Source organism: Balaenoptera physalus (genome assembly GCF_965194825.1).
Source record: "Balaenoptera physalus genome assembly, chromosome: 21".
Lineage (NCBI taxonomy): Eukaryota > Metazoa > Chordata > Mammalia > Artiodactyla > Balaenopteridae > Balaenoptera > Balaenoptera physalus.
The window spans coordinates 20268776-20340864 of record NC_138902.1 but is presented as its reverse complement, the minus strand read 5'-3'; the positions used below and the strand labels follow the sequence as shown (position 1 = coordinate 20340864).

The following is a 72089-nucleotide window of genomic DNA, read 5'->3' as shown; positions in this document are numbered from 1 at the left end:
TTACATGGCTGGGCAATTTTTGGTCTGTGTTTCGGTGATGAATCACTGACCGTTCAATCAGACAACAACTTCTGGCTGGCGTTGCGTTAACCAGCGGGAGGTTTGCCAAACAGCACTTTGCGTAACAAACCACATTTTATCTGTAGGCATCTGAGCTTTCCAAATAATCTTTGCAAAGCATTTATTTATATCACAAAGTTTCCAAATGTTTGCATCAGTTGTTGAAGGGAAAAGTTTCGGTTCCAGGGCAGTAGAATTGGTTGTTTTCCCTACCCATTTTGTACATATTTCACTCCATTAAGTCTAGGCTTGTGACATTTAGAAAAGGATTTACTTGTCACAATTCAACTGCAGATAGGACATTCCCTTGTGAGTGTTTTTGAAAATGTATGGCAATCCCTTCAATGCTTCATTTGACTGTGTAGAGATTGCCAAAACCCATAGCTCTTAGATTTTTGCTGAATGCAGTCAGGAGAACGCCTCCTTTTTATTACTGAGCATTTAAAACTCACGAGAAAAAACAGAAAGCCCTCGGGGGGGGAGGTTCTATGCAGGTGTGGAGAGAGGGCCCCAGAGAGCTGTAAGATTAGCTCTCCCAATTTTGGGTCAAAACGAGTGACAACTAACAAGACAGAAAGCATATTTATGCTTTCTACCCTAATGTTTGGTCTATCTCGTTAGATATATTGAATCATGTTTGCAAACAGGCAGAGAAAATTCAAGCTGTGTGTGTTTATTTTCTTAGAGGTAGCTTTGTAGCAGGGGATTTTTCTCATTCTTCCTATCAGTAACTGGTAGAGGGAAATACTGCTTCTCCGATTCTGAAGTTGGTTTTTCGGTTTGTTTGTTTTCCTGTAAAGGGAGTTCAGTTAGGTTAACTCTGCCCCTTACTTCATTCTGTTCTGGTGATACATGGAATAGCCTCTGATTAGCAAATTAGATTAATCGTAGTTAGTAATTAGATGAATTCTGTAGAGTCTTTTCAGCTTGCTTTCCTCTTGGGAGAGGGGCTGCCCCGGGAGAGCAGATGTTGCCCTCTGCTCTTCCTCTCCACGACGCTGGGCCTACCCTTTTGCCCACCACTCCCTGGGACCCAGGCAGATGTGTGCCTGATGCTGGGATTCAGTGAACATGTCTTCCTGCCCAGCTGTATCCTTATAAATATTGATGTTTTAGCCTCCATCTGCAGTCTTTTATTTTTATTTTTCAAATTGTTCAGATCCCTGTTTGGGACGAAGGATGCTATTTATTGGTACCCCTCAGAGACTTCAACTGCAAATCAAAGCGTGGTCCTTTGAATTAGTATACAGAAATCCAGTTATCCAGCATCACTACAGGAGAGAGACCCAAGTTCAAGGCAATCGCCTAAAATGGCAAATTGCAATAATAGTTTATCCCTTAAAATAATCTCTGCATAAAGAGCCTGGCAATATTAATTTAATAAATAGAAAAGCTGGTCAGCATTAAACCCACAGAAAGAGGTCTGAGCAGAAGAAACCTGTGTGTCAATAATAGGAAACTGTGATCTCTTTCTGAGAAAAAAAGCTGCTAATACATGTCTTCATTTCAAATGAGTTGCTATCACATTGCCCCAGCAGTGAGCAGTTCTATGTAGCAACTGCTCACTTAGCTTCACCTTCCAGAACAGCAGTTTCAACCATTAAGCCTTACTCTTAAGCGTTAGTCTGCATGCTGAGTTTTAGCCTGGGTCAGTGCTATAATGGGTAGATGCTGGGACCCATGAGGTGGAGTTCGTATGATATAGGTGTATGTGCATCAGAAACTGTTTTTTCACCAATGTGTAGATGGCATGATGTTACATGTAGAAAATCCTAGGAGAGTCATTAAAACTACAAGTGAGTTCAGCAAGGTCATAGGATAGAGAATCAATATAAAAAAAGTCAATTGTATTTTTATACACTTGCAGTGAACAAACTGAAAATGAAATTAAGAAAACAATTCCAATTCACAATAGCACCAAAAATAATAACATACTTAGGGATAAATTTAACAAAAGAAGTGTAGAATGTATACCCTGAAACTATAAATCATTGTTGAAATAAAGAGGATCTAAATAAATGGAAAAAACATCTTATGTTCATGGATCAGAGGACTTAACATTGGTAAGATGGTAATATTCTCCAGACTGATCTACAGATTCAACACAATCCCAATCAGAGTCCTAGGTGACTATTTTGTAGTAATTGACAGGCTGATTCCAAAATTCATACGAATTGCAAGGGACTCAGAATAGCTAAAGCAATTCTGAAAAAGAACAAAGTAGGAGGATTCACACCTCCTGATTTCAAAACTTACTACAAAGTGACAGTAATCAAGACACGGTGGTACTGACCTAAGGATACAAATATAGATCACTGGAAGAGAGTTGGTATTGGCAGAGGGATAGACTTATAGATCAGTGAGTGGAACTGAGAGTTCAGACATAAACCCATACATCTGTGGTCATCTGATTTAGGACAAAGGTGCCAAGATGACTTAATGGGGAAAGAATAGTCTTTTCAACAAATGGTGCTGGGACAACTGGATAGCCACATGCAAAACAGTGAAGTTGAGCCCTTGCCTCACATCATATACAGAAATTAATTCAAATTGGATCAAAGACCTAAATGTAAGTGCTGAAACTATAAGACTCTTAGAAGAAAACACAGGAGTAAATCTTCATTACCTTGGTTTTAGCAAAGGATTCTTAGATATGACCAAAAGCATGAGCAACAAAAGAAAAATTAGATGAATTGAACTGCATCAAAAACTTTTGTGCTTCAAAGGACACCATCAAGAAAGTAAAAAGACAACCCACAGAATGGGAGAAAATATTTGAATGTCATATATCTGATAAGGGACTTATATCTAGAAATACAAAGAACTTTTATAACAATAACAAAAAGAAAAATAACCCAGTTTAAAAATGGGCAAAGAATCTGAATAGACATTTCTCCAAAGAAAATATGCAAATGGCGAATAAATACATGAAAAGATGCTCAACATCATCAGTCATCAGGGAAGTCCAAACTAATACCACAATGAGGAACCACTTCATATGCATTGAGATGGCTAGAATCAAAAAGTCAGATAATAACAAGTGTTGGCATGAATGTGGACAAATTGGAGCCCTTATACATCGCTAGTGGGAGCGTAAAATGGTGTAGCCTCTCTGTAAATAGTATATGACACTTTCTCAAATGATTAAACATAGAATTACCATATGACCTACCAATTCCACTTCTAGATATATACATAAGAGAAATGAAAACATGTCTACACAAAACTTGTATGTGACTGTTCATCGCAGCATTCTTTCTAATAGCCAGTTCCTCAAATAAACCATGGAAAAACCCCAAATGTCCATCAGTGGATGAATAGGTAAACAAAATGTGGTGTATCCATAAAATGGAATATTATTCAGCCATGAAAAGTCACTGAAGTATTGATAAATGCTACAACAGGGATGAACTTGGAAGCATTATGTTAAGTGAAAAATCCAGTCACAAAATTCCACATATAATTTGATTTCCAGTTATATACAGCATCCAGAAAAGGGAAATGCACAGAGACAGAAGTAGATTAGTGGTTGCTTCAGAAAGAGGGGGATGGAGGGATAGGAGAGCGATAGCTAAAGGTTGTGTAGTTTCTTTTTGAGGTGATGAAAATGTCCTAAAAATTGACTGTGGTGATAGTTGCATATACCTGTGAGTGTACTAGAAACTATTCAGTTTAACACTTTGAGTGAATTGTATAATATGTGAATTATGTCTTGATAACCTTTTTTTTTTTCTTTTAAAGAGCTCTAACTTGCATTTTTTTAAAAATTAATTAATTAATTTTTGGCTGTGTTGGGTCTTCATTTCTGTGCGAGGGCTTTCTCTAGTTGCGGCAAGCGGGGGCCACTCTTCATCGTGATGCACGGGCCTTTTACTGTCGCGGCCTCTCTTGTTGCGGGGCACAGGCTCCAGACGCGCAGGCTCAGTAGCTGTGGCTCACGGGCCTAGTTGCTCCGCGGCATGTGGGATCTTCCCACACCAGGGCTCAAACCCGTGTCCCCTGCATTGGCAGGCGGATTCTCAACCATTGCGCCACCAGGGAAGCCCCCTTTTTTTTTTTTTTTAATAAAAAATGATTAAGCCAACTTTGGCTCCAACCAGCAGTGTGAGAATGCTGTTGCTCCACATCTTTGCCATCATTTCATAGCATCAGACTTAAATTTTTGCCTTTCTGATGGGTATGAAATATTATTTCTTTTGTACATCTCTGATTATTATTAAGGTTGAGCATCTTTTCATGTGTATATGAGTTTTTCTCTTAGGTTAATTTCCTGTTTATATGTTTTAATCATTTCTGTTTGTGGGTCTTCTATCTTTTTCTATTTGATTTATTGGAGTATTTGGATAACACGATGTAGGTACTAGGGGTACTCATACCTCCCTGGCTGTCCTTGGTTCTAGGCCTTTTTGTGAACAAAACTAGAGCTTATACTGATGCTCCAAATTTAAACTCAGGGCTAGAGTTTTTTTTTAACATAAACATGTTAAACTTACATTTCCAACTCCTTTCCCTCATACACACAGTCGTTTCAGAATAACAATATCATATGTACAATAGTCCCCCCTTATCCATGGTTTTGATTTTTGTGGTTTCAACTACCTGAGGTCAACCATGGTCTGAAAATATTAAATGGAAAATTCTAGAAGTAAACAATTTGTAAGTTTTAAATTGTGCACACCGTTCAGAGCATGAGATTTCATGATGAAATCTCACGCTGTCCAGCCCCTCCTGCTCAGGACATGAATCATCTCTTTGTCCAACGTACCCGGACCGTTAGTCACTTGGTAGTCCTCTTGGTTATCAGACCGTCTGTCGCAGTATCATAGCGCTTGTTTTCAAGTGATCTCTATTTTACGTAATAATGGCCCCAAAGCACAACACTAGTGATGCTGGCAATTCAGATATGCCAAAGAGCAGCCACACAGTGCTTTCTTTTCTTTTTTTTTAAATAAATTTATTTGTTTTATTTATTTGTTATTTTTAGCTGCGTTGGGTCTTCGTTGCTGTGCGTGGGCTTTCTGTAGTTGCAGCGAGCGGGGGCTGCTCTTCTTTGCGGTGCATGGGCTTCTCACTGCGGTGGCTTCTCTTGTTGCGGAGCACGGGCTCCAGGCGCACGGGCTGCAGTAGTTGTGGCTCGCGGGCTCTAGAGGGCAGGCTCAGTAGTTGTGGCGCACGGGCTTAGTTGCTCCGTGGCATGTGGGATCCTCCTGGACCAGGGCTCGAACCTGGGTCCCCTGCATTGGCAGGCGGATTCTTAACCACTGTGCCGCCAGGGAAGCCCGTAAAAAGCTGTCTTTAAGTGAAAAGGTTCTCGACATAATAAGGAAAGAGAAAAAAATCATATGCTGAGGTTGCTAAGATCCATGGTAAGAAAGAATCTTCTGTCTGTGAAATTGTGAAGAAGGAAAACGAAATTTGTGCTAGTTTTGCTGTTGCACCTCAAACTTCAAAAGTTATAGCCACAGTGCATAAGTGCTTAGTTAAGTTGGAAAAGGCATAAATTTGTACAATAAGATATTTTTTGAGAGGGAAAGACTACATTCACCTAACTTTATTCCAGTATATTATTATTGTTCTATTTCATTACTAGTTAATGTTAATCTTATTGTGCCTAATTTATAAATTGAACTCTATCATAGGTATGTGTGTGTAGTAAAAAATATAGTATATTTAGGGTTTAGTACTATCCATGGTTTTAGGCAACCACTGGGGATCTTGGAATGTCTCCCATGGATCGGAGGGAATACTGTACTACCAACGACATGAGAAGTGAAAATTATTTAAGAGCTTTTGTTCTGTACATTAAAAAACCTTATTTTCCTAATTCTAAAGGAAATGCATATTTAATATGGAAGAGTTGTAAAATAGAAAAATCACAAAGAACAGCCCCATACATTATCAACATGAACATTTTGGAATGTTTGCCATTAAAAAAAAATGGTTTACATAGTAAATATTTTAATACTAGGAGCTCATATCCCAGTATTTTAAGTAATAATATGTTCCCAGCCCATACGAAAGCTCCAACCACTTCCTCAAATATGGCTAAAATATTCTTAAACATTTACAGAGAAATAGACCAGAATTTTAAAGTATTTAAAGCCTCAACTTATTTAATTAACACTTGATAAAATCATAAGTGGGTACGTTTTTATGTTTTATGAAACAAGGCTGAATAGTGTTGGATAGAAATTAAATATTTCTCCTACATTGCAAAGAGCATGTACTATAATGTAAACCAGACAATTAAATATGTTAGTGATACATAGGAATGCAAATAATAGTTAGCAAAATGAAATTAACCAACAAGGCAACGTTTTGCAAAATATTTAATTGCCAATTGAGTAGCTGCCTGAATGAGGTTTGAGTGTTGAACAGAGATGGAGGCCATAGTCACTGTTGCTGCTTGTGGGGGTGAAAGGTGGCTTGGTGATGGGTTAAGGGATGTGTGAGTGAACCAGAGATAAGGTGAGTAACATAGTAAGTATATGAGGTTTGTTCTGTTTTTTTTTTTTGGGCCGCGCGGCATGGCATGTGGAATCTTAGCTCCCGACCAGGGATCGAACCTGCACCCCCTGCATTGGAAGTGCAGAGTCTTAACCACTGGACCACCAGGGAAATCCCTGTGAGGTCTGTTCTTATCTAAATTCAAGAAACTTTGTGTTCAGTCTTATCTTGTTGCCCTTTAGACACTAGAAATTGGTCTGTTTTCCACAATTCGTTGAAGAAGAATGCTGCAACCTCACTCTTAGATTTGTAGTATCTTTTTTCCAGAGAATTCTGTTCCTTTGATTGAGACACATATTTACGATTTCTCTCTTGTTTAGTCTATGAAATTAGGGTCAGCCAGATGGTCAGCATGACTGATTTTACTTCTTATACAAGTAGCATTAATGGAAATGAATGCCTAGCCTTGCAGTTTATTCAGTACAGATGTTGGCTTGCCTATAAATCATATTTTATCCATAAACTCCAGTGTATTCTATTTAGAACCACAGAGTAAGAAACTAATAAATACAGTTAAACTCTTACTCCAAGGAGGTCTCAGTTTGTAGCTTGATTTTGTATTCTCTCTCTCTCTCCCTCTCTCAATGCTTATAGTAAAGTAATACAAAATAAACGGATACAGATCCAAGCTGTGTGGTTTAATATTCTAATTCCTACTTAACTATTGGATTGGGGTCCTATTGAATTTTGAAGTGTTAGCGGGGAAAGGGTATTGATGTAGCTTGGAATGAAAAAGTGCGGCAAAAGTTTTCATAGGATGGATTTCTGTCCTTATTTTTATAGAAACATACCCCCAGGAAAAGGGGTCGGGGTCCTTTAGTCTAATCACCGTGTCCACATTGTGAGAAAAAAATAGGCTGTTATTTAAAATTTTTTTTCCACAATGATTAGTTTAAGCTCTCACGCTCTGGGCTTCTGAGATCCAATGTCTGTTTCCATGGGAACAGCAGTGGCAGGCAGCCCCTGAGTTGTCAGGCGCTTCTAATAAACTGGGAGAGCTCCTGTCTGAGCGCAGGCCAAGTGCTTCCCCCAGCATCTTTGGTCATTTAGTCACAAGTGGCTTCTGAGCCTGTAGAGACACCTTGAGATACAAGTAGTTGAAATATTTAAGTAATATTAAGATGAGTGTGTGTATATTTACCCATCTATATAATGTATATGTCATGTATGCAAATGTTAAATATGTGTATGTTAAATATGCACATATTATAATTTATACATTATAATGCATAATGTATAATTTTTTACGGGAGTAAGAAGTGATTTGAAAAAATAAAGTGATTTCAGGAAGGCCATATAGTGTAAAACAGCTCTCCTGCCCTCAAGAAACTTTATTTCAGTAGTCAAGTCCCTTATATTCCATACTCAAAACAAAGATCTTAAAATACTCTAAAGGGAACGTGCCAACCACACGCACTTTGTTCATTCCTGACTTGAGCTTCTGCCCTGAATCCTTGCCTCTTTTTCTCGACTGTGAACTTTGACGTGTAAACAAGAAAGAAATTTAGATATCCCTGTTTTTAAGTCCTTGTGTGTCTCAACACACAACTCATTATACAATAACAGGCTACTATAAGTATTATGAGATTTCTGTGAAAAAGAATTAGGGGCGAGACCTAATTTATATTGGGGTAGGATTCTTAGAAGTTACTTTCTGTACTCTACATACAAGGACTGAGTCTGAAATATGTGGGGTGGGACAGACGGGAGAGGATGTCACCTGGGTTGGGACCTTTTCCCAACTTCTCTCATCTCTTTCTGCCTTTGCTGTCACTTGTATTGGGCATCTTTATGGTAGGCGGTTAGTGCTCTTTCATCAGTTTTTGTCTTTAATTGCATAATAGATTCCTCTTTGAGGAAAAGGAGGTTAGCCGGGAGGGTTTGGGAGCAGCGATATAGGCGCTTAGCAGTGAAATAACAACCCAGGGACATCTATACATCAGAAGAACAACACAGACAGCAAGCGTACCTGAGGTCAGTGGGCTGAGGTGGCTAAGGAGGGCTTCATGGGAGGGAAGGACTTGGGCTGGGCTGAGAAATTTCTTCTGCACCCAGCCTCATGCTCTGAGGCAGCGGCTGCCAAGTCCAGAACTCTTCTCTCCCATGTGGCAGGGCAAGTGTGGTCTTGAGGGTGGCCTGGCTGCAGGTCACCGGCTGAGAAATCATCTGATGACCCCTGGCAGGTACATGGTGATGTAATACACTCAGTCACATTGCACAGTGGTCAGTCATTGCGCGTGCTGCAGGAAAGGGTTAGCTCAGCCTGGGACATGGCCAGTATCTATCCCCTTGTCCAGACTGATCAATGATTTATGCTGGGTGAGTAGAAATTAATTTTGACCTCATTCACTTTATCACTTCTGAAATCATGGCAGTGACTGTAGACTTTTAGTTTAAACGTTTATATTGTTAGGTATTTTGTTTTGTTTTCATAAAGCTGCATTTAATGAACAGGCACATTTCAAGTACTAGCATATAGTCATTAGTGAATTATCAATTCTTTGTCTCTAAAAGTCAGATTTCTGTTAAAATTAGCTATGTAAGGCACATGACTTATGAATCTGCATATTCAATGTTACAACTTGGGAAACTGGCATTTCCCCTGTGCTGAGGATTCAAGTCGGGAAGAAGTCTTCCTTTCTGTCTTCTACACATTCATTTATTCAACATCATGTGCCCTAATATATGCCAGGATGCCTGAAGGACCTTGAGGGACCCTGGCATAAAGTATTTCGTATGTATATGTAATTATTTATATATAACACATTGTATATCTATATATTTTATATAGTTATGTATTATAATATACATATATTATATGGAACGATATATAGATATATATCGCTACCTATCTATTTATCTATATCTATCTATCTGAATGCACTAAAAGAGCAAGAAAGGTGATATTGAGGAAGCCCAGAATTAGAAATTGCAGCCTCTAAGGCTGGCATAAAAGAGTGAAGTGAGCTACAGTCTGGAACATGCAAAGCGAGGGCTGCAGTTGTGGAGCGGCCCACTTGGTCCTGATGTATTATCCATTTCATACATCACTGGCTTCACTGTGCTAATAATTTACAGAGGAGTTTTCATTGATATTCATCAGGGCTGTTAGCTTGTAATTTTCTTTTCTTGTCAGATTTTGTATCAGGTTAAGCTGTTTTCATGGAATGAGTCAGGAAGTGTTTTTGGAAAGAGTATGTAGGAATGGTGTTATTTCTTCCTTAAATGTATGACAGAATTTGTCAGTGAAGTCATCTGGTCCTAGGGTTTTCTTTGTGGGCATGTTTTTGATTACTAACTTAGTTTTTTTTAATAGATATTGAACTAATAGATTTCCTATTACTTCTTGGGTAAGTTTTAGTAAATAGTGTTTTTCAAAGAGTTTGCCCATTTAATCTATGTTGTCAAATTTATTAGCAGGAGGTTGCTCCTAATATTCCCTTATTATGTGTTTAATGTCTAAGATTCGTACTAAGGTCTCTTCTATTCTTCCTAATATTGGTAATATGTATTCTCTCTCTTTTTCCTAAATTGATCTTGCTAGGTAGTTACTTTCATTAATCTTTTCAAAGACGCAACTTTTGGCTTTGTTGTGTGTCTTTTTCTCTGTTGTATGTCTACTTTCGATTTATTGGTTTTTGCTTCTATTTGTACTATTTGCTTCCTCTACTTCCTTTAGATTTAATATTGCTATTCTTTAACTAGATTCTTGAGTTAGAAGCTTAGATCCATCATTTACAATATTTTTTCCTAAAATATCCATTTAAAGATAAAAATTTTCTCCTAAGCACTGCTGTAGCTGCATGGCACCTGCTACTGTTGCTTACGTCATTTTCATCCAGTTTAATTCCCATGTGATTAGAAATATATTTTGCATGATCAGTTCTTTGAAATTTGTTGAGACTTACTTTATGATCCAGTATCTATTTTGGTAAATGCTCACATGCATTCGAAAAGTATTCATTCCTTTCTTTTCCAGCTTTATTGAGATGTAATTGACAAACAACATTGTGTAAGTTGGTGTACAACTTGCTGATTTGATACACTTATATATTGCGAAAATGGTGACCACCGTAGTGTTAGCTAACACCTCCATCATGTCACATAATTACAACTTCTTTTTTTGTGGTGAGAACATTTAAAATCTAGTCTCTTATCAAGTTTCGAATATATAATGGAGTAGTATTAACAATAATCACCATGTTGTATATTAGAACCTCAGAACTTATTCATCTTATAAGTGGAAGTTAGCAACCTTTTACTAACCCTTTGATCCCCCCATTTCCATCTACCACCTCCCCACCCCTGCCAGCTCCTGATAACCACCGTTCTACTATCTGTTTCTATGAGTTTGGCTTTTTCAGATTCCACAGATAAGTTATGTTATACAGTATTTGTCTTTCTTTGTCTAACTTCACTTAGCATAATGCCCTCAAGGTACATCCATGTTGTCACAAACCACAGAATTTCCTTCTTTGTCACGGCTGAATAATTTTCCATTGTGTAAATACCACATCTTCTTTATCCATTCATCTGTCGACAGACACAGATTGTTTCTGTATCTTGGCTATTGTGACTAATGCTGCAGTGAACATGGGAGTAGAGCTATCTCTTCGAGATCCTGTTTTCCTTTCCTTTGGATACATACTCAGATATGGGACTGCCAGATGTTATGGTAGTTCTATTTAGAAAAATTTGAGGAACCTCCATACTGTTTTCCATAGTGGCTGCATCAATTTACATTCCCTTCAGTACATTAGAATTTTCTTTTCTTCACACTATTGTCAACACCTGTTGATGACACTGCTTGATGCCAGCCATTCTAACAGGTGTGAGTTAATATCTCATTGTGGTTTTGATATGCATTTCCCTGATGGTTAGTGATGTTGAGTGCCTTTTCATGTGCCTGTTGGTCATTTGTATGTCTTTTTTGGAAAAATATCTGTTCAGTTCCTCTGACCATTTTTAACTGGATTTTTTTTTTCCTTATTGAGTTATATGAGCTATTTACGTATATTTTGAATATTAATTCCTTATCTGAAATACGGTTTACAAGTACTCTCTTTCCATAGGTTGCATTTACATTTTGTTGACTGCTGCATAAAAGGTTTTTATTTAGTCTTTTTTAAATGTGATATATACTGTGGTGTAGTATCTGAATTATCTTCTTATGTTTTTTCTTCTGATCAGTTACACTTTTCTCACTCTTCAGGTACATAGCAACTTTTTATATTATGACAGACAATGTGAATAAAAGAACCTTGAATCTTCTAGATGATGCTATTTTCTATTAAAGAAGGTTCTCACTTTTTTTCAGTTTGAAGGGCATGTTACTTCAATCTAGTCATGGAAGATCTGTGTTGGGGACTGGGTTAGAGTTTTTCTGAGATCTTGCTTACCTCTGGTTCATCGCTGGGCTAAGTTCTTTGTGGTCTCTGTCTCCTTGGCACTGCTATACTAAAGGATTCGACTCTGACCACTAGAGCTTTTGAACGTAGCTCTTGAGGTTCTTGCCCTGCCTAGCTTCAAAATCCGGTAAATGTCTTAAGGGCAACAATATAAGTCAGAAAATACCCTCTTGTGGTATTTTTTATCCTAAGAACCGTGAAACTGTGGAAGATTTTACTCTGCCTTCCCAGCTTAACCCCCCACCGGTCTCCCATGCTGCCTCAGAACCCAAGAACTAACCCATGGCCAAAACTGACCTTGCACCTAGGGCTTCTCTAGTTTCTAATACAGGTCAGCAGCTGTGGCGTCTCTAAATTCACAACTTCTTTCTCTCCTCCCCAGTAGAGTCCCTCTGCAAGGGCCAACTTCAAGCCTCATGCCTATTTCAGAATTGTTCAGTGACCCCAGGAAAGAAAATGGCTGGTGATTTTCAACTCTCCTGGGAAAGACTCTTTTGATTCTGAAATTTTAGTTCTTCTTGTCCTCATCGACTCCACAGCTTTCTGATATCTTGAAACACATGATTTTTGTAATTTATGTGTTTTTTTCCCTAGTTGCCAGGAGGAACATTGACCTGCCACAATCTACTACATCTTTCCCAGAAGCGAAGTTAATTTTCTGTTAAAGAGAAAAAGAGAAGTGAATTCCGTGATCTATAAACCAGTAAGTTTATTTTAGATGCCAAGCCAAATTCTAGAATTCATTGTTTATAAGGCAAATGGAGAGTTATAAAGGGCCACAGTAAACTAAATCTAATAGAGGATCATTGAGAATATATTATCGTAGATTGAGTAGCTCCAGTTCTTTCTTTCTCTTTTTCTTTCTTTCTATCTATCAAGGTTATAGAAAAAATAGATATAGTCTATCTGAAATTTAGGAAGACATTTGACAAAAATTTTCATATCCTTGTCAAGGTGAAGAAATGTGAGGTTGATGCTAATGCATTTAGATGGATTTACAGTGGTCAAAGGATCTTAACCTATGACTCTGGAGGACTGTTTGAAGAGATCAGTGTGAGTCTGAAGAAATGTTTCTGTGAGTAAAGCAGAAATCTTGTTATCCAGACCACCTGGTAGATTGTAATCAATGAATTTGATGAAGACAAAGATAGCACACAGGGCATATAAGGTCAGAGTGAATTCCAGTAAACTGAAAGAATCAAGAATTAAAATATCTTCAGCAGGCTGCAACAAATAAAACTTAGTGGGTACAAATGTAATACTCTGCATTTGGATAGAATAAAAACTGTAAAAATGCAAGCTGAGAAAGACATGGCTTAACAGAAATACATGTTTAAAAAAACCACTTGGGAATTATTGTTGGCATGAGCTCAGAACAAGTCAACAGTGTAATAGGGCTGCTAAAAAGGTCAGTATGATTTAGAGCAGCATTTAGTAGAGTATAAGATACAGAATGAGGTAGCTCGTGAACCCATTGTACTGGATACACCTTGGACATATGTTGTTGCAATATGCTCTAAGCATCATACTTTCAGGTGGGGTGGACCATATGTGAAGCTCACCTGGAGGATAGTAACCAGAATATAAAGGTGGGGAACATAGCACAGGGAACTCGATACTCAATACTCCGTAATGGCCTATATGGGAAAAGAATCTAAAAGAGTGGATACATGTATATGTATAACTGATTCACTTTGCTGTACACCTGAAACTAATACAACACTGTAAATCAACTACACTCCAATAAAAATTAAAATAAAAAATAAAATAAAGGTGGGGAACATAAAGGCAGAAAGAGTTGAAAGATATAAGAGTGTCAAACTTGGGAAAGAGAAGCTTCTGGGAGATATGAGAATTGTCTTCAAATGCATGCAGAATTGCTTTGCCTTTGAGGTTAGAACCAGAACAGAAATAGAGGAAAAAAACTTTCATTTCGAACTTTAAGAAGAACTTTTTCAGAGCAGTAATACAGGTATCTGAATCTTGGATGAGGCCACTTGGTGTCGTTATGAAGATCTAGGATTTCTGAATCAGGAAGAATTTAACACCAGACTCCTCTGTCATTCATAAGCTCTGTGATTTTACCTAATTTTTCAGACTCTGAGTTTCTTTATTTCTCAAATGGAGACAATAATAGTACAATTTTTATAGTAGTTATAAAGATTAAGGGAAATAATTCAGATAAATCACTTGCCATGGTGTGTGGCACATTTTATATGCCCAATATATGTGAACTATTTTTAAGGTACTGAGATGTGATAAGAAAAGCACCTGCCCCTTACACTGGCCATAGTTTTGCTTTAGTAAGTAGGAAACCAAGCCTCAACTCAGAATTTAGACTTAATGCATGAAACATAGGTGCCAGTGGAGTGGACTTAATCTGATGTTACGATGAGGGGTCTATAGACCATGAAAGGTAATTCTAGAAGACTCTTCAGGTGTCATTTTTACATAGGTCTTCTGCTTGAACGAACTCATACTGTGAGTTGAGGAAACATCAGTTTATTTATTCCTTCTAGGTGGACAGTTTTTACAAAATGACACATATGTATACAAACATGCATCCTAGATTTTGAGAGTGCACCCAGTTTCAAATCGTTTACTGTGTTTTCACTTAAAGTACATGATTACACGTATATGTAAGATGTGGTTGGAAAATACAGGCTGAGTTTATGTATGTCACATAGTTGTACTGAGACAGTCAAAATCATTTTCTTTTAAGAAGCGTGGTTTCAGAAACACTGTGAGGCACCATTTTACACTCATCAGCAAAGATTAATATGATACATGGAAAGGATAAAGAGCAGTGGTAAACTGCTGGTGTGAGTGTGAATTAATATAACCATTCCAGATGCCAACTTGGTAATATCTGTTAAAATCATAGATGTACACACTCTTTGACTCTACAAGTCCATTTCTGTGTGTCTACCAGAGAATCTCTTGCACAGGTGCAAAAGGAGAAACATATAGAATGTGCCTCGTAACACTCAGTGTGAATGCTCATCAAGTAGAGAAAGAATGCATAAGTTATGGTTCAGTCATCTGAATTAATTTTATGCCATAATTATGATGACTAAACTAAAGGTACATCTGTAATTGTGGACACATTTTAAAAACATAGTACTGAATGAAAATACTGTTTGTGGAGCGATGTATACAGTGCTTCCACTGATATAGAGATTTGACTATAAAACAATAATAAATAATGTCTATGGTTATAAATATGGAGCAAATATATAGAACCATTCATGACGGAGCACTTGTTTGGAGGAAAGTAAGGAGAAGAATGGGGAGTTGTAAATGGGGAGGCTTAATTCTATCTGTAATATTTTATTTTCTAAAAAAGGTAATTCTGAAGCAAATGTGGACTAATGTTAATATTTGATAAAGCAGGATATGAGGTACATAGGATTTCATTATATTACTCTTTTCTTACCTGTGTGTTTAATATATTTCACAATACTTTTTTCCCCCTTTTTTAAGAAAAAAGGGTGCTTTCTTCTATGTGCTTGCTCACTTTTTTCTGGAAATGGATACAATAAGACCCAGGGGTGGGTCTGAAGAAAGAGGAGAGTTCGCCTCTAGTTTGGCCTATAGCTTAAGAGGCAAAGGGCGTTCTCAAAGTCTCCTGTTTGGTTCAGCCTGTTCACCGGGTTTGGAGATCATACAGAAATTGAGGTCAAGGTGCTAACTAGCAGTTAAAAATATTCAAGGATCCCTTTTAAGTCTAGTGTGGTTTTAAGTAGTACAGTGAGCTCAGGTATCCAAAGATCCAGAACCCCTGAAACTGTTCCCATCGAGAGATTTAAGTAGAAATAAGTTTCTGTTGGAGACGGGGCGGAAGGGTGTGGAGGGGTGGGTGAAGGCTTAGGAAGAGGAAGGGAAGGGGCAAAGTAGGTCTTAGTGCAGGGGGAGGCAAGCTGTCTGAGGAGAGCCCTGGCCAGTGAGGGTTGGTGTGGAGACCCTGTACACTTGGGGAAGAGGATGAAGGTGGCATGAAAGAAGGAATTACAGATGGAAGGCATAGAGACCCAATTTGGCAACTTCATACTTTTGCTGGGGTATTCTGGTATGAACTACCCCAGACAATCCAATAACCCGAAGGAGAATGCTTGGAAGTGTGGCTGAATGATTAATGAAGCTCGTGCTACTTTGCCGAGTGGAAGGATTGTACTTGCCTAAATGTCCAGATGGCAACTTGTCCTTTCTCTCCAGTGTCCTGCAGAACACAGAGGGGATCCCGCTCTGTCCCCTCGTGTGGCTGGTGGAGTGATTGGATTCCCAGCATGCCAGGGGCCGAGGTCTCATTAGAATCCTCCTTCCGGCTTTTAGTGGGCAGACTTCAGCCACTTCTTAGTGTCCTTAGGGAAGAGCGTTCCATATTCAGCAAGAGACAGCTCTCTTTTAGATGCATGAAATGTTCCTGTATTTGAGCAATGAGCAAGTGGCCTTGAGGACTCATGGTAAGTGTATCTTGTCATAGAAGAGCATCGTGGGCTCTTCAGAAATGCCATCTAAAAAGGAAACTTGCTGGAGAAAGGAGTTTGGGAGTTTAAGGCAGGATTAGGAAACTTCTTAATTTAGATGTTTTTCTGGTTTATATATTGTGTGTATTTTAAAGTTTAAGGAGGAGTGGAGGAGATGGTAGAAGGAGAAAATGAAGAGAGCTGCAGAGGTGAGGGAGAGTGAATATGTGCTGCAGGTGATGACAGTGTTGGAGAAGGTTCCTTTGTTCCCCGACGTGGACAGAGGTTTATGCTATGAAGGATCTCCGTCAGGTTATTTCTCTTTCCTTTTAATGAAAATTGAAAGCTTCTGTTGTTTAGCCTGTACTGCCTTCTCCTGGTTGGTCTTGGATTAGCAGCTAAGATATAACAAAAGTAAAATGAATCCACATGTAACACAGACGTCATGTGCTAGATTATGCTGCCTGTTCATTGCCCTTGACCACAACGCTGGTAATATATCCAGGTATTGAGGGGTTGGCTTAGAACTGTTATGGTCTTGTTTTGTGACCCTTACCGCTGTGACCCCATGTATATATTAATAAAATGTCTGAGGAGAACACTTCAGCTCTTCCAAAACTGAGGAAGGCAGTGTGCACACTGAGGTATCTGTGAGGTGCTTACTTCTAAATGACAGAAGTGGTACAAAATATTAAGCTTATGAAGGGACATTTCTTGCACACCTCCAGAGTTGACTTTAATTTCTCTTCTGTGACCTGGCAGGAGTGTAGTGGAGAGATTAAAACTATAGTCTCCAGAATCACAGACAAACTTCAGTCCAGAGAAAAGGTAATTGGTCTGTTCTTGGTGAGAAGAATTCTCCTCTTTAATAGACAGATTTTGAGATTCTGAGAATTATACCTGTAAGTGAAAGAAAAGGAAGAGACTGGGAAATAGGAAGCAGAGATTCAAAATTATTGATTTTTGAGTAGGTAAAGCCAAAGCTTTATACACACACGCACACAAATTCTGTGCACGCGCGTGTGTATGTGTAATCTGAAAATTGTACCTGGAAATTGCACAATGTAGAGAATCTGTGAGTTACTTCAGATTGAAAAGGAATAAGAAATGTTGATATAAAAGAAAAATATTGAGGGTGAGGAGCATGGCTGAGATTCTGTCTCCAGCCTTCTGTTAGAGTATCCATGCATTTGGAAGTGCTGGGAATGGGGAGAAGTTTATGTCTAAATGGTGAAAGCTTGGGAGGTTGAACTGAGTGAATAATTAAAAACAGGCTATGGCCAACTATACAAACTGAGACAGAATTGGAACTAAGTGAAAACAAGGAAAAACAGAAGTAGGAATCAGAAAGCCAATGTACTGTCATGTTGGGAAAAATCCAGTGGAGAAAGAGGGAAATCATTCTGGGTCAAATCCCAAAGAACCATAAAGTCACATTGAAAGCCAAAAGTGCATACACTGAGCTGAGACAGAATTTGCCTTCATAGGAAGCCAACCCCTCAATACCTGGATATATTACCAGCGTTGTGGTCAAGGGCAATGAACAGGCAGCATAATCTAGCACATGACGTCTGTGTTACATGTGGATTCATTTTACTTTTGTTATATCTTAGCTGCTAATCCATAGGCAATCCAAGGAGAAACACGCCAAGACAAATGACTGTTAGTTCCTGGTTCCTCCATGCACAGAGGTTCTACTCCTGGAGGGTCTAAGGCAGCAAGTGGCTTCTAAGGAATATTGTTGGAAAGACATTAGCTATCCTACTTAAGAGAGATTAGTGATGAATATGTGTATATTATACTGCATTTTGTGTGTGTGTGTGTGTGTGTGTGTGTGTGTGTGTGTGTGTGTAAAATCATTGGATCACTGTTGTTTGTTTTGGTTCTTCTTAGCTAATTATTTTGTCTTTAAAGTCTCAGAAAAGAACTCCATTCATGTACCTTTAAACCAGAAATAAAGGTTGACTGAAGTAAACTTGGAGAAAACAATAAAGACATAATCAGATAAGGTCCCCTTGGACCAAACCTCAAACCTGCTGGCCCACCACTCAGATCTTTGCTATTGAATTGATTTAGGATTAGGGACTGTTTCCACCTTGTAAATGATAAGGACAAAAAAATTACAAAGGCACTATACAGTAATCTGATTATCGTTGTTCTTTAGAATAGAAAGATATGGGAGAGCCTTGTCTGTTTTTTGTTATAACAGAACCTAAAATTCAATAAATATTAACTGGCAATGATAACATGAAAATCTTCTTGACTGCTCCAGAGATGACAAACTAAAACTCATAGTCTCCTCCAGGGACCCAATAAAAGCTCAAATAGCTAATTAGGAAAATGAATGAAAACCAAGCCAAACCACAAGAAGACAATTCAAGGTAACGTACGTAACCAGGCAGGTGACTTCAGTTCCAGTAGGAATATTTTGATAACTGGGAGCAAGATGAAAATGGAGTATTAGTAATTGTCATTTTCCTTCATAGTTAAGATACTAGAAACCAAAGAGATATTCCATAGCCTGTGAAGGCAGAGCCTCTAATTCTAAGAGCCAATTTATTTTATTCTAATTGGAGAGGTTGGCAAGACTTTCGAGATTGTTATTTTAAATGCCTCTTGCTATTAAACTGTGGTTAGGAAATCCTCTCAGCCAAAATGATGCTAAAAGAACATTAAGTTTATGAGTCACGAAAGCCAGAATGATTCCAATTAGTTCCCTGCACTTCAACACAATAGAAGTCCTTGATAACCAATGGGGCACTGCTTTAAACTGGAAACAAGACAGGAGATCAGAATCTTCGCTTCTCTCCTCACCTTGGTAATTGACCAAGTAAAGGTTAGGTGAGCTGTTAATGTTGATTCACTTGAAAGGTTCTTGTTCTGACGAAAGGGGTTAACGGGCACATTTGGGTCTGGTGGGGCACAGAGCAGTTTATTGTGTCTCTTCAGAGTGAAGTCTTTTAAACATGTGGAGCGGGCATGGAAGGCACTGTAGGTCTGACTCCTTCTCAGGCCCTTAGATTCAACTTTCTCTCTTCCCGCTCTGTGTCCCTCTCTCCTTGGACCCCTTTTCTTTCTGTTATTATTACTGTTGTTTTTTTTTTCATTTTTACCTTTCAAATTCATCTACAAAGTTCAGTTTAACCTGATTCCATCTAGTCTCCATATTCTGAGCAGGAAATGGCAAGTCAGGCTATGGGAAGGGTCATGCCTTAATTGGATTAATTGGCACAAATAAAATACCAACACACTTGGATTTCTGGGAGCTCTGGAGGTTCTTGACAGTCTGTATTCTCAAGGGTTTTCAGCTTTTTCTGTCCCATGTATTATTCCATAAGGCTCAGAAATGCTTAATGAGATGCATCACTCAGATGTCAAAGATTATCTGGGTAATAGGCCAATGAATCTTAAATACATAGTATTGTTTAACAGAAAATTTAACAGGGAAAAGGCAAAAAACTTTCTTAGATCTCTGTCATCAGAGTGGAAGAAAGAGAGACCAATGGAATTTCTGATGTGCTTTTTGGCTCAACTATAAAGGCAATATATGTTCATTTTAGGAAATTTGTAAAAGGCAAAGCAGTACAAAAAAGCAAAAAAGAAAACTGTAATCTCACAACCAAGAGACAACTGGTCTTGGTTCTGTGTTGTATTTCCTCCCAGTCTCTTTTACATATTTTCAAATTGTTTGGTATCTTGCTTTTGTCAGATAGCAAACATTTCCCCAGTTATTAAAATTTCTTAGAAAATTTTATTTTTAGAGGTAATATAATTCCACCATGTGGATGGATCGTAATTTACTTAACCATTTTCTGTTCTAAAAATTTTTAAATTTTTTGGGGGGAGACCTTCAAGATGGCAGAGGAGTAAGATGTGGAGATCACCTTCCTCCCCACAAATAAATCAGAAATACATCTACATGTGGAACAACTCCTACAGAACACCTACTGAACGCTGGCAGAATACCTCAGGCTTTGCAAAAGCCGTGTGGCTGACAGGGTCTTGGTGCTTCGGCTGGGTGTCAGGCCTGTGCCTCTGAGGTGGGAGAGCCAAGTTCAGGACATTGGTCCACCAGAGACCTCCCGGCTCCATGTAATATCAAACGGCAAAAGCTCTCCCAGAGATCTCCATCTCAGTGCTAAGACGCAGCTCCACTCAACAACCAGCAAGCTCCAGTGCTGGACACCCCATGCCAAACAACTAGTAAGACAGGAACACAACCCTACCCATTAGCAGAGAGGCTGCCTAAAATCATAATAATGTCACAGACACCCCAAAACACACCACTGGACGTGGTGCTGCCCACCAGAAAGACAAGATCCATCCTCATCCAACAGGACACAGGCACCAGTCCCCTCCACCAGGAAGCCTACACAACCCACTGAACCAACCTTAGCCACTGGGGGCACCAAAAACAATGGGAATTACAAACCTGCAGCCTGTGAAAAGGAGACCCACAAACACAGTAAGTTAAGCAAAATGAGAAGACAGAGAAACACACAGCAGTGAAGGAGCAAGGTAAAAAACCCACCAGACCAAACAAATGAAGAGGAAATAGGCAGTCTACCTGAAAAGGAATTCGGAATAATGATAGTAAAGATCCAAAATCTTGGAGATAGAATGGAGAAAACACAAGGAACGTTTAAGAAGGACCTGGAAGAACTAAAGAGCAAACAAACAATGATGAACAACACAATAAATGAAATTAAAAATTCTCTAGAAGGAATCAATAGCAGAATAACTGAGGCAGAAGAACAGATAAGTGACCTGGAAGATAAAATAGTGGAAATAACTACTGCAGAGCAGAATAAAGAAAAAAGAATGAAAAGAATTGAAGACAGTCTCAGAGACCTCTGGGACAACATTAAATGCACCAACATTCGAATTATAGGGGTCCCAGAAGAAGAAGAGAAAAAGAAAGGGACTGAGAAAATATTTGAAGAGATAACAGTTGAAAACTTCCCTAATATGGGAAAGGAAATAGTCAAGTCCAGGAAGCACAGAGAGTCCCATACAGGATAAATCCAAGGAGAAACACGCCAAGACACATATTAATCAAACTATCAAAAATTAAATACAAAGAAAAAATATTAAAAGCAGCAAGGGAAAAACAGCAAATAACATACAAGGGAATCCCCATAAGGTGAACAGCTGATCTCTCAGCAGAAACTGCAAGCCAGAAGGGAGTGGCAGGACATATTTAAAGTGATGAAAGAGAAAAACCTACAACCAAGCTTACTCTACCCAGCAAGGATCTCATTCAGATTCGATGGAGAAATTAAAACCTTTACAGACAAGCAAAAGCTGAAAGAATTCAGCACCACCAAACCAGCTTTAAAACAAATCCTAAAGGAACTTTTCTAGGCAGGAAACACAAGAGAAGGAAAAGACCTACAATAACAAACCCAAAACAATTAAGAATATGGTAATAGGAACATACATGTCAATAACTACCTTAAATGTAAATGGATTAAATGCTCCAACCAGAAGACCTAGACTGGCTGAATGGATACAAAAACAAGACCCGTATATATGCTGTCTACAAGAGACCCACTTCAGATCTAGGGACACATACAGACTGAAAGTAAGGGGTTGGAAAAAGATATTCCATGCAAATGGAAATCAAAAGAAAGCTGGAGTAGCAATTCTCATATCAGACAAAATAGACTTTAAAATAAAGACTATTACAAGAGACAAAGAAGGACATTACATAATGATCAAGGGATCAATCCAAGAAGAATATATAACAATTGTAAATATTTATGCACCCAACATAGGAGCACCTCAATACTTAAGGCAAATGTGAACAGCCATAAAAGGGGAAATCGACAGTAACACAATCATAGTAGGGGACTTTAACACCCCACTTTCACCAATGGACAGATCATCCAAAATGAAAATAAATAAGGAAACACAAGCTTTAAGTGTTACATTAAACAAGATGGACTTAATTGATATTTATAGGACATGCCATCCAAAAACAACAGAATACACTTTCTTCTCAAGTGCTCATGGAACATTCTCCAGGATAGATCATATCTTGGGTACCAAATCAAGCCTTGGTAAATTTAAGAAAATTGAAATCGTATCTAGTATCTTTTCCGACCACAACTCTATGAGACTAGATATCAATTACAGGAAAAAATCTCTAAAAAATACAAACACATGGAGGCTAAACAATACACTACTAAATAACCAAGAGATCACTGAAGAAATCAAAGGGGAAATCAAAAAATACCTAGAAACAAATGACAATGAAAACAGGATGACGCAAAACCTATGGATGCAGCAAAAGCAGTTCTAAGAGGGAAGTTTATAGCAATACAATCCTACCTCAAGAAACAGGAAACATCTCAAATAAACAACCTAACCTTACACCTAAAGCAGTTAGAGAAAGAAGAACAAAAAAACCCCAAAATTAGCAGAAGGAAGAAATCATAAAGATCAGATCAGAAATAAATGAAAAAGAAATGAAGGAAAAATAGCAAAGATCAATAAAACTAAAAGCTGGTTCTTTGAGAAGATAAATAAAATTGATAAACCATTAGCCAGACTCATCAGGAAAAAAAGGGAGAAGACTAAAATCAATAGAATTAGAAATGAAAAAGGAGAAGTAACAACTGACACTGCAGAAATACAAAGGATCATGAGAGATTACTACAAGTAACTATATGCCAATAAAATGGACAACCTGGAAGAAACGGACAAATTCTTAGAAAAGCACAGCCTCCCGAGACTGAACCAGGAAGAAACAGAAAATATAAACAGACCAATCACAAGCACTGAAATTGAGACTGTGATTAAAAATCTTCCAACAAACAAAAGCCCAGGACCAGATGGCTTCACAGGTGAATTCTATCAATCATTTAGAGAAGAGCTAACACCTATCCTTCTCAAACTCTTCCAAAATATAGCAGAGGGAGGAACACTCCCAAACTCATTCTACGAGGCCACCATCACCCTGATACCAAAACCAGACAAAGATGTCACAAAGAAAGAAAACTACAGGCCAATATCACTGATGAACACAGATGCAAAAATCCTCAACAAAATACCAGCTAACAGAATCCAACAACACATTAAAAGGCTCATGTGCCGTGATCAAGTGGGGTTTATCCCAGGAATGCAAGGATTCTTCAATATACTCAAATCAATCAATGTGATACACCATATTAACAAATTGAAGGAGAAAAACCATATGATCATCTCAATTGATGCAGAGAAAGCTTTTGACAAAATTCAACACCCATTTATGATAAAAACCCTGCAGAAAGTAGGCATAGAGGGAACTTTCCTCAACATAATAAAGGCCATATATGAGAAACCCACAGCCAACATCGTCCTCAATGGTGAAAAACTGAAACCATTTCCACTAAGATCAGGAACAAGACAAGGTTGCCCACACTCACCACTATTATTCAACATAGTTTTGGAAGTTTTGGCTACAGCAATCAGAGAAGAAAAAGAAATAAAAGGAATCCAAATTGGAAAAGAAGTAAAGATGTCACTGTTTGCAGATGACATGATACTATACATAGAGAATCCTAAAGATGCTACCAGAAAACTACTAGAGCTAATCAATGAATTTGGTAAAGTAGCAGGATACAAAATTAATGCACAGAAATCTGTAGCATTCCTATACACTAATGATGAGAAATCTGAAAGTGAAATTAAGAAAACACTCCCATTTACCACTGCAACAAAAAGAATAAAATATCTAGAAATTAACCTACCTAAGGAGACAAAAGACCTGTATGCAGAAAATTATAAGACACTGATGAAAGAAATTAAAGATGATACAAATAGATGGAGAGATATACCATGTTCTTGGATTGGAAGAATCAACATTGTGAAAATGACTCTACTACCCAAAGCAATCTACAGATTCAATGCAATCCCTATCAAACTACCACTGGCATTTTTCACAGAACTAGAATAAAAAATTTCACAATTTGTATGGAAACACAAAAGACCCCGAATAGCCAAAGCAATCCTGAGAAAGAAAAACGGAGCTGGAGGAATCGGGCTCCCTGACTATACTACAAAGCTACAGTAATCAAGACAGTATGGTACTGGCACAAAAACAGAAATATAGATCAATGGAACAGGGTAGAAAGCCCAGAGATAAACCCACGCACATGTGGTCACCTTATCTTTGATAAAAGAGGCAAGAATATACAGTGGAGAAAAGACAGCCTCTTCAATAAGTGATGCTGGGAAAACTGGACAGGTACATGTAAAAGTATGAAATTAGAACACTCCCTAACACCATACACAAAAATAAACTCAAAATGGATTAAAGACCTAAATGTAAGGCCAGACACTCTAAAACTCTTAGAGGAAAACATAGGCAGAACACTCTATGACATAGATCACAGCAAGATCCTTTTCGACCCACCTCCTAGAGAAATGGAAATAAAAACAAAAATAAACAAATGGGACCTAATGAAACTTAAAAGCTTTTGCACAGCAAAGGAAACCATAAACCAGATCAAAAGACAACCCTCAGAATGGGAGAAAATATTTGCAAATGAATCAACAGACAAAGGATTAATCTCCAAAATTTACAAGCAGCTCATGCAGCTCAATATCAAAAAAACAAACAACCCAATCCAAAAATGGGCAGAAGACCTAAATAGACATTTCTCCAAAGAAGGTATACAGATTACCAACAAACACATGAAAGAATGCTCAACATCATCAGTCATTAGAGAAATGCAAATCAAAACTGTAATGAGATATCATCTCACACCGGTCAGAATGGCCATCATCAAAAAATCTACAAACAATAACTGCTGGAGAGGGTGTGGAGAAAAGGGAACCCTCTTGCACTGTTGGTGGGAATGTAAATTGATAAAGCCACTATGGAGAACAGTATGGAGGTTCCTTAAAAAACTAAAAATAGAACTACCATATGACCCAGCAATCCCACGACTGGGCATATACCCTGAGAAAACCATAATTCAATAAGAGTCATGTACCACAATGTTCATTGCAGCACTATTTACAGTAGCCAGGACATGGAAGCAACCTAAGTGTCCATCAACAGATGAATGGATAAAGAAGATGTGGCACATATATACAATGGAATATTATTCAGCCATAAAAAGAAACGAAATTGAGTTATTTGTAGTGAGGTGGATGGACCTAGAGTCTGTCATACAGAGTGAAGTAAGTCAGAAAGAGAAAAACAAATACCGTATGCTAACACATATATATGGAATCTAAAAAAAAAATGGTTCTGAAGAACCTAGGGGCAGGGCAAGAATAAAGACACAGACATAGAAAATGGACTTGCGGACACGGGGAGGGGGAAGGGTAAGCTGTGACAAAGTGAGAGAGTGGCATGGACATATATACACTACCGAATGTAAAATAGATAGCTAGAGGGAAGCAGCTGCATAGCACAGGGAGATCAGCTCCTTGCTTTGTGACCACCTAGAAGGGTGGGATAGGGAGGGTGGGAGGGAGACGCAAGAGGGAGAAGATATGGGGATATATGTATAGCTGATTCACTTTGTTATAAAGCAGAAACTACCACACTATTGTAAAGCAATTATACTTCAATAAAGATGTTTAAAAAAAAGACATCTTTTGAGTATACTCAAATTTATAATAAATAATTTTTGTATATCAAAAAGTTTTTTTTTAATTTTTAAAATTTAAAAAAATTTTTAAGGTTTATTTGGCTGCGTGGCATGTGGGATCTTATTTCCCTGACCAGGGATTGAACCTGCGCCCCCTACAGTGGAAGTGCCGAGTCTTAACAACTGGACTGCCAGGGAAGTCCCTTAACCATTTGCTAATTCTGGATATTTGGGTTGTTTTTATTTTTATATTATAAATAATAAATGACAAGCATTTTCAGACATACGTTTTGTTACATAATTGAGATTCCTACATGTAAACCTAACTGAATCAAAATCTGCACATTTTAAGGCTTTTGATGCATGTTACCAAACTGCCTTTGAGAGAGGTAGGAACAATTTACCCTCCCAACATCCATATTTGAGGAGATCTGTATAACACCATGGTATTTCACTGGTGTAATAATTTACAATTTTATTATTCATGAAGTTGAATGTATGTTTTTTGTTTTCCTATATTTATTGGCTGTTTTCATTTCTTCTCTTGTTGAATTGCCTATTCATATTCTTGACTCCTTTTTCCATTGGGTTGTCACTTGTCCTTCCTAATTTTGTAAGAGTGTTTTATTCATCAGAGACAATACAGTTGTCTGTAATACGTATTTCCTCAGTTTGTTATACCTTTGTTTACTTTGGATTTTAAAAATTGTTTTAATTGCCTATTGGCAAATGACAATTTATATATGCTTTCAGAGACCTTCTCTACCCCATTATTATCCAATCATTCAGCTAACATTTAAATTTGTCATCTCCCTGGAATTTATTTAGGTGAAATGTGTGAAGTGGAACTCTTAACTTGATTTTTCAAATGGTTAACCACTTATTATAATATCATTGATTAATATTATTATTCATTCTCTTCCCCACTTTATCATCTTCCCCACTTTATCTAAATATTTTTACATATATTCCTTTCTGTACTTTTGAATAAATTTCTTTAATCAAATTTTTTTCTTTAAATTCACCAAAAATCATATTTTTTCACTGTTTGAGTATTTTAAAGTCTGTAAGGAAAGATGCCACTTTCCACCCTTTAATTATGTGTATGACAGTGTGTGTATATTTTGGTATAATTTTTCTTCCTGATAAACTTTAGAAGCACTTTATAAAGTTTCCAAACAATGACCACACTCCTCCAGCTTTAAATTGCTTTAAATTTATGCATTTATTTGGGTGGAACTTAGGCCTTTGAAATATTAACTCTTCTTATACATGCATTAGGTATACTTCCCTATTTATTTAGCTTTATATCCTAATATACAATTTAATAGTTTTTTTCATATAATTCCTTAATGGCACTTAAATTTAATTTCCAGATAGTTTATATAGAGATCTAGAAATAGAACTCCTGTGTTTTCCTTATACAGAAGAATTTTTTTTTAAATTTATTTATTTAATTTATTTACTTTTGACTGTGTTGGGCCTTTGTTGCTGCTCATGGGCTTTGTCTAGCAGTGGCGAGCGGGGGTTACTCTTCGTTGTGGTGTGCAGGCTTCTCATTGCGGTGGCTTCTCTTGTTGAGGAGCATGGGCTCTAGGCGCCTGGGCTTCAGTAGTTGTGGCACGTGGGCTCAGTAGTTGTGGCTCACGGGCTGTAGAGCACAGGCTCAGTAGTTGTGTCGCACGGGCTTAGTTGCTCCGCGGCATGTAGGATCTTCCCAGACCAGGGCTTGAACCCGTGTCCCCTGCACTGACAGGCGGATTCTTAACCACTGCGCCATCAGGGAAGCCCTTGGATACGCTTTTTAAACTCCACTTTTTCCCTTTTAAAATTCTTTCTAAAGAGGTGGATAAGCGGATGAGCATTATTAGCTCTAAGTTAGATATAGTCCTAATCATCACAATTCTGTGGTTATGTCTTATAAGGTACATGGTGAATTAGTTTCCTAGGGTTGCTGTAATGAGGTACCATGAACTATGTGGCTTCAAACAACAGAAATTTATTCTCTCACAGTTCTGGAGGCCGGAAGTCTGAAATCGAGGTCTACAGGGCCATGCTCTCTAGGGGAGAATCCTTCTTTGTCTCTTTCTAGCATCTGGTGGTGCCGGCAGTCCTTGGCATTCCTTGGCATGTAGATGCCTCATCATTCTCTGCCTCTGTCTTCACATGGCTGTCTTCCCTGTGTCTCTGTGTCCAAATTTCCCTCTTTTTATAAGGACACCAGTCACCTGGATTGGGGCTCACCCTAATCCAGTATGATCTCCCACCTAAACTTGATTACATCTTCAAGAATTCTATTTACAAGTAAGGTCACATTCTGAGATAGTGGGGGTTAGGACTTCAACATACCTTTTTTTGGGGGGTGGGATACAATTCAACCCCATTCATAATAAATGGCAAAAGGGAATGTTTCATTTCTGCGTTTGCTCAGAGATGGCTGAATAAGGCTGTAGTAGAGTTACTTAGCAATTTTCCCTAGAAGTCTCGTAAGACTTTGGCATGAATGGGCTTGTTTTACGTGTAAGGTAGGCAACCACATTCCAGGATCGTCAAATTCAACACTATAGTTTTGATAGTTGAAGAAATGTGTTAGCCACGAGTCTTAATAAGTTGCAAAGTTCATACAGCTGATAATGAAGGGCTGAGGGTGTGATCCACTCCTAGCCCAGGGCTCTTCCTTCTGCTGCTGAGCTGGTGAGCCCTGAGCGGTACAGTGGATCTGTGGTTACCCAGGGAAGCAGCAACACAGCTCTGCGTGCTCCTCATCACACTGTGAATCAGCGAAGCCTCTTTGTTCACCTTGGAGCTGGGCATCTCAAACGCTTCTCTGAAAGAGGCCAGGTATAAACAAATCAAATGAATAAAACAAAAGCGGTAAACTGTTATCCCGCCTTTGGGACATTTGCATTCAATGAAGCAGCCTGGGCCCCTTCGCAGACCTTTTGAATCATGATCTCAAAGGCAGAGTCCTGGGGCAGTCTGTGTATTACAGAGCACACCAGGTGACTCACGTGATAGGGTATGTTTAGGAAACACTGGAATAGGGGAATCCTGACTTTTGAACAGTAGAGAGTAAATATTTCGGGGAGGGATTTTAGGTAAGAATCAAGAGGGGATGGTGGAGGGAGAGAGTGGGGAAAGTGAAAATTAAATTACTCAGTGCCCTCCAAGGAGCACCAGAGTCGGATGCATGATTCTCTACTCGGTGTCAAGTTTGAGGCCTGGTGTCTGCCTCAGGAGGGATCCAAAAACAGGTTTTCTGGCTTCAGAGTTCAGTACCCTTCTTAGGAGAAGCAGAATAGATTTAGGTTTGCTTATGAAGTGCAGAGACTGGGGCTTCTGGAGATTGCAGGGTCAATTCCATGTTAAGGGAGGTATTGGAGAAAGTTCCAGCCCTGTTCTCTTGCCTCCTTTGTTATGCTGCATGCGGCCAGCAGTTATGTACTCCCTCTCCCTCTTTTTTTAAAAGAGCTGCTTTTTATTCGTTTTGCACCTGAAGTTATAATCTAGTGTCTGTGACAGAACATTTAATTGTTTTTAAATGAAGGTGATAGGAAAGGCAAAGAAATGACTAGGGAAAAAAATCTGGAGAACAGATGAGAAGATAACAGTGTTTTTGAATTTCTTAAGGTAAACATGGTATTGAAAGATGTTCCAAAATTGTTTGCTTGAAAAACCACACTTGCGTCTGAGCAATATTTTTGTGCGATATTTTATTTTATTTTGGCCGTGCTGTGTGGCATGCGGGATCCTAGTTCCCCGACCAAGGATTGAACCCATGCTCCCTGCAGTGGAAGCACGGAGCCCTAACCACTGGACCACCAGGGAAGTCCCATGATATTTTAAAATTTATTTTTCTTTGAAGGCTGGTTCTCTGGAATTGAATCTGAAGACTGCTTAATACAAAGTGTAACATATTTTCTTTTGCCAGGTTTTATTGTATTCTCTTCTCCATTTAGTTTTTACAGCTTTAATTTTTATTATTTCTGCCTTCAGGATGGAAATCTCCTGGCAGTTTCTATCTGAATGGGACCCTCTGTAAATGGTGACACCTTTTTCTTTTATTATTTCCTATTTCTTTATATCTGTTGCCTTTCTTCAGTTTCATCCTGTTTAGTAATATTTATGGAGGCTCTCCTCTGCGCCAGCACTGGGCTAGGACGGACACACAAGTCTCTGCTAAGGACCACCAAGTTCTTAGCAGGACTTAGCAAGTGAGAAGGATCTGGAAAGGGCTCACTTCCATGCATCATAAAAGTGACAGATTAGGCACCTTGTCAGGGTGCTCGGGGAGCACAGATAAGGTGAGCTGACCACAGTTATGGGGGTCTAGGAATGTTTACTGGAAGAAATTACACTTGAGCTGAAACTTGAACTAGGGGTGCAGGTTAGCTAGGCAAGCGGTTGTGGTGGAGCATTTCATTTGTAGCCAGGAAAAGATTCCTCTACCCTCAGCTTCAGTGGCTGGGCCTGTGAAATGAACTGACAAAAGGCAAAGTGACAAGAGAAAAACAAAGAGTTTATGAACACATGCATCTTGGTATTTAATTTTTTAAAATCCCATTTGTTCTTTGTTCTTCCATTTTTCCATTTCTGACTACTTTTCATTAAATCACATATTTTTTAATATTCTGTGTTATTTGAGTTTTTAATCTATATCACTGTATCATTTTTATAGTAGCAGCTCTAAATTGATTACAATATGCAAACTTAAATTATCACAATCTATCTTTAAATAATATACTACTTCACAGATTGTGAGAGAATCTTCCAACACTGTCTTCTTAGTTCCTTCTCACCTTCTGTGATCTTCTTTTTTATATTTTACTTCTTCATATACTATGAACCCCACAATATATTGCTATTATTGTTTTTTAAACAAATCAGCATGTAAATTTTAGTGAAGTCTTTTTTTAAAAATAAATTTATTTATTTATTTTTTGGCTGCATTGGGTCTTCATTGCTGCTTGTGAGCTTTCTCTAGTTGCAGTGAGCGGGGGCTGCTCTTCGTTGTGGTGCGCAGGCTTCTCATTGTGGTGGCTTCTCTTGTTGTGGAGCACAGGCTCTAGGCGCACGGGCTTCAGTAGTTGTGGCTCGTGGGCTCTAGAGCGCAGGCTCAGTAGTTGTGGCGCATGGACTTAGTTGCTCTGCAGCATGTGGGATCTTTCCGGACCAGGGCTTGAACCCGTGTCTCCTGCATTGGCAGGTGGATTCTTAACCACTGCGCCACCAGGGCAGTCCCAGTTTTAGTGAAGTCTTAAGCTTTAATAACATAAGTGCTACAAATTTATTTAAAAAACACATTTCAAAGGTTATTTAAAATGTTAAAATATTAATATATATTTTTATTCAACTTCAACATAACCAACATCTTATGCTATACATTGTTTTAGTCAAATTTGGATTTTGTAAAAATTTCATCAACTGCTGCTCAGTGACCAAAATGGTGAAGTGACCATTTGTAATCCTAGACTCAGGATCATCCAAAGAAAATTGTTTTGATATGTACATGATACTTATGAGTTACCTAAACAAAATGTCTGTTCTTTACATGTCCCTAAAGAAAAAGTCTAATGGAGAGTAATCAGGTGGCTGATATGGCCAAACTAGATATCTCTTATATCCAACTAGAAAATATCACCCAGAAAAAATTAAAAATCAAAATTCACAAAGTAAGCTTTTAAATGTAAATCAATAAACCTACAAATGAATTTTATATAAGCTTATAACATTTATGTTTTTGAAGTTAATTAAAGCTTAAAACTACCCTAAGAATTTTGGGATACTCTCTATATAATACAGATCCTTTTTTAAAATAAAATGGCTTTTTATTTATAAAAAATATTTACTCTTTCTGGTGTTCTTTATTTCTGAAGTTCTGATATTTTATCTGAATTTTTATTTCCCTTTAGCTTGAGAAACTTTTTCTAGCTTTTCTTCTAATGCAAGAACTTTTATCTTTCTGAAAATGTTTTATTTTGCTTACATTTCTAAAGGATATTTTCCCTAGATATCAAGCTCTAGTTTGAGCAGTTTTTTTCAAGTACTTTACAGATGTCATCCCATTGTCTCTAGCCTTTATTCTTTCTGGTGAGACGTCAACCATCAATATAATTGTTCTGTTTGTGATGTGTATTTTTTTCTCTCATTGCTCTTAGGACTTGTCCTTTATCAGTTTTTTTCAGCAGTTTGACTATGATGTGTCTAGGTGTGTCTTTCTATGTATTTAACCTGCTTAAAGTTCCTGCACTGAGTTTCTTGGTTCTATAGGTTGACTTATGTTGTCAATTTTGGAAAGTTTTTTTTTGTAATTATCTCTTCAAGTATTTCTTCAGCCTCATTCTTCCTCCCCTCTTTGTGGGTCTCCAATTATACATACGTAAGATTATTTGATGCTGTCTTACAAATCTCAGAAGTTCTGCTCTCAATTGCTTCTAGGTTGTCTGAACATAGTTCATTGATCTGTTTTGATTTAAAAAGGAATTAATGACCCTGCTTCCAATGGTAAATGAGACTCTGATCGTCAGTGGCATTCAATAACAAACAAGTGATTTAAATTATCAGCTGTAGACAACTGTAACCAAGTGCTTATAGAGTCAAGGAATTGGGTGACCAAGTATTTGCTGCTATGGAGTGAGAACTAATAAGTTAGAGAGAGTCAACTGGAAGCCACTAGAACTTCCTCTACCTACCAAAAATTTTTTTGAAAAATGCATCTTGGATTTTAAAGCTTAATAGTATCATCACAGACTTGAAAGATTCAGGAGTGGTGATTCCCCATTCAACTTGCCTGCTTGGCCTATGCATACGACAATCATGAAGATCAGTGATGGGTTACCGTAAACTTAATCAGGTGGTGACTTCAATTGCAGGTATTCTTTCAGATGTGGTTTTGTTGCTGAAACAAGTCAACACATCTCCAGGCTCCTGGTTTACAGCTGTTGATCAAGTGAATGCTTTTGTCTATCTACACCTGTTAGTAAAGACCATCAGAAGCATTTGCTATCAGCTGGCAGTGTAAGTGGTAAACCTTCACTGCCCTACCTCAGGGCTACTTTCCATCCCCAAGTCATTATGTAGTCCTCCGTGGTCTTGATCCCTTCTTCCTTCTACAGGATACCATACTGCTCTAGCAGTCTTAGTTCCGGAGGGAGAAATGCTGCTACCAGGAGACATGACAATGGTGTTATTCATTAACAGTCAAAGAATGGGCCGCTGCACTGGATGGAATAATTGGTGTTGGTTAACAAGGGAAATATTGGATTGTCACTACACCGTGGAGGTAAGCAGGATTATGTTTGCGATGCAAGAGATCTCTCGGGATGCTTCTTAGTGCTCTCAAGCTCTGTGATTAAAGACAATAGAAAACTACAACAATCCAATACAGGTATTATTACTAAGACCCAGAACCTTCCAGGAATGAAAGTTTGGGGTCACTCCATCAGGCAAGGAACTGCAACTAGCCGAGGTGCTTACTAACGGCAAAGAGGTTATGGAATGGAGAGTGGAAGAAGGTAATTCTAAGTACCAGCTGTGGGTAATTGCAGAAATGAGAACTATAATAATTAAATGCATTTCCTCCTCCTTTTGTTATGAATATCGAAAAAGTTTTTCTCCTTTTTCCCTTCTCCTATGTCTAACATAAGATGTGTTAATAACAATTAACTTACATCTCAGTTTTACGTTACAGAATATCAAAGGGGAAGAGCAATGTGGCATAGGAGAGGATTAGCTCTCCTCCAAAGACAGATAAAAGACTTTGTATCCTGTATTGGAGAGAGAATCCGTATGTCTTTCAGTTATATGAGCTACAGTTGTATTATGTTTTGCATTGTGTTGCTATTTGCTTTATTTTGAAGTTAAGTATAATTGAAAGAGGTTTACGTGGACAAGGGACAGGTTGTGGTGGATTTGTGTTATATCAACTGAGCTAAACTGGAAGTACATTTCCCAGAATTTTCTTGCTTGTCAGTTGTGGACTAGCCTGGACCATAAGAGACATTTTGCATCAGATTTGGAGAAATAAAAGCAAAGGAGAGCCATCTTTATTTTTTAATGTTAGGACAATCAGTACAAGGTGTGATGGCCTCTCGTGGTTCACATGTGCTGTCAATTACCTTCTGGCTCAGCTGGTCAGTGTGTGGCAGTGGCTGGGCCCACGATCACGGTGCCTCTGGCTCCCGCCAGATCCTTCTTAAGCTTTTTTTTTAAATTTTTATTTATTTATTTATTTATTTATGGCTGTGTTGGGTCTTCATTTCTGTGCGAGGGCTTTCTCTAGTTGCAGCAAATGGGGGCCACTCTTCATTGCGATGCGCGGGCCTCTCACTATGGCGGCCTCTCTTGTTGCGGAGCACAGGCTCCAGACGCGCAGGCTCAGTAGTTGTGGCGCATGGGCCTAGTCGCTCCGCGGCATGTGGGATCTTCCCAGACCAGGGCTCGAACCCGTGTCCCCTGCATTGGCAGGCAGATTCTCAACCACTGCGCCACCAGGGAAGCCCCCTCCTTAAGCTTTTTGACCAGGTGCGTGTTTAGCTCTACATTGAGGGAGCCCCTGTTTCTCCTGTGGGGCACTCCCATCATCGAAATCGAAGGTTTTAGCAGGTTCCATGCTACCCTTGTTGATTCCAAGTCAGCCTCATAGATTCCAGTTTGCTGCCCCACTTTATATTCATCTTTTTTTTTTCTTCTTACTGCCTTTCCTGCAGACTTTAGACTCCAGTACAAAACATACCACATCCTTACTGTGAACCAGCTCCCATAATTGCACATTATCAAATCCCTATAATAAATTACACATCTCTGACCAAACCCTGATGGTAACATTGCTCTTTGATGTTTTACCCCAAATGTATCTTCATGACAAGAAATTCACATTTCTTTCACATGTACACAGTTTGTAAACTGATTTCAGACTCTCCAGTATGGAAAATAGTAACTTTGATGTTCCTGTTGTTTTGTATCCTCGTAATAGCAAGAGGATACAGAGTTTGGGATCATGTGACTACTCTATGGGATATACTTGTAACTGCCAAAGGGACTCATAATAGAGAAATTGGCAAGACCAACAAGACCCAGAGAGTGAAGAGTATAAAAGTAGAGGTTAACATGGAGAACTACTTAGTGTGAAAGGATATGGGTGTTTCATTTCATTTTCTCTCCATATTTTGAAAAATCCCTCTTTTGCACCAATTTCTTCTCATTGGCCCGTGGCAGGTAGAGGTGGCTGGGACTCTAGCATCATCTGGGTAAGTCTCTAATTTCCAGGCGAAGGCACCGAGGCCCAGGTAGTGAAGGGCCTGTGGTCAAACGCCTCATGATGAGGGGTCCTGCTGGCCCCTCCAGTGTCCCTCCTAAGCATACCATTCCATCTCACTTACAGGATGGGAAGCTGCTGAAACAGAAGCATTGGAGGCCCATACTTCATCAAAATGCAATCTGAGTTTGTGGTGAGATAGATAAGAATAATTCATAGAGAGTCAGTAAAGTTTAAGTAGAGAAAACTGACTCCACTATATATATCTCCTATACATGTCTATATGTCAGTGAGGTACTTGGTAAAAATTCACCCAAAAGGCACGCCCTCAAAAAGGCTGATGGCTCGTGAGAGAAAAGATAGGAGTGGAGATCATAAGGGAAGGTAGGAAAGCCAATCTTTAGGTGAAAAATTATGAGTATTCTTTTAAGTGTTTTCTTTAAAAGTTTATTAGGTTTCCTGCTCCACATGCTTCCATGCTACTGTTCACTCTAAACTTTATTTTTCCTTGTATACATTCACAGGAAATCACCTAGATTCATATGCCCTGTAGTTTTACTAAGTGTTTGAAAATCAGATTTTGGGGTCACTTTTATTTCAGCTAATAGTTCACACTTTTGAACTCTGTCTCTTTCAGAGTTTTTATTATGATTTTTATTAAGGGCCTTATTTGGTCATATTCATTGTTTGGTTTGTGAGCTTTGATTTTAATTCCTATAGAAATGATTACTGTGCAATATTTTCAAATGCTGATTTTATTATATATCTCTCTTTGGTAGAAGATTCAAAACATGACTCTAGAAAAACTTGGCAGCAAATTCCTCATTTATTGGCCACCTGAAATGTAAGTTTCTTGGACAGAAATAATACTTCCTTATCTGATCTTAAGTCTTGGCCCTGATTACAAAGGGCTTGTAGCCCAGCCAGCTGGGATCTGATCAAGTCTAGGAAAGAGGCCAGTTTACTAATAGAGACTGTAATAATGAATAGGAAAGAAAAAGTAGGCTGCAAAGCAGGGACTCCTAAGAGAACAGCGTATGACATATTTATAGTGGTGGAAGGGGGAGAGGAATAGTAGCTCTGGACATATCCCAGAACATTAATTGTAGGTAAGACAATATGTTCCTTGGTAGAGGGAAGCGTGGATGTCGTAAACAGCATGTAACTAGCTTGAATTTCATGGAGGGATTTAATGGAAGAATTTAAATAGATGATAAATCGTACTTGGTATGTATTAATGTGTCAAACATCGTGCTCCTTATATATTTCACATAGTCATTATCAAAAGGTAATACACTACCAAGGACTGGAAAAAATCAATAGTTGAAGAATAAAATAGTTCAATGGAAAGACTAGAAGGATTGAATCAGATGGGGTTTTTAGAGAAGACAAACTTAATGGAATATTTTAAGTAGTAATTTGAAGAAAGAAGATAAAATTTTTTCCAAAGAGAAAATGTTGGGAAATATAGAACAAAATAATTCAAAATCTGAGACGCGTAGACTTTGTTTTAGTAAATAGAAGGTAAGTAGATACGTATTTATAGATTATAGGTGGTAGGATGTGGGCTGTGACCAGAGCAGTGATTCTCATGGCCTGCAAAAGGGAGGTGCAGGTACTTCTGAAGGACCTTGAGCAGATGCAGAAATATAAGGTCTTTGTCAAATTTTTCTGGTCAAACAATCTTGTATTTATAAATTTACATTATTTCTGTAAAATAACCGAACACCTTGTGATTTCCTTTTAAGCAGATTATGGAGGGTTGTTAATAGTTGGTACTCATTTAAAAGCTAGCTTATTACTCTAGCTTATTGAGGTCTTTGATTCAGTTTTCTGAGGTTTTATGAGACGCAATGTTGAAAGACAACTAGTATACTAGGTACATACTTACTGTTTAAATCTCCATAAAAGTATAAAATCATGACCAAAATGGCAAGGTTGATTTAGCACTAAACATAATATATTAAAGAAAATTAAAGAAGAAAAATCATACAACTATCTCAGTAGATGGAGAAAAACCTCTCCATCTTTTATTAATGATAAAAACTCTTAGGAAGTTGAGAGTAGAAGGATACTTTCTGAACCCCAAAAAGACTTTCTATTAAAAACCTAAAGCAAATGTTATGCTTACAGATTAAAGAGTGGAAACACTTGTTTTCAGATCAAAACAAGACACAGATACTCACCACATGCATTTTTCTCTCTTTCTCTCTGTCTCCCTCTCTTTCCTTTTTCAGTATTGTATTGGAGGTCTCAGACTTTTCAGGAGAACAAGAAAACAAAAATTATTGGAATATGAAAGGAAGACATATTTGTAAATATTTATACATGATATAATTAACCATGCAGAAAATCCCCAATAAAATACAGAGAAATTATTAGATTAACAAGAAGGTTTAGCAACAATATTGGATATAAGGACAACATATAAACCCAACTGTGTATCTATACACAAGGAAAAATAGAAAATATATGAAAAAAGATACCATTTACAAGAGCAATAAAAAAAATTAAGGACCTAATAATATAGCAAGTAAAGATATACAAGACCTCAATGAAGAAAATTTAGAAAACTTAATTAGAAGATTATAAAGTAGACCTAACTAAATGAAGAGAGACAGATCATGTTTACAGATAGGAGGAGCTAATAACATGAAGGTCTCAATTTTATATATATATAAAATGTATTTCAGTGCAATTCCATAACAATCCCAAACACTAATTTTTGTGCAGTTTTACAAGCTGGTTCTAAAATGTTTATGGAAGAACAAAGGGCCAAGAATAGTCAAAACACACCTGAAGAAACAAAATCACAGAGCTTATAACATTATGATAATTAAAAATGGATGTATATATAGATCAATGGAACAGAACAGAAAGTTTAGAAATTGACCTATTAATTTAGGGAAATGAACCATTTGGGAGGAGTGGCATTGCAGATCAGTGAGAAATTAACTATTTTATTATGTTGCCTTTTATTATGTTGATTACATATATGCAAAATAGATAATTGAATCTCTACCTCATGCCATATATGAAATTCAATTCTAGGCTTATTTAGAACTTAAATGTGAAAAATAAAACTTTAAAATTTTTAGAGAATAAATATCTAAGAATATTTTACAGGGCAGGAAAGAATTTCTTAAGAAATCACATATAGCATAATCTCAAAATGAAAAGATTGGCAAATTGGACTCAATAAAATTGAGACCTTGGGTTCATCCAAAGAGACCTTAAATAATGTGTAAAACATGAGCAGCAAACTGGAAGAAGAAATTTGCAACACTTTTCATTAACAAAATAGATTATATAAATAACTGCTACATTTCAATGGAAAAAGACAAATAAGGGACATGCAGAGGACATGGCAGAAATAGTAGAATTCTTAAACTAGGTAATCTTTGGACCATATATACATTCTTTTCCAGTCCCTTTTTTTTTTTTTTTAATTAACTTATTTATTTTTAGCTGTGTTGGGTCTTCATTTCTGTGCGAGGACTTTCTCTAGTTGCGGCGAGCGGGGGCCACTCTTCATTGCGATGCGCGGGCCTCTCACTATTGCGGCCTCTCTTGTTGCAGAGCACAGGCTCCAGACGCGCAGGCTCAGTAGTTGTGGCTCACGGGCCCAGTTGCTCCGCGGCATGTGGGATCTTCCCAGACCAGGGCTCGAACCCGTGTCCCCTGCATTGGCAGGCAGATTCTCAACCACTGCGCCACCAGGGAAGCCCCCATTCCTTTTTAAAAAACTGCTTTGTAGAGATATAATTCACATACCATGCAGTCCACCCATTTAAAGTGTACAACTCAATGGTTTTTAGTTTATTCACAATTGTGTAACCATCACCACAATGTATTTTAGAGCATTTTTAGCACCCCCAAAAGAAACCTGATACTCATTGGCAGCCATTCCTATTTCCAACGCCCCCAACCCTATGTGACCACTAGTTTACTTTCTGTCTCTTTAGATTTGCCTGTTTGGGACATTTCGTATAAATAGAACCATATAATATGTGGTCTTTGTGTCTGGTTCTTTTCATTTAGTATAATATTTTCAAGTTTCACTCATGTTGTAATACGTATCAGTATTTAATTCTTTTTTTTTATTTGAATTTTATTTCATTTATTTTTTTAATACAGCAGGTTCTTATTAGTTACCTATTTTATACATATTAGTGTATACATGTCGATCCCAATGTCCCAATTCATCCCACCACCCGCTTACCCCTGCTTTCCCCCCACGGTGTCCATACGTTTGTTCTCTACATCTGTGTCTCTATTTCTGCCTTGCAAACCAGTTCATCTGTACCATTTTTCTAGATTCCACATATATGCGTTAATATACGATATTTGATTTTTTCTTTCTGACTTACTTCACTCTGTATGACAGACTCTAGGTCCATCCACATCTCTGCAAGTGACCCAATTTTGTTCCTTTTATGGCTGAGTAATATTCCATTGTATATATGTACCGCATCTTCTTTATCCATTCGTCTGTTGATGGACATTTAGGTTGCTTCCATGACCTGGCTATTGTAAATAGAGCTGCAATGAACATTGTGGTACATGACTCTTTTTGAATTATGGTTTTCTCTGGGTATGTGCCCAGTAGTGGGATTGCTGGGTCATACGGTAATTCTATTTTTAGTTTTTTAAGGAACCTCCATACTGTTCTCCATAGTGGCTGTATCAATTTACATTCCCACCAACAGTGCAAGAGGGTTCCCTTTTCTCCACACCCTCTCCAGCATTCGTTGTTTGTAGATTTTTTGATGATGGCCATTCTAACTGGTGTGAGGTGATACCTCATTGTAGTTTTGATTTGCATTTCTCTAATAATTAGTGATTTTGAACAGCTTTTCACGTGCCTCTTGGCCATCTGTATGTCTTCTTTGGAGAAATGTCTATTTAGGACTTCTGCCCATTTTTTGATTGAGTTGTTTGTTTTTTTAATATTGAGCTGCATGAGCTGCATGAGCTTCTTATATATTTTAGAGATTAATCCTTTGTCTGTTGATTCATTTGCAAATATTTTCTCCCATTCTGAGAGCTGTCTTTTCGTCTTGTTTATGAGTTCCTTTGCTGTGCAAAACCTTTTAAGTTTCATTAGGTCCCATTTGTTTATTTTTGTTTTTATTTCCATTGCTCTAGGGGGTGGGTCAAAAAAGATCTTGCTGTGATTTATGTCAAAGAGTGTTCTTCCTATGTTTCCCTCTACGAGTTTTATAGTGTCCGGTCTTTCTTACATTTACGTCTTTAATCCATTTTGAGTTTATTTTTGTGTGTGGTGTTAGGGAGCATTCTAATTTCATTCTTTTACATGTAGCTATCCAGTTTTCCCAGCACCACTTATTGAAGAGACTGTCTTTTCTCCATTGTATATCCTTGCCTGCTTTGTCACAGATTAGTTGACCATAGGTGCATGGGTGTATCTCTGGGCTTTCTATCCTGTACCATTGATCTATATTTCTGTTTTTGTGCCAGTACCATACTGTCTTGATTACTGTAGCTTTGTAGTATAATCTGAAGTCAGGGAGTCTGATTCCTGCAGCTCCGTTTTTTTCCCTCAAGATTGCTTTGGCTATTCGGGGTCTTTTGTGTCTCCATATAAATTTTAAGATTTTTGTTCTAATTCTGTAAAAAATGCCATTGGTAATGTGATAGGGATTGCACTGAATCTGTAGATTGCTTTGGGTAGTATAGTCATTTTCACAATATTGATTCTTCCAATCCAAGAACATGGTATATCTCTTCAACTTTTTGTGTCATCTTTGATTTCTTTCATCAGTGTTTTATAGTTTGCTGAGTACAGGTCTTTTACCTCCTTAGGTAGGTTTATTCCTTGGTATTTTATTCTTTTTGTTGCAGTGGTGAATGCGATTGTTTCCTTAATTTCTCTTTCTGATCTTTCATTGTTAGTGTATAGGAATGCAAGAGATTTCTGTGCATTAATTTTGTATCCTGCAACTTTACCACATTCATTGATTAACTCTAGTAGTTTTCTGGTGGCATCTTTAGGATTCTCTACATATAGAATCATGTCATCTGCAAACAGTGACAGTTTTACTTCTTTTCCAATTTTTATTCCTTTTATTTCTTTTTCTTCTCTGATTGCCGTGGCTAGGACTTCTAAAACTATGTTGAATAATAGCAGTGAGAGTGGACATCCTTGTCTTGTTCCTGATCTTAGTGGAAATGATTTCAGTTTTTCACCATTGAGGACGATGTTGGCTGTGGGTTTGTCATATATGGCCTTTATTATGTTGAGGAAAGTTCCCTCTATGCCTACTTTCTGCAGGGTTTTTATCATAAATGGGTGTTGAATTTTGTCAAAAGCTTTTTCTGCGTCTATTGAGATGATCATATGGTTTGTTTTTTTTTTATAATATTCTTTCTTTTCTAAAGCTCCACTTAATTTTTTTTTTTTTTAAAGAGTTTCACTTAATTTTTATTTATTTATTTATGGCTGTGTTGGGTCTTTGTTTCTGTGCGAGGGCTTTCTCCAGTTGTGGCAAGTGGGGGCCACTCTTCATCGCGGTGCGCGGGCCTCTCACTATCGCGGCCTCTCTTGTTGCAGAGCACAGGCTCCAGACGCGCAGGCTCAGTAGTTGTGGCTCACGGGCCCAGCTGCTCCGCGGCATGTGGGATCCTCCCAGACCAGGACTCGAACCCCTGTCCCCTGCATCGGCAGGCAGACTCCCAACCACTGCGCCACCAGGGAAGCCCGATCATATGGTTTTTATTCTTCAGTTTGTTAATATGGTGTATCATATTGATTGATTTGCATATATTGAAGAAACCTTGCATCCCTGGGATAAATCCCACTTGATCATGGTGTATGATCCTTTTAATGTGTTGTTGGATTCTGTTTGCTACTATTTTGTTGAGGATATTTGCATCTATATTCATCAGTGATGTTGGTCTGTAATTTTCTTTCTTTGTAGCATCTTTGTCTCGTTTTGGTATCAGGGTGATGGTGGCCTCGTAGAATGAGTTTGGGAGTGTTCCTTCCTCTGCAATTTTTTGGAAGAGTTTGAGAAGGATGGGTGTTAGCTCTTCTCTAAATGTTTGATAGAATTCACCTGTGAAGCCATCTGGTCCTGGACTTTTGTTTGTTGGAAGATTTTTAATCACAGTTTCAATTTCATTACTTGTGATTGGTTTGTTCATGTCTTCTATTTCTTCCTGGTTCAGTCTTGGAAGGTTATAGTTTTCTAAGAATTTGTCCATTTCTTCCAGGTTGTCCATTTTATTGGCATAGAGTTGCTTGTAGTAGTCTCTTATGATGCTTTGTATTTCTGCAGTGTCCATTATAACTTCTTCTCTTTCATTTCTAATGTTATTGATTTGAGTCCTCTCCCTCTTTTTCTTGATCAGTCTGGCTGAAGATTTATCAATTTTGGTTATCTTCTCAAAGAACCAGCTTTTAGTTTTATTGATCTTTGCTATTGTTTTCTTTGTTTCTATTTCATTTATTTCTGCTCTGATCTTTATGATTTCTTTCCTTCTACTGACTTTGGGTTTTGTTTGTTCTTCTTTCTCTAGTTCCTTTAGGTATAAGATTAGATTGTTTACTTGAGATTTTTCTTGTTTCTTGAGGTAGGATTGTATTGCTATAAACTTCCCTCTTAGAACTGCTTTTGCTGCATCCCATAGGTTTTAGATCGTTGTGTTTTCGTTCTCATTTGTCTCTAGGTAGTTTTTGATTTCTTCAGTGATCTCTTGGTTATTTAGTAACGTTTTGTTTAGCCTCCATGTATTTGTGTTTTTTATGTTTTTTCCCCTGTAATTGATTTCTAATCTCATAGCATTGTGGTTGGAAAAGATGCTTGATATGATTTCAGTTTTCTTAAATTTACTGAGGCTTGATTTGTGACCCAAGATGTGATCTATCCTGGAGAATATTCCGTGTGCACTTGAGAAGAAAGTATAATCTGTTTTCGGATGGAATGTCCTATAAATATCAGTTAAATCTATCTGGTCTGTTGTGTCATTTAAAGCTTGTGTTTCCTTATTAATTTTCTGTCTGGATGATCTGTCCATTGGTTTAAGGGAGGTGTTAAAGTCCCCAACTATTATTGTGTTACTGTCGATTTCCTCTTTTATAGCTGTTAGCATTTGCCTTATGTATTGAGGTGCTCCTATGTTGGGTGCATATATATTTATAATTGTTATATCTTCTTCTTGGACTGATCCCTTGATCATTATGTAGTGTCCTTCCTTGTCTCTTGTAACATTCTTTATTTTAAAGTCTATTTTATTTGATATGAGTATTGCTACTCCAGCTTTCTTTTGATTTCCATTTGCATGGAATATCTTTTTCCATCCCCTTACTTTCAGTCTGTATGTGTCCCTAGGTCTGAAGTGGGTCTCTTGTAGACAGCATATATACGGGTCTTGTTTTTGTGTCCATTCAGCAAGCCTGTGTCTTTTGAGTGGAGCATTTAATCCATTCACATTTAAGGTAATTATCGATATGCATGTTCCTATGACCATTTTCTTAATTGTTTTGGGTTTGTTTTTGAGGGTCCTTTTCTTCTCTGTGTTTCCCACTTAGAGAAGTTCCTTTAGCATTTGTTGTAGAGCTGGTTTGGTGGTGCTGAATTCTTAGCTTTTGCTTGTCTGAAAAGCTTTTGATTTCTCCGTTGAATCTGAATGAGATCCTTGCTGGGTAGAATAATCTTGATTGTAGGTTCTTCCCTTTCATCACTTTAAATATATCATGCCACTCCCTTCTGGCTAATAGAGTTTCTGCTGAGAAATCAGCTGTTAACCTTATGGGAGTTCTCTTTTATGTTATTTGTCATTTTCCCCTTGTTTCTTTTAATCATTTTTCTTTGTCTTTAATTTTTGTCAGTTTGATTACTGTGTGTCTTGGCATGTTTCTCCTTGGGTTTATCCTGCCTGGGACTCTCTGCACTTCCTGGACTTGGGTGGCTAATTCCTTTCCTATATTAGGGAAGTTTTCAACTATAATCTCTTCAAATATTTTTTCGGGTCCTTTCTCTCTCTCTTCTCTGGGACCCCTATAGTGCGAATGTTGTTGCGTTTTCTGTTGTCCCAGAGGTCTCTTAGGCTGTCTTCATTTCTTTTCATTCTTTTTTCTTTATTCTGTTCCATGGTAGTGAATTCCCCCATTCTGTTTTCCAGGTCACTGATCCGTTCTTCTGTCTCAGTTATTCTGGTATTGATTCCTTCTAGTGTATTTTTCATTTCACTTACTGTATTGTTCATCTCTGTTTGTTTGTTCTTTAATTCTTCTAGGTCTTTGTTAAACATTTCTTGCATCTTCTCAATCTTTGCCTCCATTCTTTTTCCGAGGTCCTGGATCATCTTCACTATCATTATTCTGAATTCTTTTTCTGGAAGGTTGCCTATGTCCACTTCATTTAGTTGTTTTTCTGGGGTTTTATCTTGTTCCTTCATCTGGTACATAGCCCTCTGCCTTTTCATTTTGTATATCTTTCTGTGAATGTGGTTTTTGTTACCCAGGCTGCAGGATTGTAGTTCTTCTTGCTTCTGCTGTCTGCAAGCTTCCTGATGGGAGGGACTGGTGGTGGGTAGAGCTGGGTGTTGCTCTGGTGGGCAAAGCTCAGTAAAACTTTAATCTGCTTGTCTGCTGATGGGTGGGGCTGAGTTCTCTCCCTGTTGGTTGTTTGGCCTGAGGCAACCCAGCACTGGAGTGTACAGGCTCTTTAGTGGGGCTGATGGCAGACTCTGGGTTGGCTTATGCCAAGGAGCACTTCCCAGAACCTCTGCTGCCAGTGTCCTTGTCCCCTCAGTGAGCCACAGCCACCCCCCGCCTCTGCAGGAGACCCTCCAACACTAGCAGGTAGGTCTGGTTCAGTCTCCTGTGGGGTCACTGCTCCTTCCCCTTGGGTCCCATGCACACACTACTTTGTGTGTGCTCCCCAAGAGTGGAGTCTCTGTTCCTCAGTCCTGTTGAAGTCCTGCAATCAAATCCCGCTAGCCTTCAAAGTGTGATTCTCTGGGCATTCCTCCTCCCGTCGTTGGACCCCCAGGTTGGGAAGCCTGACGTGGGGCTCATAACCTCCACTCCACTGGGTGAATTCTGTGGTATAAGTGTTCTCCAGTTTGTGAGTCACCCACCCAGCAGTTATGGGATTTGATTTTATTGTGATTGCACCCCTCCTACTGTCTCATTGTGGCTTCTCCTTTGTCTTTGGATGCGGGGTATCTTTTTTGGTGAGTTCCAGTGTCTTCCTGTCGATGATTTTTCAGCAGTTAGTTGTGATTCTGGTGCTCTCACAAGAGGGAGTGAGAGCACGTCCTTCTACTCCGCCATCTTCTTCCATTCATCACTTGATAGACATTTGATTGTTTCCATTTTTTGGCTGTTAATTTGGCTGCTATATACATTGATGTACAAGTTTTGTACGTCAATGTGTGGACATATACTTTCATTTCTGTTGTGTCTATACCTAGGACTAGAATTACTAGAACATTTGGTAACTCTACGTTTAATCCGAGGAACTGCTGGACTATTTTTTTAAAAGTGGCTACACCATTTTATATTCCCACCAGCAGGATTTCAATTTCTCCACATCCTCACGGACACTTGTTATTATCTGTAGTTTTGATTATGGCCATCCTCGTAGATGTGAAGTGGTATCACACCGTGGTTTTGATTTGCATTTCTCTGCTTGCTAAGGATGTTGAGCATCTTCTCATGGGTTTATTGGCCATTTGTATATTTTCCTCAGTGAAACGTGCATTCTTTTCAAATACAAACTATTTCATAATAATACAAATTTTAAGACAGACAGAATAAATATGAGGAGAAAGATTGAAAAGTTTATATAGACAGTTCTGTAGATAAACTTTGCTGTAAATGGCAGCAGAGGAAGGAGATAATTCAAAGGAGATGAGAGTTGAAGAAAGACTACAAATATTTTGGTTCAGCATTCTTTTTTTTTTTTAATGCTACAGTGATAATTATAGTTTATGGCCACCATCTCAGTGGGCAGAGAAAGAGGGAGGCAAAGTGAGGACTAGTAATGGGGAGGGTGAAAGTGGGATGAGATTGAGTTTATTGCAAAATGGAGAGTGACTGAATGATAGAGAGTTACCTTGTCTGGCCAAGTGTTAGAAACAGGTCCCTGTAGGTGCAGAAGGAAAGCTCAGAGGCCACTGGATAAGCAGACTTAACTCCATTGTGAATCAGAATCTCCAGTCACTCTTTGCTTTCCTCTCTATCCAGGGACCTTACTCCTCCACATTCCAAGGAACTAGCTAAACAGGAGAAAAAGGAAAAACACACCAACTAGTTAAAAAAGTCACACAATTCTCAAAAAGCCCCTCAAGAGTATGTTAATGTAAATACAGTTTGAACTAAACCACTTACCTGATATAAACACACAAAAAGACCTTATTAAAAATGAGTTTTTTAAGAAACGCTTGCATGAATTATTTGAATAACTGAACCAATGAAGGGTGAAATTAAAATAAATGTAATCAAATCAAGGTATGCAGTATAAGTGAAGAAAACTACAGTTCACATTCTGAGTTTTATAAAAATATTTATATAGACTATAACTATCAAAGTTATCTCAATTGGGCTATTGTTCTTATTCCTTAATGTTTTAGTGTATAATGATAAAGAGCAATAAAACAAATAAAACCTCTTTGATTTGGACGTAAAGGGGAAATCCAGGCTATGGGAAATACAGTGGGACCATCAGTGTATGTACAGATGTACATAGGCTGGCATTAAACTATTGCCTTACTTTCAGTCCCACCCTTGTGTCCTCTGTCTGTGATGCCAGGCCCAGGACTCTGTAAATCACATTTCTCTTATGCCAGCCAACTACCTGTTAAGCTCTCCTAATTAGGAGATGCTAGAGGCAGACTAGAAGGCTGAAGGAGGGAGAAGGAGCACAGTTTCTCCTGTTTGCTTCCTGCTCCTTTCAGTGACATCTCAGCATTTATTTTCCATCCCAGCAATGATAGCGTGTTTCAGTAGCAACAGTTGGGTCCAGCTTGTAGTTCTGACAACGTTCCTAGAACTAGTTTTACTGTACTTCAGTACCAGCACTAGCTGGCAAGCACCCATTCTGAGAGATCTGGGCTCTAGCTCTGAGAAGTCACTCAGCTTCTAAATTATAATAATTCTAACCTTGTGTCTGTTCTCTCTGCCCTAAGGGTGGTAGCTGGTTCCTACAGCTTCCTATCCCATGATACTTTAGTATTCCTTTTTGTCTTTTCAGTTCTTCAATATCTGGCTGGTTAACAGTTCTTTATATTAAATCATATCTGTAAAAATGACTGTTGCAGTTTCTATTCTGTATCTTAAGTGGACCCTCACTGAATGACTCTGTAGTCATTCAGGTTCCTGGAGCATAGTGAGATATAGTTTATGTAAAATTATTATATATATGTATATTTTATAATACATTATTATTATTTTAATATACTTCAGTATTGAGTAAGCTAAGTTACAAATTTTGTTTATATGTTTGTCAGTGAAAATGACCCATAGTTGCCTTTTCTGATACTATCTTTTACTGGTTTTGATATTAGTGTTATGTGATCTTTGAGGAATGAGCTAGGAAGCATATTATGTACTTTTAAATTAATTAAATTTTATTGGCATTACTTTTTTAGAGCAGTTTAAGGTCCATAGCAAAATTGAGGGGAAGGTACAGAGATTTCCTATATACTCCCATGCCCACATATGCATAGACTCCCCCGTTATCAACATCCCCACCAGAACTGTACATTTTGTTATCATTGATGAACCTACATTGACACATCATAATTACCCAAAGTCCATAGTGTACCTTAGGGTTCCTTCTTGGTGTTGTATATTCCATGGGTTTGGACAAATGTATAATGACATGTATCCATCATTACGGTATCACACAAAGTATTTTTACTGTCCTTAAAATCTTCTATGTTCTGCCTCTTTATTCCTACTCCATGCCTTAACCCCTGGCAACCATGATTTTTACTGTCTCCATAGTTTTGCCTTTTCGAGAAGGTCATTTAGTTGGAATCACACAGTATGTAGCCTTTTCAGATTGTCTTCTTTCACTTATTATATGTTTTGAAATAATTGGTATAAATTGGAATTATTTATTTCTTGAAAGTTTATGAAATTTATCTGTAAATCCATCTGGATCTTGTACAATTTTTAAGATAGTTCTTCAGCTGACGTTTCAATTTATTCTAAATCTATATTTATTTTCTATTTTTTATAGAGCCAATTTTGAAAATTTAAATTTTCTTAAAAGTGTCTATTTTCATCTAGATAAGTAATATAGTATTTTTTATAAAAGTTTAAAGTCATTCCCTGTATTTCTACTTTTTGTTCACAACATTGTTAATTTATATTTTATCGCTTTTTTGAAATTATACATCCCAAAGTTTTAAAAATGGTTGATCGTTCCAAAAATCACCTTTTGGTTTTATTGCTAAATTTTCTTATTTTCTAATCCCATTAATCTCTTTTTTAACCTCAATTATTTCTGCCCTAATTTTCTGAGAGTTTTAAAATCTAGTTGAAAGCTTAGTTCAACAATTTTCAGTCTCTCTTTTTTAAAATACTGCTTTGATGTAACACTGTGGGTGTAGCCTCATGTTCTCATTCTCACACTCTTCAATACTTCTGTATAGTTTATAATTTTCATTTTGTTTCCCCCTTGACCTAAGAATAATTTTGAATGTGATTAACAATTCCAGTTATTTAATAATTTTTTCAGTGGGAGGGCTGTGCTAATGTTTTTTGTTAAGGTTATTAATTTCTTTTTTTTCTTTTTTGCATTATCCTTGGTGATTGCTATGATTTACACTTTACAGAATTCGTTGAAATTTCCTTTGTGGCTTAATAATACATGGTAAACTTTGTCAATGTGTGTTTGAAAAAAAGTGTATAGACTTTGAATTTCATGTGTAATATTTTATTTGTTCTAATTAATTTTGTTTTGACTCCTTGTTTTGTCCGATTTTGAGACAGCTTTGTTAGCATCTTCCTTTAAGATTTTTTATTGTTCATATCTCTTTGTATTTATACAGTTTTTCATTATATAAATTTCAAAGCTATTTTATTAACTATTTATAGATTTATAACTATTGTGGCTTCTTACTGGAGTCCTCCTTTTTTTAAGGAATCATTTAATATTTTCACATTAAATGTTCCTTTGTCTTATATTCTTCTGTAATTTGCCTAATGTGTACTTTTCCACATTGTTATTTTAGATTTTCCTGTGTGCTTTCATTTTAAGGACATTTAAGGATGTCTCTATGGACAGTTTATAAAGAAAGTTTTTTTGTTTTTTTTTAACCTAATCTGTGAGTTGCTATCTTTTAATAGATGAGTTTAACCCTGGCATATGTATTATAACTAACAATTCATTTAACTTTTTCTGGAAATTTTATTTTGTTTTCTATTTACCTCACTTGCTATATATTTCTCTTTTTACCTCCTTTCCAGCCTTTTGTTACTTTGATTTTTTTTTTTTCCCTCACTCTGTTTGGAAGATAATTCTGAGTAATTATGTCTATATTTCTCTTGTACAAACATGTATTTAATTCTTCAGAGTTGCAATCTTCCCCATTATTTAGACAGGTACCTCTATGCATTTGTCATTTTTATATAGTTTGGAATTTTAGTTTGATAGTTGCTGTGGTTTTATTGTTCTAGCAACACATTTAGACAACTCTAAATGTTCTTTTGTTGTTGTTATTGTTCATCATTACTCTTTGAATTCCACTCTTTCTTCATGTATTTTTAATCGTTCCTTTTCCTTTTCTTTCTTTCCCCTCTCTCCCCATCTCCCATTCTTTGCATCCTCTAGTAATTATTTCAGACAGCATTTGCAAGCAGTAAATAATGTCAATCTTTTTCTCTTCTCCTGTAACTTCTGTAAGTTGGATATCCTATATTTATTCATCTGGTTAGTTTTTATTTCTGTAGGCAAAATTTCAATCTCCTCCACGTCTTGTTGATTTTATTTTAGGATGAAATATTCTCTTGAATCTTTTGTTGGAATATTATCTATAATGATCAAAAGTCCTGGCCTGCTCACACTATCAATTTTCCTTCTTTGCATGTAAATTTCTTCTCTTTTTTTTTGAATTTTCTATTGCACTTTCATGGTGTTGGCTTTCTTTAAATATTTGATGAGTCTTGCACATCTTTGTAACTGAAATTCTCTCTTAAACTCAGAGAATGCTGTATCTGTTTTTGCAGCGTGCTTGATGGGAGAAGCAGGACCAGTTTTTTGTTTTTTTTAAATTAATTTTTATTGGAGTATAGTTGCTTTACAATGTTGTGTTAGTCTCTTGCGGTACAGCAGAGTGAGGACCCGTTTTTGAGTGAGATCATAAGCAGATAGAACTCTGTCTAGGGCTCACTGTTCTCCTGGGTGTTGAGAGTTGCCTGGAACACCATCCTGTCTCTCCACCGACTCTCACTTACCTGAAGGAGGAGTTTCTTGTTTCTCTTGCCTGGCCCTTGGGCGGGTTCAGGAGAGCAGGGCAGAGTAGGAAGTTATGTGTGTTCTGGACCCTCTCCTGCTCCTAGTGTCTGCCATCCTCAGACATGGGGGCAACCGTGCTTCCCCTGTTCTTTGCAGCTTCCTTCTCTTAGTTGCATCTTAGGCTGTGGTCTCCTTCTTCAATCCAGTCCTCTACTTTCTGGAGTGCTTGTAGTGTCTCCTTTGTTTTCTACTGTTGAGATGAATTCATTTATTTTGTTTTCTGGCTTGTAAAGGGATTTGTGCCAGGAGCGGAGGCAGCGCGCTGCTCTCAGCCCACCATCCTGAGCTCAGATTACCCTTCACTCCCTAAGATAGTTTTCCTTAAACAAAAATAGCAAAATTCAGTAGCCTCTTTAACATCCTACATGTATTGTTTTGTTTGGGGCTTTGCTTCTGTTTCTAAACCACAACTCACAAAGCATAAGGGTGGTAGCCAGAATTAACATTAATCAGCTAGCAGCTACTTTGGGCTATCGTTTTTAGTTACGCTTAGGCATTCTGTATTTTCATCCTATGTTTTCACATTCTAGAAAAATAAATCTAGGGCTGTATCTGTGTATTTTTAGTCTCAGAGAATATTGAAATGGAGAATAGGTGTTGGACAATTTTCTCATTGATTCGCCAATTGGAATGTTTTCTGTCATTCAACCAAATGAAGATGCAAAACAATAAAAATATTTTTGCAGAGAAGGTAGACATATCCAAGCAGTGTTTTTAAAGTATGAGATGTGATTTGTTTGCATTTTATTGTCTTCTGAATATATCCCTAAGTAATTGAAATTGATGAGAGACGTTTACTAATGATCCCAAAGGAACTTTGCTGATGAGGCTCAAATACAAAGATGCCATGTGATGATTTGGAAGGCTGGTTAAAGAAAGCTGCAATATTGGCTGCTTTGTTGGTGTACTTTACAAAACATCCCTGGAATTTAATAGGGGATTCTTACTGTATTCGATGGTCTAGTAAGAAAAATTCACAAAACCTTTTCTGGGCTGATCCTCTGACATATCAACATTTAAATAATCTGTGAAGTGTTGGTGGGTGTGTGATTCTATTCTAGGAAACTTAATAGATTGTTCAGTGGATGTTTGCCTCCATAGATACCCTCCTCAGATCCTCATTGTCACACGTGACTCTTTTCTCTTCCAATTTAAAAAATCCTTCAGAGAAAGGTATTAGATAATATTCCATGTGACCGTCACTATTTCCATTGCCTCATCTGAATATTTTATGCTATAGGGTAATTTAATTCTTCTATTCTTTCCTTAGTGGCCATAATAATAATTATTACTACTACTTTTTGGGCATTACTTCTCTACTTGTAAATATAGGAATGCACATGAAAGTTATTTATGAAATATAAAGCACTTTTCAAAAATATTAATATTATCTAATGCTAATATTATCATTAGTGTAATATCCTGTTACCAGCATCATTGACTTTAAGGACTTTGGATTAAAAAGTAATAAGAAAGTGTGTGTGTGTGTGTGTGTGTGTGTGTCTTCCTTTCTCTTTTGGTAAGTATATGGTTCTTCTCAATATCAGGAAATAAAAGACTTCCTGAACTTTCTAGCTGAGCACCAGAAAACTTTTCAGCAAACAAATTGATGGTTTCGTTTATCAGTTGGCTTGAGGATAAGGTGTTGGCATGAAATTTAAAGAGAATAAGTTATGAGTAAGTTTGGTGACTTTAAGGAAGTAATTAAACTAGAACCAATTATGATAAGCAAACACACTTTTTGGAGGAACTTGGAGCTTCTCAAAGAAAATCAGCAATTTAGCAGAGAGTGGTCTGCATTCTCTTTATGCTATAGTAGCCATGGGTCTAAATCTTTCATGCCTGCTCTTCATTTTCTATGAAACTGGGATCATACTAGCCCTCCCTTTCTTAAAAACTTGTTATAAAAAGACATTATGAATTGTAAAATCACGGGAGGCTACCAGTGACTTCAGTGTTCATCTAACACCCTTATTTTTCCAAAAAGGAAACAGCTTCAAGTGAACAAATGATTTGTCCCAGGTCAAAAAACTAGTTGAGATATAATGAACTGAAGGCTTTTTAAATCGGAAGAGGCTTTTTAGTTATATATTTAAATCTTTTACTAAATCAGAAGTTCTCTACAACATGTCTTCCAATCATTTTGAGATCTTTCCATGCTAAGAAAATGACTGCTCTTTTCAGAGCAGAGTATTCTATTTTTGGACCACTCTAATTTAGGCAGTCATTGCTTGGGATGAATTGGGCCCGGGGTTCATGTGACTCCTATACCTTGACTCTGTCACAGGTGGGATGCCCCAGAAAGCAGACTCTAAGATAGAAATGAGCATTCAGGAGGTTTATTAGGGAATGCTTTGGGGTTCAACACTTACGGAAAGGAAGAGAAAGAAACAGGGTTCGTCAGAGAGAGAAGTAACCTGCAATGCAGTTACAATGGAATGTTTTAACTGAGGTTGCAAGGAATTTAGAAGATGGAATCACTTTCAAGTGGTCTTGAGTTGGAATAAGAAGGCCAGGCCCTTAAACCTCTATGTCTATCAGTTGCTGAATACAGGCAGCCCTGGGAAGGGGCTGTGGCCTTGCTGAAACAGTTTTCTTTTGCTTAGCCAATCCCAAATGGGACTGGCCTCTGAGGACTGTTTACAGTTGGCACTACCAGTGGCTAAAGAGCAGAATTCCTTTATTTCTGAAAGGGAGTATGGGTGGTACTTCATAGCATCCACCACGAATGATAAATTTTAACATTTTCTTATGAACTTCTACTAAAAAAGATCCCTACTGTCTTTGACTGGGATTTTGTTGTATCTATAGATAAATTTAGGGAGAATGGATATATTAACAATCTTGAATCCTCTAATCCATTAGATATGTTATACCTCTCTATTTATTTAGGTCTTCTTTAATTTCAGTTAGCAATATTTTGTAGTTTTCAGTGTACAAGCCCTAAACACATTTGAACACATTTGTCCGTAAGTATTTGATGCATTTTTGATGCTCTTTTAAATGGTATACTTAAGTTCTTATTTAGAATATTTATTGCTAGTATATAGAAGTACAGTTATTGATTTTGTAGATTGGCCTTGTATTCTGACCCTTTGCTAATAAACTCACTAATTAGTCATAGTGGGTTTTCTCAGTAAATTCCTTAGAATTTTCTATGTTCATGATCATATTGTCCATGAATACAAAAGTTTTACTTCTTTATTTCCAATCAGCATGCCTTTTATTTCCCTTTGTTGCCATATTGCAATGGCTTAGAGCTGCAGTAGATTGGAATAGAAGTGCTGGGAACAGACATCCTTCCCTTGTTCCCAATTTGGTTGAACAACATTTAGTCTTTCATTAAGTAAGATGCTAGTAAATTGTAGTAGGTGAATGAAAATTCTAGAGTAGCAACATGAAAAATACTAAGAAAATACATTAAAAAAAGTATTAAGAGACAATTGCTTATAGTCACTTTAACTGCATTAATACTGGATACAGCAATAGTTGGGACAGGTTGTGAATAATTGCCTCCTTCCTAGCTTTGTTAGAGAGCACGTTTCACATCCTTTAGAAACTTTTCCAAAGTGACAATGGAATAACCAATTCTTTAGCATATGGAAGAATCATAATGTCCTGCAAAAATAATCATGTAGAGGAAAATTAAGTAACTCTATCAGATATTCATCACTTACGTTCGCTGATGTTCATGCTGAGAGAAGTTCATGCTTAGATTAATCTTCAAACAAACTTGTCTGGGATAAATCTTTTTGCCTGGCTTTCTTTGGAGGGGATGTTGACATTTTAACATTAAATTTATAAACACATGTCATATTTATATAATATCTAAACGCCAGCCGCTGCTGCAAGAACAGAGCATGAGCATTCTCATGGACTCATTTCTCCACCACTTCCTCCCAACCCAGCCCTTCTTTATATAGGAATTCAGCTTCCTCTTAAAATCTCCCTCAGCCAGTTCTGGAATATTTGAGGATGGTTTCTCAGCTGTGTCTAGGAACAAGGTTGTTCCCATTGTACTATGTCTGCCTTCTCATTTAGATCTCACTTGTTTCTGCTGGTACTGCTTTCCCTGAAAATGTCAATGTTTCTGCTGTGCATATGGTCCGCTGGTGTTCCTGAGAGACATTCTTTAGATGCCTGACTCTGTGAAGGGCTTTGTCATTTATGCCCTGAAGCATCAGTGGTCATGGTCAGAGTTTCCATAGTCTTTCCTGAAGTCGGCTCCTTTCCCTCCGCAGGGGTCACACCAGGGGGAGAGTGGAAAATTTCTTGCTCTCCTCTTTGCCATCTTTGCCACTTCTCTCATCTTCTCCGACCAGTCATACCACAAACAAGCAAACAACAACAACAGTAAAGTCAAACATTTTCTTACTTAGTCAAAACACTAAAACCTTTATGCATATACCTGCAAGGGCCACCTACAAACCGGTGATAAACAAATCTGGCCTCAGTTGGAGACCTGGCTACACAGCAATGCTTGATTGACTACAGCCAGCCAGTTTGATTTCCATTTGCAAAACAATTCAACAGTCATTTACTGAAGACTCATAGAATCATACAATGAGGGACATTGAAATGAATATAGATGAAAAGCAAAAATGTAATCTTCTCAATGCCTTGAAATTAGAACAACTTCTACTTCACATAGCCTTTTTGTTTTGTCATTATTTTTTCAAATTAACTAAAATCCAGCTCATTATTTTCCAGGCACAAATATTTGCTCACTATATTTAAACACATAAATATTTGATGCCTGAATTAGCATTTGACAGAAAATGACAGAAATGACAGGACATTTGACAGAAAATGGAGTAGAGCTGATTGTGACATTATAGCAAATGAGGAGTGCTGGATCTCTTCATGTGTTGAGATTTCCAGATAGTCAAAAATTACACTCTCTAAAAACCCAGAGCTGTACATTCCAAGGTGTATACAGGACCAAAGGTAGTACTGGATGTTACTAGTTGTAGTCATTTACTTTAATCAGCAATGCCAAGCATGATATTTAGAGGATGATTGAGGACATGAGCATCTTGTAAATATCAAACATGATCATTCCCTGCATTGCTTCTGAATCCTCTACTCTCAAGCACAGTCAAATATTTTCCTGTGTCTCATTTTTACTCAGTTGGAAAAACAAAAGCTGGAACAAAGATACCACCTCATTATTTAATCACCATTTCTTAAATAAATACAATAGTTATTACTCTTATTTATAATAACCAGGAGTATAATAATGCCTCCCTCTAAAGAGAGAGAGATTTTCATTCATAAGACAATTTTCTGAAATCCTCTGCTCATTTATCAAACTGGAAGTTTTGATGAATGAATCAGTTAAAATTTTTTAAAAGTTTTAGTTTTCTTCAACTTTGAAAATTTAATGAGCTGATCTGGCTCATAACGTATGTAAACATGAATATATGTATTTCATTCTCCCATAAAATTTTGGCACCAATACAGATACAAAAGTTTTAATTTACAATTTCTTTGCTGTCTCAATTAGAGGTTTTAAGCCTATTCCTTCAAGCTGCCACTGCATGAGTCATCAGGAAATAGAAATCAACATCCTGAAATAACTTGAATTGGGGTTTGGTGAATGGTAGGACAAAGCAGTGTCTCACCAAATAAAAGCTTTTTATTAACTCTGAAGAAAATAAAACCATCATCAGGCTACAAGTCTTTAATGGAGCTTGAGAAGGATAACTTCCCCAGTTTGGTGGTGGATGTTTCCAGGCTGAGAAAAACTGGTTCTGCCCAGATCGGATGGCAGTGACCTGCTCATTTCCTGCATTTGCTATCATGACATTTCAGTCCCAATTTCATATCTGCTGATGGGTTTCATATCCTCCTCCCTCTTCTCTTCCTGTTAAAATTGGAGCCATTTTTCAAGGTCTAGCTCAGGTCTTTCCTTGGAAGCCTTTTCTGATCCTCCCAGCTTGATTGAATCTCTTCTTGCTCTTACCTCCTAACAGCATTTCTAATCTGTACTGGTCATTTGACCCTTAATCATATGCTATTTTGTATAGTTCATTGCATTTTCAAAGCTGTTTGTCTGATCTCCGTAGCTAGATTAAAGAGTCTTTTAGCACAAGGCTGTTTGTTTTATGCTTATATGGCCCAATGGCTGGTATAGGGGGGAACTATTATGGGTCATTGATTTGGAACCATAGGCCATAATCTTTTTGCTCCAGGAGGCCTGGTTTCGTTGGGATATAAGTGCATCTATCAGGTCTATTCTAATTTGTATGATCATAGGTAATGGTCCTGGAGTCAGATAAACCTAAGTTCAAATTCTAGCTCCATCACTTATGAAATGTGAATGTGGGCAAGTTTCTTAATTTCTTTAAGCAACAATTTGCTCATCTGGAAATAAAAGGATTAATAAAATTGTTGAGAGGATGGAATTAGATAATGCCCATTAAGCACTTAGCATGGTACCTGGCACATAGTTAGCACTAAATAATGGTAAGTATTATCATCACAAGTGCTATAGGTGTTGAAGCATGGTAGACACTCAGTGGCAGTGGTCAGTGAGGAAGGAGGATTGCCTGGGTGATCCTTGCCCAGAGTTGTGAAGCTGATCAGCTAGTCATCAAAAATCGGAGTCCAACACAATGGGGTGAACTCACGCTTGGTGTAGGTCAGTGTCAGGAAGGAGGCAGCGTGTCACTGAGACCCATGCCAACAGGAGTCGCTGGCAGTAATAATTCTAGAAATTCAATTTCTGACCAGTACTGGTTTTGGGTGGTCTTTTCAGTTTGGATCAAGACATTGGACAGCAGCTAGGTTTTCTGAAAACAGGACCCGTTTTTCTAAAAAGCAGGTCAGGGAAGGGAGAGGTCGACATTCAGGTGCCTAGTCAAGCAAATAAGGGTTTAATGTTTCGTTGGTTTAATGTTAATGCTTTTTCTTCCAGCAATGACCCAAAGTCCTTCTGCCTCTTCTCATTTTATCATTTTGGTGGGTCAGGGTGTGGAGATCAGTGGGAGGGAAGATTTTACTTGTAAAACCACTACTAAATAGTTGAAATGTGAGCTATCCTACTGTTAAATCCCAAGGCTTTTCCCAATCCTTAGAGGAAAAAAGTTAATGATAGATTTTGCTGAATTTGAAATGTTTCTTTCATATATCTGTCATATCCTTTTGATGCTTACTTGTCTATATGAGGATTAAAGTAAACTGTGATTCCCAATTTATGACAAAATCACACTTTTCATTATTTAAATTCATTACTATTTCATCCTGCTTTCTGTGTGATTACTCTCAGAATAAACTATGAGTAGAAGCAAGGGAGACATGGAAGGAAAAGTATCATGGTACCGAAATTGAGAGGAGTTTAAGCAGAGGAGAGAGGGAACAAAACTGAGGAGAAATGGTGGGCAATCCAAGAAGGAAAGGGATGGATGGGAAATAGGGACTTCTGAACTGAAGAAGCAAGTTACCATACAAGGAAATCTGGCTCCAGAGAACAATTTATTTTATTACACTTCCTTTTGCTGTTTCATTAACTCAGGAATACTTGGCTTTTTACTGTTGCTATGGAGGCAAAATAGGAAATAAAAACTTACTGGTACAAAACAAGATATAACTTATTTAAATGATAGAAAGACTAGAACAATCACATTCATTTTGCTCTTCTTACTATAAGCTCTAATCCTCCATGATACCTCTCTATGCACAGAGTATTTATTAAGAAAAAGCTTTGGTGATGATATTACCGCGTCACATTGACATTTGAAATTAAATGATCAATGGATAATATAAAGAAGGCCAGGACAGAGTAATTTTGTAATATTTTAAGTCACATTGATGAGACACTTGATAAGAAAATGATTTGCTTTTATTGTGGCATCACTGTTTGTTCTGAGTAAAGCTAGAAAACAAATAACATAATTTGCATAATGAAACCATTGAGAGTAAATCGGGGTCATTCATCAGGGTATCTGTACCATTTTGACTTACAGTTTAAATTCATTCAAGTTTATTTCTCTCCTTACCCCAACTAAACAATGCTTTTGATTTATTCTTGCCATTTAGTGTCACATAAAATAACGTGTTCCTCTAGAAGGAGAAACAGTTTGTCAAGTAGAACTGTATTAAGTGAAACATTCTCTCTGATATGTTTTTAATTTGTTTTATCCCATTTTGCTATTGTAATTTTCCCACCTGCCAGTGGAGATAAGGGACCGTTTAATTCTTCTTCCTTTGGCTCACTAAGGCCACATGTTCATTTTGTCAAGGAGGGTCCACCTGTCTCCAGCAAGAAGAATGGAAGTAACTCAGAAGGGAGGATCCTGCCCTGGGACTCAGCCAAGAGGTCTGACCATCCAGGAGTCAGTTAACAAACGCTCCTGAACACCTGACTACTATTTATCAAACATTGTTCTAGGATCTGTAAGAAAAGCACAAGACAGTGTTCTTACCTAGGCTGATGAAACCTCGTGCTAATTCAGGCTACTCTGAATAATTTATGTACATTCCAAATGTGCTTACCCTTTCCTTTCTCCTACGGAGGAGTTTTTTTTTTTTTTAATTTATTTTAAAAATTGAAGTATAGTTGACTTACAGCAGTATATTAGTTTCAGGTGTACAACACAGTGATTCGACATTTTAATAGATTATCCTCCATATAAATTTATTATAAAATATTGGCTATATTCCCTGAGCTGTACGTTACATCCTTGTAACTTGTTTATTTTTATACCTACTAGTTTATACCTCTTCATCCCCTACCCATATCATGCCCCTCCCCCAACCCCTCTCTCCACTGGTAACCACTAGTTCTCTGTACCTGTGAGTCTGTTTCTGTTTTGTTATATCCATTTGTTTTATTTTAAATATAGGGTCCATAGACCCACAGAAGCCCTTGGATAGAATTCAAATGGTCTGTAAAAATTCCATCTTTTAAATTAGTAATCATTAAAATTTAACAGTTCCTTCAATTACATACGTAGGCACAAACCACAGTAGTATTAAGAGTGTCTGTGACGTTATCACCAGTAGAGCTTACAGATATTTTCATATCATATTACAGTTGTTGCAGATCTCTGGAAATGCCATTTATTCTTTATTACTATTTTTAAGTCAGTTATTGGCAGCTAGAGTTCATTATTTAATGCGTTAATACAGAAGCATGTATATCATTAAATTGCAATTTCTTTCTTTTGATGTTTTTATAATTGTATTTTAATTTAATCATTTTGTAATCCTCTATATTTTCTTTTGTACATTCAAAACATTAGTCTGAGAAGTGGTCCATAGATTTTACCAGCTAGCCGAAGGGTTCAGTGACACTAAAAAGGTAAAGAATCCCTGTCGACGGTTATCAGATTTGGTAATTTCTTTATTTGTTCATAGTTCCAGCAGAAAACAAAGAGGGGAAAAAATGGAAAGAATTTAAATTTAGAGGCTCAATTTCAAATATTAAGTTTGAAGCAGTTAACTGCATTGACGCTTCTGAGTTTTCCTTTTCTTTTTATACATTCATTACGTTGATAATTGAGAGTTATCTAGTAACTGACCTTGACTGTCCTGACAAATCTTTCTCTCTGTTGTTGCTTACCAACCTTTTCTCTAATCTGTCATCTTGTGACCTTGGGATATTACTTTACATCCCCGCCCTACTTTTCTTCATTTGCAGGCTGGAGATAATAATACCCAGTGTGTTGTTATTGTTGTGTGTTTATGTGTGAGGGTTATGTTCCTGGCTCATTGTAAGATCTTAAAAAATATTGAATGAATTTAATTAAGTAAGAATATATCTACAGGCAATTTGAAAAGTCTAAAGCATTATACAAATATACAAATGCCATGAATTACAATTATGGATGTTATAGAATGCTAGGTAGTTGACAGATTTTTAAAAGAAAACTCTTGTCTATGAACTAAAAAGTGCTATGTCATTGTTGGGTAAGGCATGAAGCCTCAGTAATGTAAGAAATGGAACCCTGTGGCGATGTCTAGCGGGGCACATGGTGCTTGGAAATATTATGGCTCTCAGTTTTCCAGGAAATGATGTGCTGTTGTCAATTTCCTGTTAAACACGGTTCTCACATGGTTAATAGCAAGTGAATTTCCACAGTTAGGGTGGATGGTGGGGTGGAGGGGGCATTAGCATCTTTTGGTGCATCCGTGATGGTGCCCCCATGAAAATAGTTTCTTCTCAGTAGTTGAAGGAACTGCTTCGTTTCCCCTTGCACAACTGAGAACATGTTACGGCTGGTAGAGTTAAGGAACATAGTGGTCTATCCGTCATCTTTGTCCTTGCAGCCATTATATTTTCACTATGACTGAGACATCGAACTTTTCAATAAATAACAAATGTAAACTTTTCTAGCACCTAATACTTTTTACCATGGCCAAAATATGTGGAAGAAGTTGAGTGTGAATTGCAAAGAGATGGTTGTAATGCAACACCTCTCCTGTCACTTAAATCAGCATGACAGCCAATATATTTTAAACTTTAGGTGATGGCGATTAACCCAGCATCCTCCATGTGCAAAGCATTTTATACTGATTTTTATTAGTGACTGCTCCCAACGTCCCTTGGTGGCGCTGATGTCCCCATTGTGAGCTGTTCCGAGAGCCTTGATTATGAGACACAGCATCTCCAACCTTCCGTCTCTTACTGGGCAAGGTAAGCAGGCTGGGGGAGCAGCATTTAAAGAACAAGAAGGCTTTGAGGCAGACCAGCAAACATTTCTTTCTCCTCAAGAAACTTCATAGCTGGATTCTTACTTCTTTGCTAGCACCTACAGTGGCATGAATGCTGCCTCTCAACTTGACATTAGTATCCTGAACGGTGTCAAACAACTCAGTAGGAAGAGTAAGTTGTGATGAGTGTCAATAAGCTCCTCAGCCCCACCCTTGCTTTATTAAAAGTCTCTGATCAGTGTCAATCTTTGGTGACGTCATAACAGCCTTTGCAATTACAAGCCACTCTTTAAAACAGAAAGAGAGAGAAAGAGAAAGAAAGATGGAGGGAGGGAGGGAGAGAGGAAGGAAAGAAGGGAGGAAGGAAGGAAGAAAACCATTCTGGATTTGTTTATTGACCTTATGAGATAAGAAGAGGCCAATGCTTTTACCTGAAAACTATCTAAGAACCAGGCATGGAGACTAGGGTAACTAGGGCAACTTTGGTTTTTAGAAAGGTTCATAGCAAGAAGAATGCTCAAAATCATAATATTTTAGTTTAAAGGAGTTGGGCTTTATCCTCTTACTGCTTCAGTGCAATTTAATAGCAGGATTTGAGAAAACAAACCAAAAACTCTCTCTGACATTCATTGAACAATAAAGAATAGACAAGCTTTCAGAAGGTAGTAAGCCACAAGGAGCATCTGGGAGACGTTAACACAGGGGGACCCCCACTGTTTCACTCTCCCCTCCACCTCCCCACCAATGACGTCTCTGTTTCACATAGCCTGGAATCTGCGGACTGTGCCAGTGGATATTTATTTTTAATATGGCTCATTCTAGAATACGTTATTGGTTTAGAGAGGTCAGAATGAGAAGAGGAGATATACTTTTATTATATGATTTAGTAGGCTTTCACTGTAGCTTTGAGACAAGCGAGCAATTTGCCCTTCCTTTGATGAACTCTGTGGGCTGCCAGTCAGGACATGAGTAAAGATCTCCCTTTAGAGAGGAACCACTTTCTGACAGTAACTGTGTCTTGATGGAGAGCACAGCATATGAGTTATGAGTTCTGGCCTCTGAGCTGTGAAAGATGACTCAGAAGATATAGCCTCGGAGAACTAACTGAGGAAACTCCTCTGGCAGTGCTAAGCCCTGAACAGATTCAGCTCATTTCTATTTTTAGTTCCTCTTCAGAGGTCCAGAAGGGCACAAGCCAGCCAACGCTGTTTCTAATTGCTCCTGTTGCAATGTGTTGACATCTCTTTTCTGCTTCGTGAGAATGTGTGGAGCCAGTTAGATGAGAGCAGGGAGAGGAAAGAGAAAGGGGTAGTTTTAAGCAACCTTCATGGTCGTGACCAGAAAGGGGTACAATTTGAATGTCATGGAGCAGGAAGGTGCTAGAGAAACAGTATCAGGGAGACAAAAGCATTTGGTGAAACCTGAAAACATTTCTGTTTTAGCATAAACACTTTATGAATACTGAATAAGAAAAACAAGATAGAAAGCCCATAGGATGCAACAGAGGCTGTAAAGAAAGGGAAACGAGAGGAGAACATTCGAAGTATTTGAAACTAAGCGTTAAAATGATTGTATGCCAGCACTGAATACTCATTTTGCTCCCCTATCGTTTGCTCAAAGTCTCCTAGGGATGGGAGAAGAAGGTACATGCCAAAAAAAGGATAAAGAGGGTCAATAAGGAAGGAACAAATGGATGAGAAAGAATGAAGTAATAGGACTTAAAAAATTATTTTTGGCAAAGACCGTATAAGTATTTTTCATAAGGACTTAAAAGTTTTTTTTCCTTGGCAACAAAGTTATTGATAAAATTGAAAATGCCATCTTAAATGCTGTGTTACAGAACTAATGATTGTGGGATTTTTATATTTAGATCCACAGGCTGTTAGAGCCGTAAAGGACACTGAAGATCATTTAGTCTGCCTCTCATTTTAGAGATGGGACCAGAGGCTTGGAGTGATATTCTCAAGGTCACAAAACCAATGAAACAGCCACTCAGGAACTTAAATTCTGGTTCTTAGTCTAGGACTAAGGACCACAGCACTTTCTTTTCCTTCTCAGTAATAGTGATGAGGAAAATAATGATCAGATGGTTTACTGACTTGATTGAGGTCAAGGGACACATTAGAAGCAAACATGTGACTAGAACCAACCTTTTGATCTCTGGTCCAGAGCATGAATTTACTTAATATAACACCATCAGTGGTTTCACAGGTTAAGTTCTCTGGGATGACATGAAGATGGTATTTGTAGACTGATGAATGAGTCTGGAATAAACTACTTCCCATAAATTGCCTAAATGCAGCTCAGGCTAGCATAAACTAGTTACCCCAGGCTGGCTTCCCTGTTTCCCTTCACGTTATGGAACTAATTGCAGTTGGCATCCATGTTCAAGAGCTGTAGGCATACTATGGATTGGAATTAATCCATAACCAGTAATTATGTTCTTCTATTTACATATTTGGACACAGTGATCTTGGGCAAGACTTGATATAATTAAGGATATGAGTTTGATATATATTGTTAGACTTAATGTCTTATATTATTCAAAATCTGGGAAGGTGAATTTAATCAGGAATTTCAAAAGTGAACACTCATCTGAGAGGTCTTCTCTGACTTCCCCATTTAAGTAGCACCTTCCTCATTATTCTATGTCTCCTTACCCTTTTTGTCTTTGTACTCATCACTATGTGATTTATAATGTACAACATTTATTTTGGGGTGGAATGACTGGATTTTCCACCTCCGTTTGGAACGTGAGTTTTAAGGAAGTGGGGAATTGGTCTCCTCTGTTTATTGCAACATCACTAACACGTAGAAGAGTACTTGACACATGGTAGATGCTCAATAAATGTTGGCTAAAGGATGGACCAATGAATATATGAGTCAGACTCTATCTGGTTAATAGATTTCTCTGCTTTTGGAACACATATTTGTTAAGGTCATTAATTAGGTTAAGAATTAATGGTTGCTTTTGTTGAATTCAGGGCTAAAATGGCTTAACTTTTCCTCTGTGAGAGTCTCTGAAGTTGTGGTCAGAAAGTTAACTACGGTTAAAACCTCATTAAACACTCTTTAATTTCAGCACTCAGGCATTCAGATTTCATCAGTTGTTCTGAGTTTGTGGCTCTTGACAGATAGTAATGATGCTACTGTAGCACTGATGATGATGATGATGATGATGATGATGTTGATGAGGATGATAGCAGGTGATACTCACTGAGCAGCTTTTGTGGGTCACAGTGCTAAGTGTTCGGCATTCATTAACTTACACGATGCTCACTACGGCTCTGTCAAGAACAGTTTACCATTATTCTGATGAGAAAACTGAGGTGAAGAGAAGTAAATATCTGAAGCCATACACCTAGCTGGTGGTAGAACCAGCATTTGAACTGGGGTGAGACTTACACCCAAGCCTGTGATCTTAAAGACTATGCGATTCTGAGGCAGTAGTGAAGTGAGAGAATAGAGAGGAAGGAGATGTAATAGGAAGGAAAATAAATATCATACTTCCCTTTCAAAATTGTGGGTGGGGAAATGGGAGGGAATGTTTGAGGGTAGTTCCGAAACACCATGTACAAACAGGTAACCATAAGGCAGGAAGAAAAATGGCAACGTCAGAACATCATTTGAAGCTTAGTGAGAGCAGAGGAGGAGATCCAGGGTGTTCAGCAGGACGGGATAGGCTCATAGAGGAGGTTCTAATTCAGCTGAGACTGAGAAGTGGAGGAAGGACATGCCAGAAAGAAGGGACGACAATGCTGACATATTGTCAGAAGTAAGGTCTGTCAAGTAATGTATCTAATCAGTGTAGTAAAAAACTTCTAAGTAGGATATTGTGACACATTCTAAATATATAGGGTTGAAATTTTTTCTAATTTCTCTTTTATTCCATCCACATTTATTGGTTGGCATTTCCCCCATCATTTTTTGAGCAGTTTCTTACTCTCTGGCACAATAAGATATTCCAGGCTCATCTTGTACTTTCTTTCCCCCACCCCTGGAATCAGCCATTTCTCCAAGTAGCCCTAGTTCTTTTCTTGGGTAATGGTATCTTGAGACCAAGATTTAGGTGCTAGGTGTGCTCATTGCTACTGGGCTATCATTGCACATACGTACATTTTAATATTGCTGTAATGGGACATGTGTCATTGGATATCGTCCAAGTGGATCTTAAGGGTACATCATTTGGGGAGTTATGAAGAGCTAAAATCCAGTTGAAATCCTGGTTATAAAAATTCTTATAGTTTATAAAAATATAAAAATTCTTATTAGTTTAGTAAGCAATTACAGCCATAAAAGACTGCATAATCTTTTAAAGTCATCTTGAGAGAAACAATCAGGTCTCATTTCCCAACTAAGGATCCGTTGGTTGGTAACCCAAATTCTATAACCTTAGATTTCTGAGACTGTGTTCTTTATCCTGTTGATTTAATAAGAATACTGTAACCTGAGATAGTATCAAAGTTAGTATGTCCATAACATTAGCAATATGTAAGGTTGTCTAGAAATAATAAAGAAAGAAATCAAGCACATGTTAATATTTAGAACAATGTTAGGTCTAAGTATAGGAATACATTTTGAAGACATTGTATTTCTGTATTTTTGTTTACTGATTAAGGTGTTTGAGGTTCAAAAGAATCAGTCAGTCTAAATTTTAAAGTCTATTTTAAATTGTTTAAGGAGATTTAGTTAAGTTTATAATAAAGGTTGAAATATTTAAGGAAACTTAATTTATACATCTTGTTGGCAATGATTTAATAAATTGAACACTCAAGAAACGTAACAAGGAGTGAATATAATGCAAGCACAAAAGACCCTTGCTGTTGAAAAGTTGAGGAATGGATCAGTTGGCCCTGAGGTGGGATCTGGACAGAGCATCACCATGTCCACTGTGATATTTTGGGTTTCCCTTGTAAGGTCAAATAAAATGTCAGAATATGTAGATTCATAGATTATCAACCCTGAGAGGGACCTTGAATATTACACATTTTATAATTTAGATCCTTAGCACAAACAAATTCAAACACTTGCTAAGTGTCACTTCACCATGGTACCAAAAAATTGGCTAAGATAATTCCCTATGTATCAGGCCTCGCACTCTATCCTTCCCAACAATTTTGTGATGAAGATTGAAGGGATACGTTTTGGATACTCCATATCTCACTGCAAATGTGTTACTGAATTCTGTATCAGATACTGCCTGTGACAAGTGCTAGAAGAAGCAATGAATTACAAATAAATGCTGGTTCTGTTGATTCCTTCTGCCATGGTGAAAAAAATGAATTTGTTTAATGCGTGAAAATAAAGCTATTGCATAGAAACCAGGGGATACAGGTGGGAACATCACAGTTACTACCCAGGATAGTTGAAATTAAGTATAGCCTAGAGGCAGGGAATTGAACCAAGTGACTTGGCAGGTCCCACCAGCCCTTTCGCTGTGGAACTGAATTGAGAAAGTATTATTGTTTTTAATTGGTTCCCATTCGACCTTATTAAAAGTTTAAGTGTGTTTTTACTCTAACCTTTTATCCTCTTGACATTTCTTTCCCTGTATTTTATAGGTCCATTTGTCTTCCTTCATCATAATTTTCCCTTTATATTTTACTATGTTTCCTTCTGGAAAAAAAGTGGCCTGTCTCCTTGCCATTTGTTAAAGGTACCAATAGCAAAATATTCTTGAGAATGGAAATTGCCTTTATGGGCTGAGTTGCTGAAAGAATTATATGAGGCAATTACTTCCCCCATCTATGAGACCTGGGCCATGTGTTTTAACAATAATTGCTTGCAAATATGTTTGCCTTTATACTGTAATCTGTTTGAGAGTAATCATATTTCTTTTCATTCTTGTTTCCCCACCAGCCTGACATAGAGTAAGGTCTCAATAAATCTGTTGAATGAATTAATAATTGGTAATGTATTATAATTCATTCAGGTATCCATCTCTTTTGCTAGACTGAATTTAAAGATGGGGATCGAATCATATTCATCTTTGGACTACTAGCTCCTGTACATTACTGTTCATGTAGTATGTACTCAAAATATCACAGTGAATGAAGGAATGAGAAAAGGAATGAGACAATAAGAGGAACTCTGCATCGTTACTTAAGAGTTGTGGAGAAGCTCCCTCCAAAACTAGCTTTCTTCTATGCCTGTCAAAGGTGTGGGCAATTCCACTGTGTTTATGCACTGTCTGCTGCTAGGAGAGCCTCTTGATGAAGTAAGTCCAGAATTTAGTAAGAACTCAAGGTCTTTTTTAGAAGCAATTACTTCTTCACAGGATGAGAGCACCGGCTACCTGAAGGGAAAAAAAATGATTAAGGTGGGCAAAGAACACTGAAAGAGGAGTGTTTTGCACTTTGTAATGTTGCCCTAGGTGAGCCTGGTGGTAAAATGCAAAGACATTGAGACTGTCTATTCAAGTGTGTAAATATTAAAACCAGAAAGGAAATCCATATGCAGCAGTATTGCTATAGGATTAAAGAGGAGAGAAAGTGAAACAAGGCAAACATACAAATGAAAAGCTTCATTTATTCATCAAAGAAACAAATAAACAAAAAATATTTTGGGGTGCCTACTGTGTCCTAAGAACTGTTATAGGTACTGTGGATGTAGCAGTAAACAGCAACATTTTCACTATGCTGAAGAGTTTACCAGCTTGTAGGGGAGATTGATATTGAATAAATATAACCAAAAAACTATACCTTTACAGTTGAAAGAGCAATATGAAGGAAAAATTCCTGGTGTTGTAATGCATATAACAATGAGATTAACCTAATCTGAAAGGTAAGGAACAACTTTCTTGAGGAGAGGTCCCAGAAGATAACACTTGAGGGAAAAAAAGGCATTAGCAATACAGAGTGGGAAGGAAACATGTTCTAGATAAAAGTGAGAACATGTGAAACGGTCTCAAGGCAGGAAGGACTTGAGCATTCCTGGAGCTAAAAGAAGATTATTGTGGTTAGAGTTTAGTGAGAAATGGGAAGAATGGAGCAAATTAAAGTTGGAAAGGAAAGCAAAGACTTGGGACAAATTGTGCAACACTTGAAGGCCAAGGACTTCGGATTTTATTTTAATAGACATCAAATAATTTAATCCAATTTATGGGAGAGATATAACCAAATTACGTTTTTAAAAAAGATGACCAAGGGAGATGGCAAACTAGGAAGCTCCATTCTTTGCCCACAAAAGCATCAAGTAAACAACAACACACTGACCAAAGTAGCTTTGTGGAAACTCTAGAAACCAATTAGGGATCTGCAGCAACTTAATCAATTCCCAACCAAGGAAAAGCCACACTCAAAATGATAGGAAATTTTGGGGCATGCTTGCTGACCTTTGCCCCACACCCTACTTAGTGTGGAATGGAAGGAAACCAACCAATTCCTGGTTCCTTTTTTAGGCTGGAAAGAAAGTAGGACTTGTTTGCAACATTCTGGCTGCCCAAGGGACTGGTTTCTGTCTCACCTGACTTGGAGCACTGAGGGGAATGATGGCATAGTTTGGCTATCAGGTTGGAGGTTGCTAAAACAACTGGCAGCCACCATGATGTGAGAGAGCTTCAAGAGGACCTCAGACTCATAGATGACTTGGGGCAAAAGATTACAGGCAAGGGAATACAATAGAATACCTAAGGTCCTGAGAAAGAATAGGGATGAGACTCTTAGGGAAATTAAGACATTTAAAAGCAGTCATGAATATATGGTAACAGGATGAAAGCACACACACTGGCCCAGAGAAGATTAATGCACAGAAAAGGACTGAGAAAATCTTAAATCTTCACACCAGGCTTTTTAGTGAAGGTCTTTCCCCATAAAGAGACAGTCTCCAAAGACTGGGTGGGATGGCTGTTTTTTAAAATGCCCAATTTTCAACAAAAGTTCATAAGGCATACAAAGGAATAGTGAAATATGGCTCATTCAAAGTGGCAAATCTCCAAAAACCCTAAAGAAACACAGGCTTCAGGCTTACTTGACAAAGATATTAAAACAACTGTCTTAAATATGTTCAGTAAGATGAAAGGAGAACAGAGATCTAAAAGAAATTAGGAAAATGTTATAAGAACAAAATGAAAGTTACAAATTATAAAGAATAGCCAAACAGAAGCTCTTGAGCTGACAAATACAATAATTAAATTGAAATTTTTACTAGAGGTTTTGTACTTCAACAGGCAGAAGAAAGAATCAGTGAGCTTGAAGACATGGCATTTGAAATTATCAAATCTGAGGACCAAAAAGAGAAAAGAATGAGGAAAAGTCAGCAGAGCCTAAGGACTTCTGAGACACCATTATTTGGACCAACATATGCACTATAGGCATCCCAGGAGGAGAACAAGGGAAGAAAGGAGTAAGGGGCAGAAAGCTTATTTGAAGAAATACTTGTGGCTGAAAAATTCCCCAATTTGAGGAAAGACATGGACATACAGTACTATAAGCTCAATGAACTCCAAGTAGACTATACCCACACTGAGACATAATATAATTAAACTGTGGAAAGTCAAAAACAGAGAATCTTGAAAGCAGTAAGAGAAAAACAACTCATCACATACAAGGGATCCTCAATAGGATTATCAACATATTTCTCAGCAGAAACCCCACAGACAAAAAGGCCACAGAATATATATTTAAAGTGCTGAAAGAAAAAACCCATCAACCAAGAGTTCTATAACTGGCAAAACTGTCCTTCAAAAATGAGGGAGAAATTAAGACATTCACAGATAAAGAAAAGCTGAAGGAGTTAATTACCACTAGACTTGTCCTACTAGAAATGCTAAAGGGAATCCTTCAAGTTGAAATGAAAGGATTCTAGAGAGTAACTCAAAACCATATGAAATATAAAGTTCTCCAGTAAAGGTGAATACATGGACAAATGTAAAACTTATTATTGTCATTTTGGTTCAAACTCCACATTTATTGCTTTATAGGATTTAAAAGACAAAAACATAAAAATAATTATAAAAATAAGTTAATATTGGGACTTCTCTGGCAGTCCAGTGGTTAAAACTCCATGCTTCCACTGCAGGGGGCACAGGTTCAATCTCTGGTCAGGGAACTAAGATCCCACATGCTGTGTGGTGTGGGAAAAAAAAAAAAGTTAATATTTACACAATATGTAAATGTATAATTTGTGACATCAGTAAAATAAAGTGGGGAGAGATGCAAAGTACAAAAGCTGAAATGGATAAATTCCTAGAAACATACAATCTACCATGATTGAATCATGAAGAAATAAAAAACTTGAACAGATCTATAACGAGTAAGGAGATTGAATTAGTAATCAAAAACCTTCCAGAACCGTATAGCTTCATTGGTAATTCTACCAAACACTTAAAGAACAATTTCTCTAAATTCTTTCTAAATTTTTAAAAATCCCCCTCAAATTCTTCCAGAAAACTGAAGAGGAAGGAACACTTCCAAACTCATTCTATAAGGTCAGCATTACCCTGATACCAAAACCAGACAAAGACTTACAACAAAAGAAAACTACAGACCAATAACCCTGATGAATATTGATGCAAAAATTCTTAACAAAATACAAGCAAACAGCACATTAAAAGGATTATACACCATGACCTAGTGAGATTTATTTCTGGAATGCAAGGATATGTGAAACATATGTTTAACAAACAAAAATCGATTAATGTAATACACCACATTAATAGAATGAAGGAAAAATCCACATAATCATCACAATTGATGCAGAAAAAACATTTGAAGAAATTCAACACACTTCTTATGATAAAAACTCTCAAAAAACTAGGAATAGAAGAAAAGTATCTCTACATAATAATTAAAATCATACTCAGTGGTGAAAGACTGAAATATTTTCCTATAAGATTAGGAAAAAACAAGGATGCACACTGTCACCATTGCTATTCAACATCATACTAGAAGTCCTAGCCAGAACATCAGGAAAAAAAAGAAAGAAAGAAAAGACATCTAAATTGGAAACAAAAAGTAAAATTATCTCTGTTGGCAGACAATATGATCTTATATGTAGAAAACCCTAAAAGTTCCACACAAAAAAACCTTGTTAGAACTAAAACAGATTTAGCAAAATGGCAGGATATAAAATCAATACACAAAGACCAGTTGGGTTTCTATACATTAACAATGAACAATCTGAAAAGGAAATTAAGAAAACAGTTTCATTTAAAATAGCATCAAGAAGAATAAAATACTCACTAAATAATTATTCAAGGAGGTGAAAGACTTATACACCCAAAACTATAAGTTTTGCTGAAAAAAAATTAAAGACAAATAACTGGAAGGGCATCTGTGTCCATGGATTGAAAGACTTTTATGCTGTTGATACTACCCAAAGCAATCTATAGATTCAGTGCAGTCCATATGAAAACCCCAGTGGTGTTTTTGCAGAAATAGAAAAACCCATCCTAAAATTCACGTGGAATATATGGGACCCTGAATGGTCAAAATAATCTTGAAAAAAAACAAAGTATGAGGTCTCACACATCTTGATTTCAAAACTTATTACAAAGCTACAGGAACCAAAATAGTGTGGAACTGGACTAAAAATAGACATATAGACCAATGAAATAGAATACAAAACCCAGAAGTAATTCTTACATATACAGAAATCAAATATTTCAACAATGTTGCCAAGACCATTTAGTGGGAAAAGGACAGTCTTTTCAG

At 37.5% G+C, this 72089-nt stretch overlaps 1 long non-coding RNA gene across 1 annotated transcript; it reads right to left on the bottom strand.

Moving 5' to 3' along the window:
• Nucleotides 1–27939: 27939 nt before the first annotated feature.
• Nucleotides 27940–57923, bottom strand: LOC309651753. Its single transcript, XR_014258364.1, has 3 exons — nucleotides 54830–57923; nucleotides 46372–46534; nucleotides 27940–37542 (listed from the first exon to the last, which is right to left on the bottom strand). It is a non-coding gene; the product is annotated as an uncharacterized lncRNA (long non-coding RNA).
• Between the last annotated feature and the right edge of the window lie 14166 nt (nucleotides 57924–72089).